At 49.8% G+C, this 71,175-nt stretch overlaps 2 protein-coding genes across 4 annotated transcripts; one reads left to right on the forward strand and one right to left on the reverse strand.

Moving 5' to 3' along the window:
• Positions 1–6,503: 6,503 nt before the first annotated feature.
• On the reverse strand, positions 6,504–33,552 carry LOC100502224 (uncharacterized). 3 transcript variants are annotated; one of them, XM_008679519.3, is made up of 15 exons: positions 33,267–33,552; positions 30,987–31,389; positions 30,723–30,900; positions 30,517–30,656; positions 29,497–30,346; positions 27,763–27,863; positions 27,531–27,675; positions 27,390–27,458; positions 27,219–27,264; positions 26,697–27,130; positions 26,510–26,589; positions 25,957–26,092; positions 7,541–7,733; positions 7,147–7,229; positions 6,504–7,073 (listed from the first exon to the last, which is right to left on the reverse strand). In XM_008679519.3, exons 2-15 carry the CDS (start codon positions 31,373–31,375, stop codon positions 6,933–6,935), a joined length of 2,985 nt encoding a protein of 994 aa, XP_008677741.1. In that variant the 5' UTR covers positions 31,376–31,389; positions 33,267–33,552; the 3' UTR covers positions 6,504–6,932. The 3 variants fall into 3 exon arrangements, 2 of the variants coding, with proteins under 2 accessions (XP_008677741.1, NP_001350165.1); XR_565006.4 differs by having other exon boundaries at positions 6,518–7,073; positions 25,957–26,085; positions 33,226–33,552; NM_001363236.1 differs by having other exon boundaries at positions 6,651–7,073; positions 33,226–33,494.
• On the forward strand, positions 13,544–19,358 carry LOC109946093 (uncharacterized mitochondrial protein AtMg00810-like). The gene is made up of 2 exons (XM_020552838.3): positions 13,544–14,197; positions 15,227–19,358. Exons 1-2 carry the CDS (start codon positions 13,618–13,620, stop codon positions 15,679–15,681), a joined length of 1,035 nt encoding a protein of 344 aa, XP_020408427.1. The 5' UTR covers positions 13,544–13,617; the 3' UTR covers positions 15,682–19,358.
• Positions 33,553–71,175: the final 37,623 nt, after the last annotated feature.

The raw sequence follows: 71,175 nt of genomic DNA on the forward strand, positions 1-71,175 counted from the left end.
TTATTATTTAATTCTTTACGATGCATGAAATTTTACATACGTACCGTTTTTGAGTCTTTGACGAAAAAACACCTTCCCTTCTTTTCATGCTTCGTGAAGAATAATTTCCATTTGTCACCATAATATTCGTGGTGCTCTGATGAATAATATCCAAGCTTCGTGAAAATGTTCTCCGAAGCTACTTAGCATGATTTTCCCCTTTCAAAACATTCTTCCGAAGATCGATGTCATGTCCCCTTCTTGTGCCATATGCAGCATGATGTATGATGCTTATGCTATGCGAAATGATGCGATGATGTTATGCTGTGTGAGATGTTGTTTATTCCGAAGATACACACATTCCTGCGACAAAACACATAATCTTTTGAATCAGCATTGTCTTTTTACTATAAGCCTCCCTTAGGAGCTTCTTCGCCTTTTACTTCAGCGGAATCAGCGTTTATTTTTCGCTGTAAGCCTCCCTTAGGAGCTTCTTCGCCTTTTACTTTCAGCTGTATTCGCGTTGACTTTTCGCGCTTCGCCTTTTACTTAGGCGGTATCAGCGTTGACTTTTCGCTGTATGCTCTGCATTCCCTTTGGAACGACTTTGGAGCAGAAAACTTACACTGCGCTCCCTTTGGAACGACTTTTTTGTGACTTCGGCAAACTTACTCTGCGTTCCTTAGAACGACTTTTTGTTGCTTCGAAGAATTTTCGATAGTTCGAAGGTCCTCTTTGTTATCACAAGTCTTTCAACAATTTAAGCCTGTGAAGAAAATATATTTTCCTTGTGGGAATCAACGAAACTATTTACATGAAACCTGAACAATGTCCTTTATTACAGAAAATAAAACTGAATGAAAAAGATTGCTATTAAGGTAGGATATTTGTCAATAGATGTGCTTTGACTCTGGCACAGTGCTGTTGACTGTGCGAGCTTCAGACTGTTCTCTGAAGTCCCTTTGGTGTGGAGCATATTGGCTCCCTTCTGGCTGCTGGCCTTGTTGCAGCGGTGGTGGAGGCGGAGGTTGTTGCTAGGAAGCTTGAGGTTGACTCGCCGAAGCAACAGAAACTGCAGGGTGATTGCCTACATACTCTGGGATGTAAGGCGAATGATACGAAGCAGTGTGCATGACCTGCTTCGGCTGAGCCTGTTGTGCTGCCGCTTCGGCTATTTCTTTTTGCTTCTGGATGGTAACATGGCACATCCTGGTGGTATGACCTTTGTTCTCACCACAGAATAAGCAAAAGATTCTTCTCGGTTGATCGCCAAATCTTCCTCCGAAGCCCCTGGCGCCTCTGCCTCTTGGAGCTGGTGGTCGGAAGGAGCCTTGCTGTTGCCCCGAAGCCTGTGAGGAACATTGTGGCCTTTGCTGTTGGCTCCCTCTATCATCATTTTGTGTAGAGTTATGAATTGATCTAACGTGCCTCGGGTAGAACCTCCCTCCGAAGCCCCTGGTCATTTCAGAAAACCTGAAAGCCTCCTCCCTTCTTTGGCGAAAATCATTATCGGCCCGAATGTACTCGTCCATCTTCTGGAGCAGCTTCTCCAAAGTTTGAGGAGGCTTCCTAGCGAAGTACTGAGCTGACGGTCCTGGCCGAAGCCCCTTGATCATGGCCTCAATGACAATTTCATTGGGCACCGTTGGTGCCTGTGCCCTCAAACGCAAGAACCTCCGGACATACGCCTGAAGGTATTCTTCGTGATCCTGGGTGCACTGGAACAGAGCTTGAGCAGTAACCGGCTTCGTCTGAAACCCTTGGAAGCTAGTTAACAACAAGTCCTTCAGCTTCTGCCATGAAGTGATCGTTCCTGGTCGAAGGGAGGAATACCAGGTTTGAGCAACACTCCTGACAGCCATAACAAAAGATTTGGCCATGACTGCAGCATTGCCACCATACGAAGATACTGTTGCTTCGTAGCTCATCAAAAACTGCTTCGGGTCTGAGTGGCCATCGAATACGGGAAGCTGGGGCGGCTTGTAGGACGGAGGCCAAGGTGTAGCCTGCAGCTCAGCGGACAGAGGAGAAGCATCATCAAAAACAAAATTCCCATGATGGAAATTGTCATACCAGTCATCTTCGTTGGGAAAACCCTCCTGATGAAGGTCTTGGTGCTGAGGCCTTCGGTGTTGTTCATCCTGGGCAAGATGACGAACTTCTTCAGAGGCTTCGTCTATCTGCCTCTGCAGTTCAGCTAGCCTGGTCATCTTTTCTTTCTTCCTCTGCACTTGTTGATGAAGCATCTCCATATCTCTGATTTCTTGATCTATCTCGTCCTCTGGTGGTGTCGGGCTGACAGCCTTCCTTTTCTGGCTTCGGGCCTCCCGAAGGGAGACTGTCTCCTGATTGTGGTCCAGCGGTTGCAGAGCTGCAGCCCCAGTCGCTGAAGCTTTCTTCGGCGCCATAACGAAGGTTTATGATCGCCGAAGGTGTTCAAAAAACTCAAAGAGTGGAAGTGAGTTCACGGAGGTGGGCGCCAATGTTGGGGACTTGTTCTCAAATGCTATGAGTTAAGAACAAGGCAACATAGAAAATGTTAATCGATTAAGTCCTTCGTCCTTCGAAGCATTATTCCCCTTAGGAGCTAATTCTTTTCGGACGAAGGTTATGAAATGCGTACCTTCATAAATACACTATACAGTGACGAAGGATGAATTGTAAGAAATATAAAGGACAACATAAACAATTATATATAATTATCATGTATAAACAGAAATAACGTTGAATTACAAATGTACCTTCAACTTGAAGGAGATGAAAGTACAAGCGTGACGCAAAAGTGAATGCCAAATCAGCGTGAACAGTACGGGGGTACTGTTCACCTATTTATAGGCACAGGACACAGCCTATGCAAAATTACATTTATACCCTTTACATTTGATAATAGTTCTACAGTAATCTATTGAGGTCTGAATAGCCTTTTCATCTTTAAGTCGGTTTCATTTCGTTGCTACCACGCCGAAGCTTTCCTGCTCACACCTTCGGCGCTGTATCAACCTTCGTATTGTTCTGGTTTGCTGTAATACCGACTTGAGTCCGAAGATACCTGTTCACACATTAAACTCCAGAAATACTGTTAAATCCTGTTTTTGAGGACCTTCGTAAGCCGAAGGCCCCCAACAGGCTAGGACTGGTGTAAAGATGAAAAATGATAATTAATATTATGTTTTGTATACTACGCATCGGACTATCTGGTCTGACGCACGAACCGTCCGGCTGTGTGCGCGGACTGTCCGGCCGTATAGCCGGACCGTCTGGTGATGTCTTCGGACTGACCGACCATATGCAAGGACAATTCAAAAGATTCTGTTAGGGTTTGCATAAAATGTGGTGGCCCTAGCGCGAATTTCAGTAACTCAGTTCGAAAAACGGGGCCAGCTTCCGCTGGTCCAAACGGTCCGCACGCAGGAGCAGACGGTCTAGCCATGCCAATTTGCAGTCGATAGATCGCGTGTATTTTCCATAGTCTTACCCTCGTGTGATGGAAAATTAACAACATTAGATTTATCAAATACACGTCCTAGCCTCTTATAATCCTCTTGCATACCCCCTAGTATTCGTTGCATTTGTTCTTATTGCTCATCTATGTAAGATCTAAGGGATTAGATTTCGTTTGTTTCACTTACTTTGGGGTAGTTGTAGTAGGTCGAAGCAAAGCCAGATTAGTCACCCGCTGCTGGACTACTTTTTTATTTCGATCCACCTTGAAGTTAGCCAGGAACTTCGCCTAGGCCTCCTTGATCAGCTGCTCCTTATGTTCCTCGAACTCCTGCTGATCTTCAATCGATAGTCTCCATACTCGGCTCGATGATGTTGTTAGGAGAGACGTAAGAACTATCCTTTGAATCGGCCATTAAAGGCCAGTCTAATAGATCTTCACGCGATATCCCCAGCAGAGTCACCAAAAAGTGTGTTTGTGTCGATCTGGGCGCCAATCACAATGATGTGTACCAGCGACAGTGCTCTCTGCGGCAGCACTGATGGTCCATGGTCGAGGGCCGAATGGTCTGTGACCTGGCGCAGAGGCGGGTTTGCCCTGCCGACAAGCCGGACGGTCCGCGTCTGGTGGCTGGACGGTCCGCGCGTGCGCAAGAGCAGCGACGTTCGCTAAAAAACCTGGGTCACACTCCCATGGAGGAGAGATCCTAGGGTTTGTCTTGGGTTCGGCAGGCCACCCAAGACGCCTCTATACGACATAGTCAGAGAGAGCTAAAGATTAGAGGGAGAAAGCTATGTTACTGTCTACTTGAAATCATCTAGGCCCCTGTCTGGTTTTAGTGATTAATGACAACGTAATATTATATGTGACTAACGTGTGTTTTGCAGAGACAAATGGTAAGTTAGGTCGCATTACAGGAAGATGTACTACAACGGTGAAAACAATCCCTGAGATAAGAACTTTAAGCGACGGCTAAAACGACGAAACAAAAGATGAAGGTCTTCGTATTCCGAGTGTCAAGGAGTTGCGGATACTCGGTATAGAGTTAGGTCTTTTATTTTGTTTTAGCCGTACTATAAAGAGGGGTTGTCGATGAGTAGTTTGACCAAGAGAGTTCTAGTGTAGTGTTGGTGCATATTCACACTCACATCTAGTGCTAGGTGTCACTCTATAACACACTCACAAGTTAGAACGAAAACGGATTCGAAAAACACAAGAAAACAAGACTTAGGGTTTCTAGCCTAGGGGCACCGGACTGTCCGGTGCGCCCTCTGTCAGTGGGGCCAAGCTAGCCAGGGGAAGTGCTTCTTCTCCCCAGAAACCTGAGAGCGAAGAGTTCAGAAAATTGAATTATAGCCGGCACACCGGACTGTCTTGTGTGCCAACTGCCCAACGGCTAGCTATCAGAACTAGCCATTAGAAGTGACCATTGCCGCACCATTGGCGCACCAGTGGCACACCGGACTGTCCGGTGCGCCCATGCGCAGCCAGGGTTGGTAACGGCTAGTTGGTGGGTGAGGGCTATTTATACCCCCTCCACCCACCATATTGAATGTCTTGATGTCCACATTTACTCCCATACATTGCTAGAGCATTGCAAGCACCACAAAGCATAGTGAGGTGATTAGAAAATCTTAATCCCGCATTAGGACCTCATTAGTGCTAGCGAGAGCCACCTAGAGCACACACGGCATGCATTAGGCTTCTCTTGGTCAAGTGAAAGTCTACGGCTTGTTACTCTTGGTGATCGACATCACCTAGACGGCTTGGTGGCGTTGGGAGCTCGGTGATCACCTTGGAGGACTTGTTGGTGACCTGGCTCGAGATTGTGAGCGGTCGTGAGAGATCCACCGCGTCGGAGTGGCAAAGGATAATCTCATAGTGAGCACTTGGTTTTTGCGAGGACCAATGGAGAGCGATACCCTTGCGCGGGTGCTCCAACGAGGACTAGGGAAGAGTGCCAACTCTTTGATATCTCGGGAAAAATTAGAGGAGTCTTCTAAACTTTGCTTTACATTCCGCACTTAATTCAAGCATTTTACCTTGTGCGTTTGTTTAGCAAGTAGTTCAAGCATTGTCTTAGTATTGTTGTATTTCTAGTAGTATTTTCTTATTGCTAGTTATTGGGGTGAAGTTGGGCTTTTGCTTAGGGTTTAATTATTGTTGATTTTTAGAAAAGCCCAATTCACCCCGCCCCCCTCTTGGGCATCGTGATCCTTTCACTACTCTTAGGACAAAAAGTAAAGAACGAAAGATATATTGATTATTGATCGATTGTTGGTGTTTTAATCAGTCGTTTCCCTTCAAATATATAAAAGGGTCTAGACCCGTTCCTAGGCGTATTCCAACAGCTCCCGCGAGATTAAAGGGATAAACACGTGAGATAGGGGTTTAACCGTCTGATCTAATCCTATCACGGACCGTCCAGGTCTCAATGCCGGACCATCCGGCCATGCCCAGTGCCACAAATGGTGCTCAACACACCCTTTAAGCGTTCCGATCGAACACAACTTTTAAGGCCGACTCTAGCAGTTCACATAAATTTTGCTCATGAGTATTGTTTTGCACTGTAGACTACACTATTCGCGTAGTAGAGCTTGAATATGAGTATAGGTAAGATTCTCGAGATAGTCTAAGCGTTTCATCGCAACTGGTAAGAGGTGCCACCAAGTCCAAAGTCTACATGGATCGGAGTCCGGTCACTGTCGTGAGGACCAAGGAACGAGCTCAACTGCCATTTCTATGACAACAGTAGCTTATGTTAGACGAGACGGCAACAAGTGGCATTTTCAGTAGGAAATGCGACGACAAATCATTTCGAAAATCAGGAGGATGATCCATCTAGTATTGTCTCTAGTCTCTACGTGCGTCTCGGAAATCAGACACGGACATATATGTTAGGTTCTGTTACTGTATTACATAGATGCAAATATAAGTAATATATCTAATAATATCCACGTGAATTTGCGCTGTTTGGGTATTATAGTAGTTATTATATTTCATCCAAAACAACAAGGAATCACTTAGTTTGGTTAAAAAATTTACATACCTTCTGCCTCCTGAGTGTGCGACCGGACAAATATTGGGAAACAGAGATGGCATCTCGCGCAACATTTTGATTTACTCAGCAACACAAACAGTACAGCTATACACTTGGAACTTTCAAAACTTTACAAGCCTCAGCATAAGTCAGGGGGGAGAATAACTTAATTCTTGGGGGGGGGGGGGGGGGGGGGGGGGGGGGGAATTAAAGAATGATACATTACATTCAACACCTACAAGATCTCACTGTAAGTTGTTCTGGTTGACTACATCAGGGGGATAATTTACATAACCTCTGATATACATCTGTACAGATCATTCTTAAGCACCAAGCACTTCCTCAATCCAACTTATGCATCATCAAAATATAATTGCAAAGGCTTTGTGTTTCAGTAACTCACCGTGGAGCAATGCAAGTGCGTTCAAAATTGTTGCGACTCCTCTCTGAATTAGCATGTTTTCTCTTGGGTCAGAGTTGGTATGTGAATGAGGCTTGCTCTTTGCGGCCTTTCTCATGTATGTCTTCTATTAGCTGGCGAAGCTCTGGGAAGACTGTCACGAGGACCTGCTCTAGCATTGCATATGCGAGCTGTTTGATGCAGACGTTGGACTACAGCAGATAGTTATATAAGAATGGTGTCTCATCTTAGAGCTTAGATACAGGGATTTTGAATTTTACTTACTTGGAGGAAGTAGTACATGTCCCTTGCGCTGCGCCGGTACTGCTTGTATCCAATTATGCTGACCAAGGCCGATGGAGTTCCATCTGAAAGGGCATTGCAATTTGCAAGTCATTATTTTTCACCATCGAGAGGAGCAAATTATGTTAGTTAAATGGCATGGTACAGAAGGCATGTGATAGACAGATATAAACTTGAAGTGTGTTTCCTAACTGGTGCCTTTCTTTAGGAGCAAAGAAAAAACATATTTGCTGGACACAAACTGAACTAGCATGCTCGAACACCACATGTAGTCATGTAGAGTCGCACACATACATCATCCTAACATTTTCAGGAGGAAAAACATAAATAGAATGACCAAATAATGCCAGGGCGCCAAAATAGTCAATAGACTAACCTAAAATAAGTTTTTTGACCTCACTGGCATTTCTGGATGCCTCAAGATGAAGTTCAAAAGAGCTTGTGCGGCCCTTTTTATTGCCAACAGCCAGTGTGGGACTCCCTAATGACTGCTTGTCAAATTCACTTGTGCCTGCATTCCCTTTATATTCATCCAACTTGGTGAAGAATATACCATTTGGCCAAAGGGTCTGTAAATAAGAAATACATTAGTTGCACAGAAAAATTAAACAAAATTTGGACTCCATTACTTCATTAATAATATAATACCTATAAACCGTAAAGGATAAAGAAAATATTGAGATGCACATATTACAAAAGATAGATCCATGTGAAATTTTGTGCATGGAACAGCTCTTCACATGGTTTGCCCAATCACACAATTAGAAGTACCCCGTATCTGAATCAAACATTGCTGATTGGTCGAGAAAAGCAAGTCGTCACATTGACAAAGCTCAAAGGAAGGGATTTAATAGCACTGATTTTGGGGCCCTGGATTTTATTGAATCATAGGAACAAATATGTTTTTTTCCTGGCGTCTCCCCGTCCTTGCAGGTTGCACATCAATTCTTCGAGGAGTTGAGACTCTAGGGGTCAAGCTGGAGCTAAAAAGCTCCAAGAACTGAGCCTAGGTTGTGATGAGGGCTAGTTGCAAATTCTTTATATGGTCATTATCCAAGTTTGATTTGGCGATCTTTTTTTAGTATTACAACCCCTCTGATTTTCTACTGGATTTAGAGTGGTTGCTTTTAAGGGATCATTTCCTCCTCTCTTTAACAAAACATACACTCACCTGCAAACAGTAGTGCCACGGAGGCATGGACTCTTCAGAACCATCAGAATTGTTGTTTTTTGTTAAGGCCCATATTAGCTGTGAATATATATATTCTACCAAGTCCTAAGGACTACATGCTCTCTCTAATCCAAGGTTAGTAACATGGTACCAAAGCAGGTTAGGGTTAGAGCCTAATCTCCACATTTTTTCCCACATGCCGCCGTCGCGGCCAACTTTCTCAGGCCGCCGTTGCGGCCTTCTCTCCGGCCTCGTCAGGCCCCCTCACCCGCCGTCGTGGCCGGCACTGCAGGACACGCCGCTGTCATCTTCCACGCCGGATCCACGCTACAGGCCACACCACTGTCGTCTTCCGCGTTGGATCCGCCTAGATGCGCCGGTGGCGTCTTCTGCCCCAGATCCACGCCAGCCCGCGCCATCGTGCGCCATTTGCATGTCGGGACGTCGTCTTCTGTGTCGGATCCGCCTCTGGACGCCTGCGTTCCACGCCGAATCCGCACCCGCCTCGATCCGACCGTCGTCGGTTAGCGCCGTCCGCCCTCTGTCATCCACGCAGTACCAGTGTACCACTATGGTCCACGCAGGACCTACCCGCCTGGCATCCACCCATCTCCAGCCAACATCGTCTCTGATGAGGACCTGTCCCGTGCAAACTACTGGCCAGATCCGCTCCAGGCTGACCAGATTCGTGTCCCTCCACAATGGTGCTCTTCTGGTTGCTCCTAGCACTTGTTCCCGCCAGAGGATCAGGTTTGAGACAGAGAAGGTTATCTCTTAACTTGTTTACATTATTCATTGGTCTGCACCCTTTCTACGTCACATCAATCGATCATCATGTCAGTCAATGCTATTGTGGTTAATATCATCCTTGATGGTTAGAATTATCCAGAGTGGGCTTTCTATGTTCAGACTGCTCTACGTGGTCATGGTCTGCTTTTTCACTTAAGACTATCTCCAGCAGACTCTCTATTTCACTCCCTATCTCCCTATTTCAAACTTCACTCTATAAACAATATAATCTATAGTGCAAAACAGTACTTTACACGGCCGTTTACATAGCCTACTGAAGATGTCCTAACTGAAGATCCTCCTACTTTACGTGAGGATCGTAGCAAAGTTGCAGACGTTAAAACTTGGCAAATCAATGATGGCAAAGTGATGGCTGCCATGGTTAATATAATAGAACTAAACCATCCATGATTATGACCTTGTCCAGGTTCACCACTTCTAAAGCTATTTGGTCTCATCTGAAGGGCCAGTTTGTTCAAGACAGTGATGCTCTCTTACACACTATTATGCAACAAACTGTTGTTATTAAGTCCTGTTTCCTAAGCATTCTCCTAGTTACTTGTGCTAGTTAATTATAGTCATTAAAGACCTTGAGCAGCTCAACAGGTGTGTGCGGCTGCCAAGGCTCCTATCAGATTAGCTAAGCTCTAATGAGCTGTTATGTAATCAATGTGACTCATCTTTCTATATAATCAAGCAATGATAGCTGAGGTTCATAGCCCCGGCAAAACACTCTGTCTACCTCTAACATTTGGTACCAGAGCTTAGGTTAGACACCTCAGAGCCTCAGGGCCGACTCCTCTCTTCTCTACTCATGTCGACCTCTACTGAGCGCGCTGCCAGGCTCAAGGCCAAGGGAACCAGCGAAGGAGAGCTGGGCGACTTCTCCAGCCGGGCTGCGCGCCTGAAGGCTGCAGAGGAAGCAGCGGCGCTGGCAGTCCAGGCAGCAAAGCAGGCAGCGGCTGCAGCAGAGGCGGCGGCAAGGACGGCGCAGGAGCTGCGAGCTGAAATCGCCGCCGAGAAGGGAGAAGATGAGGAGGTCTAGGAAGAGGAGATGGAGAGGAATCGGAGGCTACGGACTCCTCCGCAAGACCGGAGGCGTTCGCAGTCACCACTGCGGGACCGGAGGCGCTGCCGCGGCGGTGGTCGCTACGAGTCGCTGCAAGGAAGGGTGGTGTACCGCGACTCCGGCAGCGGCACGGCGTGGCCGATGCTGGACAAGACGAATTACTACGAGTGGAACCAGACTATGAAGCTAAGGATGCAGGCGTGCGATCTCTGGGACGCCATTGAAGGCGGTCCTGTCCAGTTCCGCGATGACAGACGCGCACTGGAGGTGATCGTCGGGCTTGTACCCAAGGAGATGGGTCTCCCACTACTCGACAAGGCTACGGCGAAGGAGGCGTGGGACGCCATCGCTGCGACCCGCATCGGCATGGACAGGGTCCGTCGAGCAACGCTGCAGCGCCTACGCCGTGATTGGGAGAACATCAGCGTCAATCCTGGTGAGCAAGTGGATGACTTTGCTGTGCGGTTGTCAACTCTGCACCAGCAGCTTGTCATCCATGGTGATAGGGACATCACTGAGGAGCGCGTGGTGGAGAAATTCCTGCGCACGGTGCCGGCCAAGTACTCGCAGATCGTCGTCGCCATTGAGCGGTTCCTTGATTTTGAGGCACTGACTCTTGAGGAGGTGACTGGAAGGCTTAAGGCGGTGGACAATCGCGAAGAACAAGTACTGACCGAGCCGGTGGCCATCAATGGCAAGCTGCTGTACACTGAGGAGCAGTGGAAAGCGCGATGCAGAAAGGAGAAGAAGGGAGACGATGCAGGTGGCTCTGGTTCCAAGAACCAACGCGGTGGCGGTGGACGCAGCCGCGGTGGTGGACGAGGACGAGGCAGAGGAGGTGGACGTGGTGGCGGACGAGGAGACGGCAATGTTGCTGGCCGTGTTGGCCCCAACACCTGCCTCAACTGCAACCAGGAAGGCCACTGGGCACGTGAGTGTCCGCAGCCGCGCCGTGAGGATGCAGAGCACGGCAGTGGCGGTGGAAACCATGCTGGCCGCGGCGGTGGCAACCGTGGTGGAGGTCGCGGCGGCGGAAATCAGGCTGGACAGCGTGGCGGGAACCAAGGAAGGCATGAGGCGCGTGTCCAGTACGCCGAATGTGAAGAAGATGGTGCTCTGTTTCTGGCACATGGCTTTATCAGCCTGGAACAGAGCACGACGGCGCACAGCTACACGGCGCAGCACGTCGAGCTCTCTGAGCCACGTGCATGTGCCTACCTTGGCGTGGATGAAGAAGATATGGACAGCGGTTGGTACCTAGACTCTGGGGCAACACATCACATGACCGGGCGTCAAGAACTCTTTGCTGATCTGAACACTGGCGTTCGAGGAACGGTCCGGTTCGGGGATGCATCGAAGGTGGAAATCAAGGGAGTTGGATCCATCATTTTTCAAGCCAAGACTGGTGAGTAGAGAGTTCTTCACGGCGTTTACTACATTCCAGCGCTGAAGAACTCCATACTAAGTCTGGGACAGCTTGATGAAGGAGGGTCCAAGGTTGTGATTAACCATGGTGTGCTCCGCATTTGGGACAATCATCACCGATTGCTGGCCAAGGTACATCGAGGGAAGAACAGGTTGTACATTTTGCACCTTGAGGCTGCACAACCTATCTGTCTCGCGGCGCGCAAGGATGTTGAGGCATGGCAGTGGCACGAACGTTTCGGCCATCTGAACTTCGATGCACTCCGGCGACCCAGCATGGAGGAGATGGTGCGTGGGATGCCGGTGGTCGATCATGTGGAGCAGGTATGTGACACTTGTGTCACCACGAAGCAGAGGTGGCGCTCTTTTCCGGCCGCAGCAGCATATCGTGCCCAGAATCAACTCGAATTGGTGCACGGTGATCTGTGCGGCCCAGTCACGCCAGCGACACCGGCGGGCAACCGCTACATCCTGCTGCTCGTCGATGATGCCACCAGTTTTATGTGGGCTGTGTTGCTGCCATCCAAGGACGCAGCGGCGGAAGCAATCAAGAAGATCAAGGCGGCAGCAGAGGTGGAAAGCGGGCGCAAGTTGAAGGTCCTGCGCACCGACAATGGTGGGGAATTCACCGTCGCGGAGTTCGCCGCATACTGCGCTGATGAAGGTATTAAAAGGCATTTCAGTGCTCCTTATTCACCGCAACAGAATGGTGTGGTTGAGCGCAGGAATCAAACTGTGGTGGCCATGGCACGAGCTCTGCTCAAGCAACGCCGAATGCCTTCTCGGTTTTGGGGGGAGGCTGTGATGACGGCTGTGCACATTCTGAATCGATCTCCAACAAAGGCACTGAAGAATGTCACTCCGTATGAGGCATGGCATGGCCGGGCACCAACAGTTGGCCATCTCAAGGTATTTGGCTGTGTGGCTTATACCCGGCGGCTTACTCAGCTCCAGAAACTTGATGATCGTGGTGAGGCTGGAGTGTTCATTGGCTATGCAGAAGGGGCCAAGGCATATCGTGTATTTGATCCAGTGTCCCAGCGCGTGCGAGTCAGCCGTGATGTGGTATTTGATGAAGGACGTGGCTGGGACTGGGCATCAGCGGCAGCAGGTACTTCAGAGGCAGCAGGCAGCGATTTTGTTGTTGAGTTTCCATGGACAGAAGAGTTTTCTGAAGCAGAGAGTTCAGTGTTACCCTCACCACCTCTTCAGCCACATCCTACATCACCTAGTCTCCCTTTGGTGAGTGCAGTAGAGTCTGCAGCAAAAGCAGAGGAATCCGCAGTGGAGACAGAGGTGTCTGTGTCGCCTAGAACACCTACACCAGCTCCAGCAAGCCCGCAGATAGAGCATGTGACTCCTCTGGAGAATGATATTGAAAGGGTGGATGCTTATCATGATGGTGAAGAGCTTCGTTATAGGAAGATCCATGATATTATTGGTAATCAGCCAACCCCTTTGCCGGCACAGAGGTTGTTTGCAGAACTGAACCTCACTCATGCCGGTGAGCCCACAAGCTATGAAGAGGCCAAAGATGACCCAGATTGGCAGGCAGCAATGAAGGAAGAGCTGAGCTCAGTTGAGCGGAATGGGACTTGGGAACTTGTTACTCCTAGTCCAGGTCATCGCCCAATTTCATTGAAGTGGGTGTTTAAATTGAAGAAGGATGAACATGGTGTTGTGATCAGGCACAAGGCAAGACTTGTGGCCCGTGGCTTTGTTCAGAAGGAAGGGATTGACTATGAAGATGCCTTTGCACCAGTTGCAAGAATGGAATCAGTACGTGTTTTACTTGCTCTAGCAGCACAAGAAGGTTGGGCAGTACATCACATGGATGTGAAGTCTGCATTTCTGAATGGAGAACTCAAGGAAGAGGTTTATGTTACTCAGCCACCAAGCTTTGAAGTATCAGGAAAAGAGAAGAAAGTGTACAGGTTAGTATGGCCTAAGACAGGCTCCTCGGGCTTGGAATGCCAAACTTGATTTGACTCTCAAGCAGATGGGTTTTGAGCAGAATGTATATGAGGCTGCCATGTACAGGAAAGGCTCAGGTGATTCTTTGCTGGTAATTGGAGTCTATGTTGATGATTTGATCATCACTGGAGTCAATCAACAGAAGCTTGAAGTTTTCAAGGCAAAAATGAAGCAGACATTCGAAATGAGTGATTTGGGTCTGTTGTCTTTCTATCTTGGGGTTGAGGTAAGACAATCAGAGGGAAGTATTACTCTGAAACAGACTCATTATGCTAAGAAGATACTTGAGCTCGGTGGTATGGCAGATTGTAATCCAGCCACCACCCCCATGGTAGAAAGGCTGAAATTGAGCAAGGAAAGTACAGCAAAGGAAGTAAATCCAACTCAGTACAGAAGACTGGTTGGCAGCTTGAGATATCTAGTGCACACAAGGCCAGATTTGGCTTTTGCTGTAGGGTATGTTAGCAGATTTCTGGAGAAGCCAACAGCTGAACATCTTCAGGCTGTAAAAAGAATCTTGAGATATGTGGTTGGTACTCTAGATCATGGGCTATGCTATACTAGAATGACAGGCAAGGCAAGATTTGTGGGTTATAGTGACTCAGGGCCTGTTTGTTTACCCCCCAGATTATATAATCTGGATTAAATAATCCTAAGAGGCAAACAAACAGTCCAGCTTATTTGCCGAGATTATATAATCTAACCCCTTGGATTATGATAATCCATAAGCAAGTGAGGAGGTGCTTATTTCAGATTATTTTTTTCCCACTTCCCCACTACCCTTTCAAGTTTCCTAGAAAGTACCCACCATTGCCATTATAATCCACCGAATCGTTTTTGCGCCTATTGGATCGGAGAAGCCCGCCGCCCAACAGAAACACGCCGCCCAGCCCCCACCCTCCGCGCGATCCCGCCCGCGGCACAGGATCTCGCCGCTTGGCACTGCCGACGGGACGGACGGGACTGCGTACCGTGCAGCAGATTCCCGCCCGCCGCTCCGACGCGTCCCACGCGGTCGACGTACGACGGGGGCAGCCGAATCCCGCCGCAGATCAGCTAGGGCGCCATGCAGGGTGAGGGCTCCCATGCGCCGCCCGGTGGTCAGATCAGGGGCGCCATGCATGGTGAGGGCTCCCATGCGCCGCGCGGGTCAGCATCACGAGATCAAGGACGCGCAAGTCAGGAACTGGACAACGCAGCGCAGGGACGCGCCAGTCGTGGCACTAGTTCTGTGAAACGTGGTGTGATATGCGGTAGTAGGAGTGCCGGAAGGAGCATTCGTGGTGGCCGAAGTGTTGGTATTGACATCGATTTAAATGCTCAAGGTCGGGAAGATGATGAACCAATTGAAGTTGAAGCTGAAATTACTGCAAATTATTTTTTTTCAAATTATTTATGTAATAAATTATGAATACTCAGAAACGTTTGTTACATTGTTCATCTCATATATGAGTTTCAACCTAGTACAAATATAGAGGGCATTCTTGTCTTCCTCATACAAAAGAATCCTATTAACAACTCAAATAATCTGGGTAAACAAACAGGACTACTCAGATTATATAATCCAGATTATATAATCCTCCAAAAATAATCCAGATTATATAATCCATGGGGGTAAACAAACAAGCCCTCAGACTTGGCTGGAGATATTGATACAAGTAAAAGCACTACTGGATGTTTGTTTTTCCTTGGAAACAGTCTGGTCAGCTGGCAATCTATCAAGCAGAGAGTTGTTGCCTTGTCAAGCTGTGAGGCTGAATATCTGGCAATGACAACAGCTGCAACCCAAGCCTTGTGGTTGTCAAGCCTGTTTGCAGAATTATTGGGAAGAGAAGTTGAGGTGGTGGAACTTAGAGTAGACAATAAATCTGCTCTAGCTTTGGCAAAGAATCCTGTTTTCCATGACAGGAGCAAACATATTAGAATCAAGCATCACTTCATCAGGGACTGTGTGGAAGAAGGTAGCATCAAAACAGAATTTATTCCCACTGCAGATCAGCTTGCTGATATACTGACCAAAGCCTTGGGCAAGACCAAGTTGGAAGATATGAGAAGCAGAATTGGGATCAAGGAGATCAAGATCAGTTGAAACAGGCCTTAGGGGGAGAAATGTTGTTATTAAGTCATGTTTCCTAAGCATGTCCTGTTTCCTAAGCATTCTCCTAGTTACTTGTGCTAGTTAATTATAGTCATTAAAGACCTTGAGCAGCTCAACAGGTGTGTGCGGCTGCCAAGGCTCCTATCAGATTAGCTAAGCTCTAATGAGCTGTTATGTAATCAATGTGACTCATCTTTCTATATAATCAAGCAATGATAGCTGAGGTTCATAGCCCCGGCAAAACACTCTGTCTACCTCTAACACAAACACATGTTAGAATGAAATGACTTTTGATGATTACTATTCTGCTTTTTTCTCGAACACGCAGGAGAATTGTGTATCATTATATTAAAAGGAGAAAGAAACAAGGTCCAAAATAGACCGGATTACTATTCTGCTTTTGATCTTTTGATGAGTTCTTTGCTATCTATGGTGCCAGCCTGTGCAACTAATCCATGTCTGGCTCATAAGTTTATTGAAAAGTTCTTTAGATACATATTTGTTATGGGGGTTCGGGTTGAATATGACTCTTCGTGCACGATTGCTCCACAGTTCTGATATTCTCACAATGGCAAAGGCATTGTCTGATCTACTTGCTGAAGAGACTCGCCTCAAAGCCGTGTCTTCTGCTACTGGTTCTAGCACTCAGTGTGTTGGCTGCTGCTCACAAGTCATATGTAGCAAGTTATTCCTCGGTACCTTGTGAGCATTGCAAGAATACTCATCGGTCTGAAAATTGTTTTGTTAAATTTCCAAAGAAGTTGGTTGATTTCCATGCACGACGGGCAGCTCGTGGTCGTGGCACAGGTTCTTCACCTAGAGGTTCAATTGCTATTGCTTCTACTTCACCAGCTACAGCCTCCTCATTGTCTTGAGCTCTTGACTCAAGGGCCTCCTTTCATGTGACATCTGATCAGTCACAGTTAGTCTCTTCTACACTTGTCACAGAAGATGCCTCTGTTCTGACCGCATATGGTACTTTATGCCATATAACCCACAAGGGTTCTCTTTGCACTCCTCAGTTTATTGTTCCTAATATATATTTTGCTCCTGAGTTGTCCATGAATCTTCTCTCTGTTGGACAAATTACAGACCAAAATTGCTTTGTTGGATTTGATGACTCATCTTGTTTCATACAGGATCGTCGCACAGGGGCTGTGATTGGGACTGGTCGTCGTCGTAGCACTGCTCCTCACCTCTACTTCCTCGACAGCTTGTGTCTTTCATCGACTTCATCATCTTCGACTCGTGTGCTTTCTGCAGCTTCAGTCCGTGCTGCCTCTTTTGCCCAATGGCATCACCATCTAGGTCATTTGTGTGGCCCGCGGTTGTCCACCTTAATAAAATCAAGTTGTTTAGGTCGTACGTCATCTGAATCTATCTTTCATTGTAAGGGTTGTCATCTTGGAAAAATACAACTTCCTTATTTTACTAGTGATTCTCATTCTGCTAGACCATTTGATCTTGTTCACTCTGATGTTTGGGGCCCAGCTCCATTGGTTTCAAAAGGTGGAAATAAATATTATTGTTGGAAGAATGACTGTTGGATTAACTGGGCAACCCTAGGGGGTGGCTATATAGGGTTTATACATGGGCCACATGGGCTTAGCCTCATGGGCCTAATCCACATATTCTAACACCCCCCGCAGTCTGAACTTCCGTCGCAGCGGAGTTTACAGACTGGACTCGAAGAGAAGTGCATCACACACAATAGGATCCCCCCACAGACTCAACTAGCCACTACTGATGTTGAGGCTAGAGCGAAACTCGGCGAAGGTCGAGGACGGAAGACCCTTGGTGAAGATGTCGGCAAACTGGGAGGTGGTCGGGACGTGGAGGACCCGAACAGCACCGGCGGCGACATAATCGCGGACGAAGTGTAGATCGATCTCTACATGCTTGGTCCGCTGGTGCTGCACTGGGTTGGTGGAGAGGTAGACCGCGCTGACGTTGTCGCAGTAGACTAGCGTGCTCCTGGAGAGGGGACTATGAAGCTCGGCGAGGAGCTGCCGTAGCCAGGCAGCCTCCGCCACGCCGTTGGCCACGGCACGGTACTCCGTCTCGGCACTCGAGCGGGAAACGACCAGCTGGCGCTTCGACGACCAGGACACCAGGTTGCCGCCTATGAAGACGGCGTAGCCGGAGGTGGAGCGCCGAGTGTTTGGGCACCTGGCCCAGTCAGCGTCGGTGTAGACGACCAGCTCGGAGGAGGTAGACCGATGAAGCAGCCCCTAGTCGACGGTGCCCTGAAGATAGCGGAGGAGGCGCTTGAGCCACGAGGTGGGGCTCCCGTGGATCGTGCATATGGAGACAGACCTGCTGCAAGGCGTAGGAGATGTCTGGCCTGGTGAAGGTGAGGTACTGAAGGGCACCGGCAAGACTCCTGTAGCCGGTGGGGTCCGCGACTGGGTCACCTGTGGCCTCAGAGAGCTTGGCCTGCGTGTCGACTGGGGTGGAGCAGGGCTTGCAGTCACTCATCTGGGCTCGCTCCAGAATGTCAAGAGTGTACTGTCACTGGTGAAGGAGTCCTGAGGGGCGAGGCTCAGCAGTGACCCCCAGGAAATGGTGAAGCACGCCCAGATCCTTGACCGCAAACTCCCGCTGAAGTGCGTCGACGAGGCGGCGAAGAAGTGACGGGCTGAGTGAGGACAATGTCATCCACGTAGAGAAGCAAGTAGGCAGTCTCGGCTCCATGATGGTGGACGAACAGAGACGTGTCTGACTTGGCCTCCACGAAGCCCAGGGTCACCAGGAACGTAGCCAGTGAGTGCCACGCCCGGGGGGCCTGCTTGAGACCGTAGAGGGACCTGTTGAGCCGTCAAACCTTGTCAGGGCGAGAGGAGTCCACAAACCCCGCCGGCTGACAGCAGTAGACGGTCTCGGTGAGGGCGTCGTGCAGGAAGGCGTTCTTGACGTCGAGCTGGTGAACTGGCCAGGAGCGAGCGAGGGCCAGCGAGAGCACCGTACGGACGGTGGCCGGCTTCACAACCGGGCTGAAGGTCTCATCGTAGTCGACTCCGGGGCGCTCCAGGGTACCATCGGCCCGCCGCTTGTGTGTCCAGATCCACTTGCCGGTGACGACGTTGGTGCCGGGCGGACGGGGCACCAGATCCCACGTCTGGTTGGCGACGAGCACCGCGTACTCCTCCTCCATCGCCCGACGCCAGTGGGGGTCCAGCAGGGCGGTGCGGACGGAGGAGGGTACCGGAGAAACCTGCGAGTCTCCGGTCGTGGCCGCCAGGACTCGGGGCGGCAGGGTACCAGCCGCGTGCCGCGTCACCATCGGGTGGACGTGTCGCGGTCGCGGTGAAGGAGCGGTGGGTGGTACATCGGCGTCTCAACACGTGCCGCGGATGGCCGCGGCGGAGGTGTAGGTGTCCCTGGCGAGGACTGGGCCACCGGCGGTGCCGCCGGAGGAGAGGTCACCGGTGGGGACGGCGATGGTGGTCGCGACGGTGGAGGTGCGAACCCCGGCGGCGGCAGCCGGCGCTGGTAGACGCGCACCAGCTGGGCGAAGCGGGCCGGAGGGGTCGGTACCAACGGCCCCGCAGGCGGTGCAGTCCCACCACCCCCGCTCGGCCCGGGGGCGATCGGAGACGGGGCCCCACGAAGAGGCGACACCACCGGACCCGGGCAAGGCACCAGGCCGGTAGTAGGACCGACAGGCGGTGAGCGAGTACCTGCAGAGAGAGGAAGGATAGGTGGCTCAACCAACGCGTCAGTCGGAAGGAGAGTGAAGAGGTCAAGGTCAGGGTCAGAGGAGGGTGGTGTGGTGGTGGTGGAGTAGGGAAATACGGACTCATCAAACACCACATGGCGAGAGATGAGGACCCGGCGAGAGGAGAGGTCAAAGCAGCGGTATTCCTTGTGGTCCGGGGAGTACCCGAGAAACACAAAGAGGGTGGAACGGGGTGCAAGCTTGTGAGGAGCAGTGGCAGCGGTGTTCGGGTAGCAAGCACACCCGAAGACACGGAGGTGGTCATAGCGCGGAGGGGTACCGAAGAGTGCCTGGTGAGGAGTGGGGGCCGGGCACGCAGTGGAAGGGAGACGGTTGAGGAGGTAGGTAGAGGTGTGGAGGCCCTCGACCCAGAAGCGTGCCGGTAGGTGCGCCTGGAGGAGAAGAGTGCGGATGGTGTCGTTGGTCGTGCGGATCATGCGCTCAGCCTTGCCGTTCTGAGAAGAGGTATACGGGCAAGACATCCGCAATTGCATCCCGTGGGAGAGAAAGAAGCCGCGGGAGGTGGAGTTATCGAACTCCCGACCATTGTCACACTGGACAGCCTTAATGGTGAGGCCGAACTGAGTGGACACCCAGACGAAGAAGTGGCGGAGGGCGGGAAAAGCTTCAGACTTGGCACGCAAAGGGAAAGTCCACACATAATGAGAAAAATCATCAAGCACCACAAGATAGTATTTGTAGCCTGACATACTGGTAATAGGTGAAGTCCACAAATCGCAGTGTACAAGATCAAATGCATGAGTAGCATGCGAGGAAGAAGAAAAAGGAAGACGAACATGACGGCCTAACTGGCACGCATGACAAAGATGTTCATCATGTGATCTAGTACATGGGATAGTGGCACTACGAGTAAGCTGCATCAAGGCATCGCGTCCGGGGTGACCAAGGCGACGATGCCAGGTGGTAGGAGACGTGGTGGCAGCAAAAACAGCAGCAGTGGCAGGTGACGAAGACGAAGAAGAGGTGGCGTGCGGAAGCCGAAGGGTGTAGAGGGGGCCGGTGCTGTCACATCTGAGGAGGGGGCGCCGAGTTGCCGAGTCCTTCACAGTAAGACCAGAAGAGTCAAACTCGACAGAACAAGAAGTATCAACAGTAAAACGGCGAATAGAAAGAAGATTGTGGACCAAAGGAGCGACAAGAACATCCGGAATACGAAGAGCCGGGAGGGCCGGCGGCACCCACAGATGTGACAGGATGACACAAGCCATTCGCTACCATGATGGACGAAGGGAGAGAGGAAGAAGGAGGGCGAACAGAGGTGAGTATACTAGGGTCGGGAGTGGTGTGGTAGGTAGCACCGGTGTCCGCAATCCACTTGGGACCCATCGGCGGAGTCAGAGTGGGACTCTGGAAGGCAGCCAGGGGGCCGTGTCCCAACCAACCAGCCCCGACGGTGGAGCAGTCGGCGGCGTGGGCCACGACGAAGCGGCAGGCGTCGAGGTCCAGGGCGACGGAGAGGCGAAGGCGAACCCCGGCGGCGAGGTGAACCCCGGCTGCGCACCAGCGAACATGGCCGCCGGGGGACGAGCCTCAGAACCTGGCCCTTGGAACGGCCACATGGAGATGCGCCCGGACCACGGGTGGTGGAAAGTGGGCCAAGGCGCACCCTGTTGGGGTCCCGGCGTCGGTGCGTTGCCACGGGCACCACCGCCGGAACCACCACCACCACCGTGGCCACCACGGCGGCGGCGGCCACCACCGCCCCCGCCGCCCCTGCTCGACCCGTGTGGATGAGGGCCAAGGGCAGAATGTGACGGAGGAGGTGGACGAGTCGGGGTGATAGCTGCCAGTGCTGTCGAGGAGGACGAGGACCCCGGGCCGGAGATCGATGCAGCCTGAGCACCAGAGTGATCTCCAGGGCAAGGTCGTCGCGGACCTGGAGGAAGGTAGGGAAGGGACGTTGGCGCATGATCAACGACCGGAGGTGGGTGTAGCGATCGCTGAGGCCACGGAGGACGTTGAGGACGAGCATGCGGTCCTCCACGGGGCAGCCCAGATCACCAAGTGAGTCTGCCATGGTCTTCATCTTGCGGCAGTACTCATCGACGCTGAGGTCCCACTGGACGAAGGTGCAGAAGGCCGCGTCGAGGCGGAGAGCCCGGGCCTCGGCGTTGCCCAGGAACTGGCCCTCGATGGCTAGCCAAACAGCACGAGCGTGAGGAAGGTTCCGGAGGAGGCTGTGGAGGTCGACGAAGATCGTCCCCATGATCCAGGTGAGCACGATGCTGTCGAGGCGGACCCACGCGGCAGTCGGCGCCACGCCGGTGGGGTCGCAGAGGACGTGGTCATCCAGGGCGTAGCGGCGAAGGGTAAGGAGGAGTAAGTCCCGCCAGCGTGCGTAGGACGGCGACTCTGGCTCGAGGACGACAGGAACCATGAGGTGAATGTTCTGGACACTCCCAGCCTGAAGGTGGAGCTGAGCCACGAGCGGGTCAGTCGGGTCATGTCAGAGCACCGTGGGGATGGTGCGGGGCCCGGTGCCGACGGTCGGTACGGTCGGGACGTCGTACACGCCGCCCACGGGTGCAGAGGAGGTGGCCCCGCCGTCATGCGCCGCAGCCGCCGCCGGTGGGAGGACTGCTCCCTACGTCGCGCGCGCTCCCCCGGTCTCTTCTGCGCTCGGGCCGGAGTCGGGGTCAGGACCTAGCGCCGCCGGTGGGGCCCTCACCGCCGCGAGCACCGCCTCTGCCCTTACTGTTGTGGCAACTGCGGTTCCTGCGGGGGTTGCAGATCCGGAGGACCCTCCCCCGCCAATTCCCCCGCCGTTGGTCGCCGATCCACATCCTGTCGTCGATCAGCCGCCTCCTCCACCGGTCGCCCATTAGGGATACACCGTCGCCACAACGTGGAAGTAGGAGGGGGGAGGAGGAGGCTGCTCAGCCATGGGGGATGGGTGGCGGCGCAGCAGCGTGGCGGGCAGAAGCAGGAAACGTCGGCGCCGGCGAGCAGAGGAGTATGGGGCGCGGCCGACGCGATCCAACAGAGAGGGGCGAGCTGAAGTGGCGGCCGGCGAGCAGATGAGTAGGAGGCGCGGCCGGCGCTGGTGGTGGGCGCGGAAGGGGCGGCCGGAGCAAGGGGCGCGGCCGGCCAGAGGTGGGCGCGGCCGGAGGCGGTGAGCGCGGCCGGAGCAGCGCGGCCTAGCCGAGCAGCGCAGCGCGCAGGGCGCGGGGCGGCGGCGGCCAGGGCAGGGCGCCTGGCGGCGCGGAACGGGGGCCTGGGGGCGCGGGCCCGGGGCGGCGGCGGCCAGGGTAGGGCACCTGGCGACGCAGGCCTGGGGCGGCGGCGGCCAGGGCAGGGAAAACCTAGCCGCCGGCGAATGAGGGGTGAGGGAGGAGCAAAAACCTAATCTGTGATACCATGTTGGAAGAATGACCGTTGGATTAACTGGGCCAACCCTAGGGGGTGGCTATATAGGGTTTATACATGGGCCACATGGGCTTAGCCTCATGGGCCTAATCCACATATTCTAACAATTATGTTATTTTTGTTGATGATCATTCTCGTTACACTTGAATTTATTTCATGAAATGATGTTCTGAGTTTCTTCCTATCTATAGGTCTTTTGCTCGCATGATTCACACCTAGTTTTTGTTCCTATTAAAAAATTTCGCTCTAATTTTGGTGGTGAATATTTATCTGAGTCTTTTCGATAATTTCTAACTTCAGAGGGTACTCTTGCACAGCTTTCGTGCCCTGGTGCGGTGCACATGCTCAAAATGGTGTTGCTAAACGCAAGCATCGTCATGTCATAGAAAGTGCTCGCATCCTTTTGATATTCTTTTGTTCCCTTCCATTTTTGGTGTGAAGTAGTGTCTACCGTTGTCTACCTCATCAATAGACAACCATCATCAAACTCTCAAGGAAAACTCCTGGTGAAGTTCTTTTTGGAACTCCTCGCTATGACCATCTTAGAGTTTTTGGATGTACATGCTACGTGTTGTTAGCCTCTCGTGAACGGACTAAATTAACTGTTCAATCTGTTGAGTGTGTTTCTCTTGGATATAGTCCGAAGCACAAAGGCTATAGATGTTATGATCCTTCAGCATGTCGCATTTGTATTTCACGTGATGTGTTTCAATGAAAACCGACCTTTCTTTTATAACTCACTCACACATTCATCTTCTTTTTCCACAGAGTCCACCTCTTTCTTGTGCCTTTCTCCCATCCATGCTCCATCATCTGGGTCTTCATCTTCCACTACACTATCGTCTACCACATCCTCATCTGATGTCTCATTCCCATTACAGATCCTTCTACCTCAACACTCACTTCACACTTCACTTCTAAACCACCAGTTACCAAAACCTACATTCGTCGTCCTTGCACTTGTCCCACGGTCGGTCCTGATGGCGAACCTGTTGTTGATGTTTGTACTAACAATGATGACTCTCCAGCTGTTTCTAATGATCTACAGATTGTTGATGGGTCACAGTTTCTGATGTGTTACCAAATCACCAAGGATATCATCTTCATGATCGTAGTACAATTGAACCTCCAGATCATTGTGGATTTCCTAGTGTTGCTGCTGTAATTGTTGAACCATCTAATTATCATGAAGCTTCTGGTATTCATGAATGGCGGCTTGCTATGCAAGAAGAGTTGGACACTCTTGATCGAACGGGTACTTGGGATCTTGTTCCTTTACCATCACATGCAGTCCCTATAACATGTAAATGGGTCTTTAAGATTAAGACCAAATTTGATGGTTCAGTTGAGCGATATAAAGCTCGTCTTGTGACCAGATGTTTTCAACAGACTCGGGGTCTAATTATGATGAAACCTTTGCACCGGTCGCACATATGACGATTGTTCATACTTTGATTGTTGTTGCAGCATCTTCTTCATGGACTATCTCTCAGATGGATGTCAAAAATGTTTTACTTTATGGTGATTTACACGAAGAAGTTTATATACACCCATCACCAGGAGTTGATATTCCTTTCGGCCATGTCTGTCGTCTGCGTAAAGCTTTATATGGATTGAAAAAGGGCCCTTGTGCTTGGTTTCAAAGGTTCGTCGCTGTCATAAGGGCTACTGGTTTTACCTCTAGTGATCATGATCCCGCGTTATTTCTTTATTCCTCTTCACGAGGGCTCACCTTGCTCCTATTATATGTTGATGACATGCTAATTACGGGTGATGATCCAGAACATGTCTCTCAAGTAAAACAGCATCTTAGTGAGCAGTTTAAGATGTCTGATTTAGGCCCTCTTAGATATTTTCTAGGGACTGAGGTATTACAATCTACAAAGTGCTATTATCTCTCAGTCTAAATACATCCAAGACATATTGCTCGCTCTGGTTTGATTGATAATCGTACAGCTGCAACACCCATGGATATTCACTTACAACTTTGTCCGAATGATGGTTCACCACTACAGGATCCATCCAGATATCGGCATATAGTCGGTAGTCTAGTCTATCTCAATATCACTCGACCGGATATTGTACATGTTGTTCATATTCTGAGTCAGTTTGTCTCTGCGCATATTTCAGTTCATTATGGTCACTTGCTTCGTGTATTGAGATACTTACAGGGAACCACATCTCGAGGCTTATTCTATGATTGTAATAGTCCTCTTCGGCTTCATGCTTACTCTGATGCCACTTGGGCGAGTGATCACACTGATCGCTGCTCTATTATAGGTTATTGAATTTTTCTTGGTTCCTCTCCTATTGAAGGAAATCAAAGAAGCAAGCTATTGTATCAAGATCCAGTGCAAAAGCAAAACTTCGAGATCTTGCTACCACTACTGCCGAGATTATATGGCTACGATGGTTATTGGCTGATCTTGGTGTCTCTTGTGATACTCCTACGCCTCTTCTGTGCGACAGCACTAGAGCCATTCAAATTGCAAATGACCCTGTGAAGCATGAACATACAAAACATATTGGTGTTGATGTTTTCTTCACACGGTCTCATTGTCAACAGAAAACTATTGCTCTTCAACATGTGCCCTCAGAAATACAAGTTGCAGACTTCTTCACAAAAGCACAAACAAGAGAACAATATCGTCTCAACTTGTTTAGACTCAATGCTTCAGATCCTTTGCTTCCACCTTGAATTTGAAGGGGGTGTTAAGGCCCATAATGGCCCATATTAGCTGTGACTATATGTATTCTACCAAGTCCTAAGGACTACATGCTCTCTCTAATCCAAGGTTAGTAACATTTTTATGGTATTTCCCCCAGCCTTAGTGGTGCTTTACCCTTGCTGGTTAGGAGCGTCGGTTGTGGATTCTAGCAGGAACTAAGGGTTTGTCTTTGTTTACAGCCCCTCTCTATGGTGGTAAGCTTAGTGCTAGTGGGGTCGTCCTAATTTCTGTTTCTGGTGCAAATGTAATTCAGAGTTAGGGGGTTAGGGCTCTAGCCCCTTCTTTCTTCTTAATATAACAATGTTCAGCTCTCTTGCGTTTTCTAGGAAAAAAACATCACAGAGGCATCAAGAGTAATAACAAATTTCAAACAAAAAGAGAACCAAGATAAATCTAGTGAAGGAAAAAAGAGAGGAAGATGTGTCTCCTTACATCTTGAATCCAATGTATTCCTTGTACGATGACATCTTCTCTTCGGAGCCAATTGATTTGTCTTATGATCCATTCATCAATTGCATCTTCCATGACCAACTGCAAAATTTGTTTTGATATCCAAAGAACCTGTCTCCTACAGATTACATAACATTAGTAAAACCCCATGTTTTGTAATTGAAAGAATGAAACAGCTAGATTGCAGAAGTGATTGAGTTGTAGAATTGAAGCATAGATGGTGAAAACACAAGTGTGTGTGTGCATGGCTATGAAAACAAAAAAAAAATTGTGACAACCCACCCAAATTTCATTAGCATCTAAACAAACATCGGAGAATATACTGCCAAGATACATGGAATGGGAACCATATGCTGATATCTAGTAACCAGTCCTTCCAATCAGGCCAATTAAATGCCTTTGGGTTACAAGTTTCTACAGTATTTCAGTGTATCGTTTACTTTATTTGTACTATGTAACAGTAATCTGAAACTACTAAAGTACTAAGCAAATTCTGAGGAACAAATTTGATAAAGTTAATTATAAAGAAACTAACCGTATCCAACCCCGTCGCTTTAGCTGGAATACTTTGTCAACCAGGTTCAATAAAGGCACACTAACATTTGTTGGCATCCACTGCCAAAATAGAAGAGAAGGTTTATCAGTAAAAGGAAAAACAGTAACAACACATGTTCCCTATGATCTGTATCAAATAAATTATGTAGTAGCAGGGTATGGTGTACCTCAGGAGGAATTCCTGTTGGATCCTCAAATGCATTTAGAGATGACATGTTTGAAGAATCAGAATATTCCTTTGCAGGTTTTCCTATTTGGTCGCTGGCTTGTTTATCCAAACTAGAGCATGTTTCGATGTGCTCAACATCATTTGAAGTATGTCCTCTATTATTGACCTCATTGTCTGAATGGCATCCACTATTCACAGAAGAGATGTGATCTTCATAGTTACTATCACCATCTGAAAGGCTATGAGCCCTTTCCAAGTTTCTTTGATGCAAGTTGTGGTTATCTTTCTCTTCCTGGTTCCAAGATAGAGACATCCTATTATCTGCAAATTGGGCAGTTGCACTAGAAGGTGATGTGCCGACCGCCCGTTTCAAACCATCTGAAACTCCTTTAAATTGTCGAACAATGTCATCCATTGCATCATCAACATTAACTGTTTTAAGAAAAATAAAATGTCTTCAAGAAAAGAACATAGCAAGTTACAGCTTTTAAGGGGGAATACAAGTATGGGGCATGCATACCAGCCAAGGTTTTCATAACAGAGGAGGACTTTCCAGCAGAGTAAGTCTACAAAGTGGAGAAGAATTGAAGTGCTAAGAACCTCAAGAAAGCAGAAGCACTGAATGAAGATGTGTGCATTCCTTGTCATTAAGGACAAGGCTATAAGGATTTGCTTGGTGTAAATCACACACCTTTGAGGATGCACTCAGAAAATCCAAAACTTCATGCTGCTCTGCAATATTAGCTATAGACAAGAGATCCTATTGAACACAAAATGAATATTATACATTTAAAGTAAAAGATGAGCAAAAATGCAAGAGAACCAAACATACTTGAAGATATTTGTCCAGGAGAATGCACCGTTGGTGCACAAGATAATCATCAACGCTAGATGAAAGAAAACTCTTTGGAGGCAGATGTAATGAATAATTAGGTATCTCCTTCAGTTGTCGATGAAGACGTTCAAAATTCCGGTATCTACAGATACAAGCTATAGGTCAGGACCATACATGTTCCTCTCTCGAAGCTGCAATTAATTTACAAATATGTCAAGTAAAACCATGCCTTCTTTTCACAAACCAGCTCTTGTTATCCGCATCAGTCACCACAATAGAATAAACTGCAAAAGATTTTGAACCTTGTTTCTCAAAATATGCACCAACAACCTGAAAAGAAATAATGAACCCAACAAAACACATCAGCTGTGGAGATTGCAGAATGACATTACTTCACATCAATGGATGTATATTGTATCAAAAACAAGACTGATGGTGACATTAAATCACTAGACCTGATATATAATGTAATCATGCAGGAATGGAAACGGTTCAAAGTTAATTACTCCCTCCGTCCCAAAATATAATTCGTTTTAGACTAATCATACATCCATTAAGTAACATGAATATAGTTTGTATGTATGTCTATATTCATTATCATTTGAATGAATGTGGACGGAAAAAAAGTGGGCTAGAAAGAACTATATTTTGGGACGGATGGAGTATTAATTATCAGACCAAATCACCACAAAAAATACCAATTTTCCCCATGTGACGTTGAATAACTTCATATGTTCAATGTATGCCACTGCTATCTCACCGACATGTGGGCTGGGCCTCACACACAAGCCTCATTCAGTGACATCTCATGTTTTTTTCTCTTAATGAGGACTAGATACAAATTAAGCACAGGGTTCTACAGATCTAATTCTAATCGGACACCAAGTACTACAACATAAAACCAATGGAAGCCGCATGCTAATCAGAAAATGCGGAATAGGATAAAATGAAGAGATATTCATATAGTTTAGATTACTTACGGAAGGCTGAAAAACCAGAACATGTTGGCAAGTAATACCAAGACTGAAGCAAGTGATTGATTTCTAAATTGGCACTGCAGGTGACGGCCGGTGGCGACAACCAGAGATGGAGGCGCTCACGAGCGGCCGCCGGGACAGTCGGCGCGTCTGTGGCTAGGACGGATGCCGAGGCCAAAGGGGACAACGACGGCGCTGGCGCAGGCGCGCAAGGGGGCTTAGGCAGGCGAGGGCAAGCGCACAGCCAGCGGCGGGCACGCGCGGGCGAGTGCAGGCACGGCCGGCGGTGGGCGTGTGCGCACGTGGGTGGCGGCGCGCAATGGCGTGGTGCGCGGTCAGCGGGCGACGGCCAACGTGCAGTGGCGGGCGACGGCGGGCGAATAGTGGCAGGCACGGCCAGCGGCGACGCTGTGAGCCCTAGCTCTGTACCATGTTAAGAGGAATGAAATGACAACTTGTATATTCCATAGGGCCCAAAGGGCAAAAGTACATGAGGTAACTTTACTGAGAGAACCCTAGATTCTAGAGAAAATACACTATCAGTGAGAAACTATCAGTCTTGGTGTCTGGCTGGGGCAAAAGCCCTCCAGGAGTTAGTCGCTAGGATCGGCACCTACAGGTCTTAGAGGTCATGGTCGTGGCCGTGGTCGTGTTCGTGTCCCTTTGCCTAGTCTGTAAGTCTGAGTCCGATGTACTGTTTTAACCCTGGGGGTCCTAATTTCCCAGGGGGTTTCTCTCTTAATGGCACGCAGGTCTCCTGCGCGGTTCGATAAAAAAACATAGTATACACACTGATAGTATAACCATTAATAATAAAATTGCACACGAAATTGTGGTGAATACTAGCAACACAACCATGGCAGGTTGGTCAAATTTATTCAATTAACCTAAATGATCAAATTTATTCAGTAAAAACAGCAAGTTTGAGGCTTCTTGTTAGATGATGATACTGGAATTGTTCTAGTGATAGGATTAGAAAAAATTACCCGACATCTTATCTTCGGAACATGCATTAGCACCTCAACATGTGAGGCAGGACCAACACCTCTCTCATCCTGATTTATCCTCACATTTAGCCTTTCACTGGAAACCATGGGCTGGTTACTTTTTGCCAAATATCTTTTCTCAATATCAGGAGTACTATTACACCGTTTTAGTTGGGCTTTTACTCTGTTGCTGGTTTCATGTGGTTTTTCCTTGCTGGTAAAATTAACTTGACTCCCCTCTTTTGGTTTCACTTCATTCATATTTTGTAGAGCAAGTGGATGACTACCTGTGACGAAGGTAGATTGAGCATTCCTATTTTTACTTTGCATCAAATTGACCATGTATTTATCATCAACAGATGCAATTCTGTCGTTGAAGTTAGAGGATAGCTCTTTACCAACTGCCCCTGCACTTGTACTATTATCTGAACCTTCAGAGCCTTTCTGTCTTGATGAGTGGTCTAATTTAACCATTTTCTTTTGATAATTTCTTCCAATTGCCCACATGTTCTCAAGATTCTCAGGGGCAAGAACCTCTGACCTTCTTTTAGTAGCTGCATCCAATACCGCCGCCCAGTCTGGCTGACGAGGTTGGATGGTACCATCATTGTCATCCTCTGACACTTTTGACTTTCCACATTCAGAAGTAACAAGTGATCTCATCCCAGAATTATTTGGTGGAACTAAACCGCTAGTTTCTACAGTCAAATTCCTTGATTCCATTTGACAACCTTGTGAGCCTCCTTTGTAAGGCACTAGTGTTACTGTTCCTGTATTAGCCATGTTTGTACCTCCAGCGCTACCTGTATCTTTGGCATTTAGAAGGTAGACAACCAACTCATTGATGTAGCTGAAACAAAAACAAATAAACAAAAAATAAAGATTTGGAACAAAGCTTAGGTGCAGGTAAGGGCAGAAAGTAAAATTGGAATATTAGATAACTTAAAATACAGTTAATCAGCCCATAGAATGCTTGAAGCCTATATTGCCATAAATCAGCCGCTTTGGCAGACAACTTACACAGGGCTTGCGAAGTTCATAACAGGCTGCAAGATTAGGCAGGTCATCAATTCCCTGGAGAAACAGCGAACTAGCGGACTCTGAGCATCCTGTGGTCTCAACACTAGAGCCATAATGCCCCCAACAATTTCTTGAAGAACCTAAAATCCATATTAATTAATGGATGATTATTGTATAACATGAATGCTAAAATGGTTTCCTATTACCTTGTACTCATGCTCTGAAGATAACAGTGCTGGATGAAGTTCCTGTGAAACTATTAGGTGCTGCTTCAGTCTCTCATCTATTTCCTCTGAAGACAAAGTCCTCATGACATCAACGCCAATTAGAATTTCATTTTTCCGAAAAATATCTAAATGATTACCAATCAAATCAACCATATCCCTGAAATAGGAAAAAAAAGCTTTAACATAGAAACATTACTCAATAATGATGGTACATATTAGATAGTATACCAAGCCTTTAGTCACCTTGTTAGCATGTCAACTAGATTCATCTCTTTCACCCTGCCTGATAATTCACCAAGAGCATGAAGTACTAAGCCACGTATCAGTTCTGGTGCCTCTCTGTCGGGAGTAATATCTGAGTACCACAAGTCTAAAACAAAGTCTCGTAAAATTTTCTCAATGAAACTTTCAAAAGCAGCCTCAACAGAAGGTGAACCAACTTTCCTTCTCCATCTGGAGACTGGTGGTACAGTCGAAAGGCGATGATCATTTGCAGACAACTGTCTCTTTGAGGCTTGAGACAAATGTGTCTGCTTACGTACAGGGTGTTCCCTCCAACGGAACTCCACTTTGAAGGAGAGATATCGCAGAAATGCAAGTATAAGGATTGACATGGGCACATTTGTCCACATTGATTTACTTGTATCTATTTGAAACAAAATGATATGGATCTTAGCATGGACACAAGCGACTGGACTATATATTTAAGAAGAAATATACTGCGTATACAATAATACAAACATAAAGAAACCTCTGCGCACAAAAATAAATCAATAATAAGGGTTGAAAGATCAATAATTACTAAGTGTTCAAAGGTTGCCAACACGTTCACAGAGCAGAAAGTGAAACAGAAAAAAAGGAAGGAAAGAAGGCTATTTTGACAAGTAAAAAGATCAGGCTAGAGAAAAATATATGCATGCTTAATTTAAAATATAATAATTAATAAAATTACACATGACCAAATAGTGAAGTTAAAATGTTAATTTATCTGAAGCTACTTTTCCACTGACAACTAGCCAATTACTTCAAAAATGGTTCACAAGTGGTGGGACTATAGGCAATTATTTTTCTGCAAGCTAACTCATTAATACGTAAACAATAGACAAGCAAAATCCACTTCACGTCTCTCACTGGATCATCTTTGCCTTCATTTGTTGATATCATGAAGGCTCAAGACATCATTGCAGTGTCATGACTGAACTCTGAGCCAAGTTGAGTAAAAGACAGAGAAGACTCACTATATGATTCAGAAGGACACAAACTAGCTGCTATTTGCATTTGTGTTCAACCATTAGTTGCAAAAGGGACTCTAGCTGAATTGGTTAGGTGCTCTGAGTAGTGCTCCTCATGTGTGAGAAAGTCTTCTTATTTTCTTAATACAATACCCAGGGGCTGTCTTACCCCTTGTAGGTGGAGTTTTTTTTTTTTGGTTCAACCATTAATTCGAAACCACAACTTGCCAACAACAACTAGATAGATGCCCCACATATCCACCACATCGTTTGAGTGGTTACTAAAGCTAAGCTAAAATTCTCTGAAGCATCGTAACATAAAACTTTTGCATGCATTCATAACACATTCTGTAGCTTGAAGAGCAATTCCCTAGACCTCACACTATAGGTAAATAACATAGAAATGTGTGACACAAACTCATCTTCAACCCCCGAGTCCGGGAAAATTTCAAAATGTGGCACCTGGGTGATTATGGCTTGGAAATTTACATACAAACTGTACCTCACCTCAGAGTAGAATGAACATCACTATCTTTTCAAGTTTATCCAATCGCTAATGCCAATACCTCTGCTTCATACTCGGCACGTTTTAATAACCACCAAAACATCTATCGTTTGCATCGGACCATCCAGAAGCACTCTAGCCACAATGAAATCTCACAAAGAGAGTCTAAGGAAACCCTAGATTAACACTTCCCATCTCCAGCAGTTTCATAAACAATGCATGCAGAAGTTTCTAAAATGAAATTAAGGATCCTAAACTTCGGATTTTCAGGATCTCAAGCAAATCCAGCAAGCCTTCTTAGTAACTGTAACCGAAAAGCAGCAGCAGTAGTAGTATTAACTAAATAGAATGCAGGCAGAAAAGCAGTAGCCAACTTTCAAAAAAATGCCACGTAACAGGCATTACAGGTCACTACAGAATAGATTCAGGAGCTATCAGATGGTGTGACTACAAGCGCTAGCTTCCCGGTCAACAAAAGGTCTCTAGTTTGTAACGCATGAGCCATCAAATCACATCGCAATCCCAGCATTTACAGAAGCAAGCTACACAAATTTTCTCGCACCTATGCTGTGTCCATCAGATAGACACGAAATGGCAAGGTTGTAGTCGCTAACGAACCAATCGTATCCCTCGTCTGGGCGATGCTGCGGAACATTTGTGTTGTATGTGTGGGTGGGGGTGGCAAAACCAATTCGGTCGCAAATGAGGCACGGAAGCAGAGAGGGACAGAGGGGGACGTGCTCACGCGTGAGGAAGTAGGAGACGGCGAAGATGCAGAGCGCCCACCAGACGGTGCGCAGCTTTGCCTCCTCGATCAGATCGTCGACGCTCTCCATCCTCTTCCGCATCTCGGCCTGCGCGCGCGCCACGGCGCGGCCCGGCCCGTGGGAGGCGGCGAGGGATCCGGTGGGACCGATTAACGGATGCGGAATCCCCGTAACGAGCTCCGCCTTCGCCGGAGAAGAAGGCCGTGCCGGGCGGTGCCGGCGGCGACTCGCCTCCACGGCGATTTTTATTTCTGGGTTATTTTGTCTTTTTTTGGAGTTTTCTTAGGATTTGTAGAAACGTGCCCGGGGTCTCGAACCAGCCTGTGTGCTCTGTTGTGAGGCCCACCTAGCGAATGCGTGTAGCCGAATGCCATGTGGGTCCATATAGCCACGCTCCACGCTGACGAGTGGGGCATTTATGCGATGGTTCCACACTTCCACCGTTCCACTGGGAGAAATTTGGATTCCTGTCGTAATTTAGAATTCGCTCAAATATCATTATAAAAACATGTTTCGTATAGAGACCAGTAATTTAGAATTCGCTCAAATATCATTATAAAAACATGTTTCGTATAGAGACCATTATCAATCGTATGGTTACAGATAAAATATTGTTTAGAGAGTTATTTGAAACTTCACCTTATTTTACTAAACTGATCAGATGCTTGTGCCCCTGGCCATAATGGTCATAATGGTCGTCGCTCAACTCATTTTAGTGCAGGCTGCCACTCCCAACTTGCCCCTCTCTCTTCTCATTCTCACCTCGCTTCTCTGCTGGACTAGGGATGGCAATGGAGAATTCGCCGCTGGGGAATAGCTTCCCATCCCCATCCCCGTGATAAAAAAAAAATCATAGGGATCCCCACGAACGCTTGCGAGGAATATTTCTTCTTCATCCTCGTTCCTTGCGAGGATAAATCCCCCACGGGGATCTCCATCCCCATATAAATTATAATTAGGAAATACGTTCTTTGTTATTAATGTAAAATATTGTCACTTATACAAATTGTCAGATATAAGAAATCATTATTCATACATCAAAATGAACACATTTATACAATTAGTGGTCTTTTGACAAAGAAATTATTTATTTTTATCGTTAACTAGTACACGAAAAAACCATCACATGCAAGTTTAACGGGTCCCAGCGGAAAATGGGGATGGGGAATGCTTCCCCGTCCCATCCCCGTTTAGCTGTCGGGTATGAATATTCCCCATTTATATCCCCACGGGGAAGTTTCTTCCCCGTTCCCATCCCCTAATGGAGTAATTCCCCATGTGGGATCGGAGATCGGGTCCCCATTACCATCTCTAGCTTGGACTGAGAGGCGGCGCCTGATATCCCTGTGGTGGCGGTGCCCGGCTCCCAGCGGCCTCCACTGGCGGCGCCTGGATCTCGACTTGCACCGGCGACGGGCCAGCTCACCTCGGCATTCCACCGGCGGCGCCCAGTTTGAGACTCCCAGTTCCATTGATACGCACAGCCACGCCCAGTTCTCTACAGCGTGTCTAAGTTGTCTTGTACAGTAGGATTAATTCAGCAAATCGCACAGCTAGACTGCCAATTTGTTCTTGCCCTTTGATTAATTCAGCAAATTGCACGACACCCTATAACCCTAAGTTCTCTTGTACAGTAGGAGGAAGTGGGTAGATGGAATACAACTGGAATGATATTATGTACGTGTATCGTTCTACATTTACTAACTTTTCTACAAATCATGTTGAGTAATATTGACAATAGCAGTAGTGTAATTCATTTTTATGTTTTATTTCCAGCCTTGACGATGAGCCCTCGCATGGTAGTACATCGTAGTGTCACACCCGGTTTTAGAAGGTAAACCGAATGCGAACCATGTACGTGCCAGGATCAGCAATTCATGTACACAGCAGTTACATAACTGGACATCATCACACAGTGCTAAAATCATAACATAAAAGGGTAATTATAGTTGATTACATCATATGTCTAAGATATCCACATAGTCTTTACAATAATCAAAGTGCGGAAAAGAAACGTAGATACACGCGGCCTTCACAGGCAGCCAACTGGGGGTTGCCGCTAACCCACGCCTAGAACTCGTCGTAATCTTGGAACTCCTGGAAGTCTCCTTCCACGGCTTCATCTTCTCCTGAGCAGTGGTTGCAATGTGGACAACCTGGGGAAGGGGGTTTGGTGTATAGAGCAAGGGTGAGTACACATCAACATACTCAGCAAATATCATGTTTGGCTGTAGTGGACTAGCTTTATGTGGGGATAAGTCAAGCAGTTGCTTTTAGTTGGTCAGATTATTATTACTAGTAGAGAAAGCCAAGTTTTAGAATTAACCCACGTTATTAACCCAAACGTACCCTTTCCAAACGGAAAGAGTACCACTTACCATTACCATAGTTAATGCCACACCATCATTCTCATTGCCACCTGTAATCCGAACATCTCTGACCAAGTATCACTAATCAATGGAGCTCCCTTGGTCGTTCATAACCGTGAGAACGGCTGATATATCAGTTTTCAAACACTCTGCAGAGGTTGCGCACTTTACCCACAAGCTGTGATTCCCTTTCTGCCTGGAGATCATGACTCTCCATTGATCACTACCAAGGTGACCCAGCAGGGTATCACTACGTAGCATTTACAAAGATTCTCCGGGGTTGTAGCCGCCCGTTAGGTTTCCTAAATGCACCGCACTCCTCCCCAAGGGGCGAACCAAACTTGACGGAGCAAGCCGCATACACCGAGCCCCATTAACGGCATGACGGCTAAGCGAACTACACCCCGGGTCCTCTAATTATTCAGCTAAGGGCGTCCCACTCCACCCTCATGGTTGCACTGTTTTCCCGGGCGGTCATCCAACGAACAGGTCCTTACGGAGAGGCACTCGAGAAACCGCTCGAGCCCCCTTAAATGCCACAAGTATAACATCATAATAAAGGAGGGAAACAACGTATCATTGATAGATCTCATCATGTTCATTGATTAATGTTAAGCACTAGCATAAAGCTAAACCATAATAATCCAACCCAAATAGGTAAACAAGGACATGGATAACAAAAGCTAGTCAATCCTTAGGTATAACTGTGTAAATGCGGGAAGTGAATTATAGAATTGTATAGGACAAAGATAGGTCAAGGGACACTTGCCTCCACCAACCAGCTGCTGCTCAGGGGCTTCTCCTGCGAGTTCTTTGGACTCCTCAACCGGACCGTTCTCTATGCGAGCGCAAACATACATCCATCCATTTGAATTAGGAAGTAAACAGTACACCATACAAGAGAGCAGATAAACTGAATATGCATAAGATATGACATACGATATTGCATTCGCCATGGCTAGAAAGAGAAGAAGGAAGGTCTCGTAGTGGTTAAAGCTATAATCGAAGCGTATTACGGGTAGATGCATAATTAATCATTACGTGATCTAGTTACACCTCGTTACACTAACAAGTGTTAATCACATGCACTGATAGAATTATAACTATTTCCAATTGGTTGACATTAAACTAAGTCGATAATTAACTGCATGAAATAACTAACGTAATCAATTTCTGAGTTGAGTTTCCATTTCATTAATATAAATAACGTGATCACTACGCATAGAATACATGGGGAGGGGTAGACGGGTGGCTAGGGGTAGACGGGCACGTCTAGGGGTAGATGAGCACGTCGCGAACGTGGCGAAGTGCTACGCGTCGCGCCGAGGGCACGGCGAGCCGCGTCAAAGCGTCGTGCGCACCACGCGAGCACGCGCGCGCGCAAGGCCGCGCTGACACGCCGTGAACGAATCGCGCGCATGCTGGGGCCGAGCCACGCACGCGTCGCGCTGCGCGCCGCGAGCAGGCAGCGGGGCCACGCCGGGACCGAACGCGAGGGGCCGCGCGCTGGCCGAGCTCAAGGCCGTGCGCCATAGGCACACTGGGCCGAGCTCAAGGACGCGTAGGGGCGGGCATGTCGTGGCCGCGCCGGGCAGGGGCAGGGCACGCTGGGGCGGGGAACCGCGCCGCGGCCGAGGAAGCAAGGTCGGGTCACGCCGAGCCACGCCGCCATGCCACGGCCACGAGCAGGGTGGGGCAGGGGGCCACGGCCGCGCAGGGGGGCCGCCACGCCAGGGAGGGGCCGGGACCGGGGCGGCTGCGCCGGGCCGAGCACGCCGCAATGGAGAAGGGCGGGTGCGCGCGCGCGCAGGGAGGGGCCGAGCCGGGCACGCCATGGTCGCGCAGCGAGCGCGTGGGGGAGCCGCGCCAAAGTGGGCTACACCGCAAGCGAGCGAGCTCGGGGAGGGCGCGAAGGGAGGGGGCGGGGCCGTGCCATGCCGGGGCAGAGGACCGCCGCGTAGGGAGGGCCGGCACGCCAGGACTGCGCCGAGGTGGACGCGCCGAGCCACGCACAGGGCGAGGGGGCACGCACGCACCATGTCCGGCCGCGCCAAACGCCGGGCGCCGGAGCCGCGTTGGGCCGAGCCGGGGCAGGCACGCCGCGTGGGGAGGGGAAGGCCGAGCGCGCCGGGCAGAGAGGGGCTAAGCCGGAGGACGCCGCGCCGCGGGGGAGGGCGCCGGGGGACGCCGGGCAGAAAGGGGCCAAGCCGGGGGATGCCGCGCCATGGGGGAGGGCGCCGCGCCGGGATGGGGCCGAGGCTGGGCCGCGCGCCGGGGACGGGTTGCGCGCCAAGGCCGGGGAGAGGGAGGGGCGGGGGAAGGGGCGAGGGCGGCTCCGGGACGGGTGGCAGTTTTCCGAGCGGCAGGCAAGTTGGGCGGGGGAGACGAGTCGCGGGGGAGGGAGGTAGAGGAGAGAGAAAGGGGTTTTAGGGGGGAGGGGGAGATGACAGGTGGGGCCCATGGGGGGTGGCGGCGGCTAACTGGCGCGCGCACCACGCGCGTGGGGAGCGGGGGGGGGCTGGGCCGCGCGGGGAAGCCGGCCAGAGGGGAGAGAGGGGGTTTTTCTATTTCCCTTTTTCTTTTTAGCTCCAAATTCTCTAAATTAATAAATAAACACCCAACGAAGACTAAGCGAATACACACGAAGGAAAAAATGCGTGGCTTGGCATGATGTGACAACCAAAGAAATCCACTTCTAGGATTTATCATTATTACACGACATAGAGTTTTGGAAATGGGTAAGGTTTAGCGAAAAGAAATGGGAAAAGAGAGGTAACGCCCGAATTTAGCGAGTGCTGGAGAAAGAAAGAAAAAATTCAACTCTCAAATTCAGGGCGTTACACGTTGTGAGCACTCAGAGGTTTTTATTGACTGGGATGCACTACAAATTGTTGAGAGCCAAGATGAGGAAGGTAGGATAGAAATTGTTGACGATGACAGGATGTATGAGTTGATCCGGTTGAGAGCTAAGGATGAAGCTGCTGAGAAGGCGGGTGAAGCTTTCAAGAGGCAGGAAAATGAACCTAGTAGTGGTGGCAAAGAAACTGTTGACGTAGCCATCCATGTGATGATGAAATTCTAGATGAGAGGGTGGTGTTGCATGACCCAGACAAGCCTTGTATGGATATTGGAACAGTGTACCCCATCGTGCGTGACTTTAGGCTACCTGTGAGACAGTTTGCAATCAACGAAGAGTTTGAGTTAGAAATATATAAAACTGATCTGATTCGATTTATTGGTAATTGCAAAGGAGAAGGTTGCCCTTGGCATATTGTGGGACGCAGGCAACAATCTGGGAATAGTGTTATGGTATAGACTTGTGAGCCTAAGATGTTTGTACATAGGATATTGTTTATGTTGTTACTAACTGAGATTTATTATTGCAAGTGGTTGTCTTAATTGAGGAACACAATTGTACTTCCAGTGCTAGAAGCAAAACCACAACCCCTACTAGTGCTTGGGTAGCATCAAAGGTTATCCATCTCTTTAAGGAGTCGAACATGGGTCCGAAGGAGCTGTGGAAAAGGTTGGAAGAAAAATATAAGTGTGAAATTCATTATGACATGGTTTGGAAGGGGAGGCAATTGGCTATAAAGAGTTACATGCCAGTTGGGAAGAGAGTTTTCAAATGCTTTTCAATTAGAGGGGAGAGGTGTTGAGTCGTTCTCCGGGGAGTGTCATTGAGATTGACATTAAGGAGGTAGATGGCAAGATTTGTTTCCATGGTTTTTTGTGCATTAGTGTAACACCCCATTGCTCCCACACAATTAATGTTACGAAATACCCTTCCCACAAAACTTAAACAACATAAGAAAAAAATAGAGACAGAAAGTAAAGAAAAATCCAGCAGCACCTCCCTTGAAAGTAGCATAACGAGAGGAACATAAAGTTTATACATAATGTAAAAGAAAGATAATCCACATAGTATAATCAGAATGCAAAGGTAGTAATGAATATTCATGACCAAAATAAAAAAGAAAGGAAATCCAGCCAACCCAAAAGCAAATTCGACTACCATGAAGGCTAGAACATATTAATCCCCTAGACTTGAACTCCTGTTAACATCATTACTAAGCAGTGGTACAATTATTTAAGTGTGTAGTGGCTGTGCTGCTACTTCCCTTCTTTCCCAAAAGCAAAGATCAAGTACCTGCATCAAACAATGCAAGAGTGAGATGACACATCTCAGCAAGTAAAAAGATCGAACAACAATTGGACAATGTAAACAAACCATGTTTAAACAACCACGTAGTTCATAATTTCCTTCTTGAATATTAAATTGCAGCAAGTAAACAAGTAACCAATTACTCAGTTCCAAAATGAATCACAAAGTGAAGATCCACAATATCCACACCACCATAACAGGTTCCACACTTCACCCATGAATGCACATGGCTACAGATGCAGTAATGACTTCTGCCTTCATACCTCTAAGGATATGAAGCTGCATCATACCCCTTCTCGGGCAACATATGATGCTTATTGTATTGGTACGGTCGGACCATAAGATCGCGACGAAACTTCCATGCAAAGGATGATGAATGCACTATGCATGTCAACAACATGAGTCCACCCCAAATAACATGTGTTAAACATATACTTCCACCCCTTCCAAATAATAATCAACATGTGTAACTTGATCAAACCACACCCTCAACATATGTAATTAATAGAACATGAATATCTTCAAGCAACGGTACCCAATAAGGAATATGAGGATGAACACAATTGACATAAATATAATCAAGTATAGGACACATTAATCAACCGACGGAATAAACCATCACTATTTTACTTGCCTTCACCGGGGAATTTGGACAAAGCCCTAAGTGCGATCCGGAAGTCCACCACCTGTTTTTGACACACAACTTAGTGCACAAATCCACATAACAAATGCTCATAAATGAGAGCACCTAGAGGGGGGGGGGGTGAATAGGTGATCCTATAAAACTTGAATCTTAACTCACAAAACTTGATTAGGAGTTAGCACAAGTAATGCCAAGTGGCTAGAGAGGAGTCTTTGCAAGACACGATAACCACAAGAAGATCAATCACAGATAGACACAGTGGTTTATCCTGTGGTTCGGCCAAGTCCAATACTTGCCTAGTCCACGTTGTGGCGTCCCAACAGACGAGGGTTGCAATCAACCCCTCTCAAGCGGTCCAAAGACCTACTTGAATACCACAGTGTTTTGCTTTGCTTTTCTATATCCCGTTTGCGAGGAATCTCCACAACTTGGAGCCTCTCGCCCTTACACTTTGATGATCACAAAGAAGCATGGAGTAAGGGAGGGATGAGCAACACACTCAAGACAAGAAATCACAGCAACACCACGCACACAAGTCGCAACAAGAGCTCACAACACAACTCAATGAGTTCACAACTCAACTAGAGCTCTAATTGCTATCACAAGGAATCAAAAGCGCGGAATCGAAGTCTTAGTGCTTAGGAATGCTTAGAGAATGTTTGGTGTTCTCCTCCATGCGCCTAGGGGTCCCTTTTATACCCCCAAGACAGCTAGGAGTCGTTGAGTGCATTCCAGGAAGGCATTTCTTGCCTTCTTTCGCCTGGCGCACCAGACAGTCCGGTGCGGATCTCCTTCCTTATTTGGCGAAGCCGACCGTTGGCGCTTTGGAGCCGTTGGCGCACGGGACACTATCCGGTGCACACCGGACAGTCCGGTGCACCCTTCCGACCGTTGGCTCGGCCACGTGTCTCGCGCGGATCGCGCGGCCGACCGTTGGCCCTGCCGACCGTTGGCTCACCGGACACTGTCCGGTGCACACCGGACAGTCCGGTGAATTATAGCCGTACGCCGTTAATTTCTTCTCGAGAGCAGCAAGTTTGCCTGAGCCAGCCTGGCGCACCGGACACTGTCCGGTGCACCACCGGACACTGCCCGGTGCACCCAGACTGAGCTGACTTTGGCTAAACAAAGCCATCTTTAATTTCAACTGATTTTTCCTGTTTCCAGCACTTAGACACAATATATTAGTCTCTAAAACAATGTACTAAGTCTGAGAAACATACCTTTATACTTGAATTGCACTTTGTCCACCATTTACACTTAGGCACTTATGTTGGACACTAAATCACCAAAATACTTAGAAATGGCCCAAGGGCACATTTCCCTTTCAATCTCCCCCTTTTTGGTGATTTATGCCAACACAACATAAGGCAAGTAGAACAAGTGCAAAATCAATTCAAATAAGAACTCAAAATTGTTTTGATTCAGATTTGACATATATGGATCACTCTTTGCCACCACTTGGTTTGTTTTTGCAAATCAAACTCAATTTCCTATCTCTATGTCACACACACATGTTGAACCATAATGAGAGCTGTTTCACGAGAAATTGATCAAGGATTCAAAAAACTCCCCCTTTTTCCCATGATTAAGCCTTCTCCCCACAAGAGACCAACTTTTGACAAAAGAGACAACAAGAGAGTTTTGACAAATCAATAGGGATGAAAACGGGACGGGTACCCGGAACGGGTACCGGATACGGGTACGAAAACGGGACGAAATTTCGGATACGGATACGGGTATTTTTGTTTGTCGGGACGGATACGGGTACTACCCGAATATTGAACCTCGGATACGGGTAGGATACGGAATCACTAATACCCGGTCAGTACCCGAAAATCTCGGGTAGGATACGGGTACCATTCGGGCGGGTACCCGGATTGGACCTACTCTCTGCTGCTTCTGCTTGATAGGTGGCCCATCCAATAAAATAAGGCCCACCACCCACATTTCACACGCAGCACGCCCAGCGGCCCAGGTGCCCAGCGCCGCCAGCCAGGCAACCACGGGCACGGGCAGCGCTGTCGCGGACGGTAGCACCAGCCGCCAGCGCCCTCAGCCTGTGTTGGAATATCTCACGGCAGTAGCTGTCAGCTGTCACCCCCTCCACGACCACGAGCTAGCTAGCTACTTCCTGGTACTTGCAAAGGTTAGTACCTCACCAGATACTATAGGCAAAACTTAACCATGGCCGGCCGTACGTGGAGAAAAAATCATGTGTATTTAGTCATGCTAAATTCCAAAGCATGAAGTAATATGAAAGTGCTGATTTGTGTTTTGTGTTGCTAAAAATCAGGTGTATTTAGTCATGCTAAATTCCAAATCTATTGTGATTTGTGTTGTTTTATTTTGTGATGAGAAAGTGTTGAACACTTGAACATGTTAATTAATGTCAACTATCTACTATCTGTTATATACTTGTGGATTACGCCTAAAATAGGGGACACGCTGCACAATGTCCTTGTGATTAGTAACTTTAAACTGCATGATGTTAATTTTATAGGTTTCTTTTCCTACATTTGATTATCATATACATGATTATGTATTGCTTAATTTATGTGTTTGTTGGATGGTTGGGCAATTAATGTCATCGGTACGAACTATCCGACAACTATCCGGTACCTACCCGCGTAGTATCCGTTATCCGTTTCTTACCCGCCCGGATTATTACCCGGTCCCGTCCTGTATCCGTCCCGAATCTTAACTACCCGTATCCGGTCCCGTATCCGAAAGAAATACATTAGGGTAGGATACGGGATAGCCCTATATCCGACTGTATCCGTCCCGTTTTCATCCCTACAAATCAAAAAGCTCTATACTACTATTTTCAAAATTTCTCAAGTGGTAGCTGATCCATTTATTGCTTTGGCCTTATTTTCTCCCCCTTTGGCATCAAGCACCAAAACGGGATCAATCTTAGCCCTTTAACCCCATTGCCTCACCAAAATCTTCAACTAAGAGTAAGAAGGCAATAAGAGTATAAGAGATGAACTTGGAATAAGTTACCCTCTCATCGAAGTGCAGTGGAAGTCTTGCATGGTCCAAGTCCACCTTTTTCCTTTCAATCCTCCTTCGAGACTAAATCAAGCAAACTCAAGCACATGGTTAGTTTCAAAGGGTCAAGTTGTAACACATCTCCCCCTAAATGTGTGCGTCACTTGCACAAGGACTTGTGAGGTCCGGGGAGTGCTTGTACAACTTGAGCACCATAAATAAGCAACAAAATGCAGAAGGAACATGATCAAAGGCATAAACACAAGTATGCTATAATTCAATCTAGGTTCCGCGAATCTAAGACATTTAGCTCACTACGCAACTTGCAAAAGGTCTGCTCATCTAAAGGCTTGGTAAAGATATCGGCTAGCTGGTTCTCGGAGCTAACATGAAACACTTCGATATCTCCCTTTTGCTGGTGGTCTCTCAAAAAGTGATGTCGGATGTCATTGTGCTTTGTGCGGCTGTGTTCAACAGGATTATCCGCCATGCAGATAGCACTCTCATTATCACATAGGAGTGGGACTTTGCTCAGATTGTAGCCAAAGTCCCGGAGGGTTTGCCTCATCCAAAGTAGTTGCGCGCAACACTGTCCTGCGGCAACGTACTCGGCCTCAGCGGTGGATAGGGCAACGGAAGTTTGTTTCTTGGAACTCCATGACACCAGGGACCTTCCTAAGAATTGGCACGTCCCCGATGTACTCTTCCTATCAACCTTACATCCAGCATAGTCGGAGTCTGAATATCCAATCAAGTCAAAGGTAGACCCCTTTGGATACCAGATCCCGAAGCAAGGCGTAGCGACTAAATATCTAAGAATTCGCTTCACCGCCACTAAGTGACATTCCCTTGGATCGGATTGAAATCTAGCACACATGCATACGCTAAGCATAATATCCAATCTACTAGCACATAAATAAAGTAAAGACCCTATCATGGATCGGTATGCCTTTTGATCAACGGACTTACCTCCTTTGTTGAGGTCGGTGTGTCCGTCGGTTCCCATTGGAGTCTTTGCGGGCTTGGCGTCCTTCATCCCAAACCTCTTGATCAAGTCTTGCGTGTATTTCGTTTGGGAGATGAAGGTCCCATCCTTGAGTTGCCTCACTTGGAACCCAAGGAAATAGCTTAACTCACCCATCATCGACATCTCAAACTTTTGAGTCATCACCCTGCTAAACTCTTCACAAGACTTTTGGTTAGTAGAGCCAAATATTATGTCATCGACATAAATTTGGCACACAAAAAGATCACCATCACAAGTCTTAGTAAAAAGAGTGGGATCGGCTTTCCCAACCTTGAAAGCATTAGCAATTAAAAAGTCTCTAAGGCATTCATACCATGCTCTTGGGGCTTGCTTAAGTCCATAGAGCGCCTTAGAGAGCTTACAGACGTGGTCGGGGTACCGTTCATCCTCGAAGCCAGGGGGTTGCTCCACGTACACCTCCTCCTTGATTGGCCCGTTGAGAAAAGCGCTCTTCACATCCATTTGGAACAACCTGAAAGAATGGTGAGCGGCATATGCTAGCAATATACGAATGGATTCTAGCCTAGCCATAGGAGCAAAAGTCTCCTCAAAGTCCAAACCTGCGACTTGGGCATAACCTTTTGCCACAAGTCGTGCCTTGTTCCTTGTCACCACTCCGTGCTCGTCTTGTTTGTTGCAGAACACCCACTTGGTTCCCACAACATTTTGCTTGGGACGAGGCACCAGTGTCCAAACTTCATTTCTTTTGAAGTTGTTGAGCTCTTCTTGCATGGCCAACACCCAGTCCGGATCTAGCAAGGCCTCCTCTACCCTGAAAGGCTCAATAGAAGAGACAAAGGAGTAATGCTCACAAAAATTAACTAATCGAGACCGAGTGGTTACTCCCTTGCTAATATCACCCAAAATCTGGTCGACGGGATGATCCCTTTGAATCATTGCTCGAACTTGGGTTGGAGGTGCCGGTTGCGCTTCTTCCTCCAATTCATGATCATCTTGTGCTCCCCCTTGATCACACGCCTTCTCTTGATGAACCTGTTCATTTTCTTGAGTTGGAGGATGCACCATTGTTGAGGAAGAAGGTTGATCTTGCTCATCTTGTTCCTGTGGCCGCACATTCCCAATCGCCATGTTGCGTATTGCGGCCGTTGGAACTTCTTCTTTATCTACATCATCAAAATCAACAACTTGCTCTCTTGGAGCGCCATTAGTTTCATCAAATACAACGTCGCTAGAGACTTCAACCAAACCCGATGATTTGTTGAAGACTCTATACACCTTTGTATTTGAGTCATAACCTAACAAAAACCCTTCTACGACTTTGGGAGCAAATTTGGAATTCCTACCCTTCTTCACTAGAATGTAGCATTTACTCCCAAAAACTCAAAAATACGAAACATTGGGTTTGTTACCGGTTAGTAGCTCATACGACGTCTTCTTGAGGAGGCGATGAAGGTAGACCCTGTTGATGGCGTGGCAAGCCGTGTTCACGGCTTCCGACCAAAAGCACTCGAGGGTCTTGAACTCTCCAAGCATCATCCTCACCATGTCTATAAGCGTCCTGTTCTTCCTTTCTACCACACCATTTTGCTGTGGTGTGTAGGGAGCGGAGAACTCGTGCTTGATCCCTTCCTCCTCAAGGTACTCCTCCACTTGAAGGTTCTTGAACTCGGACCCATTGTCGCTCCTTATCTTCTTCACCTTAAGCTCAAACTCGTTTTGAGCTCTCCTTAGGAAGCGCTTGAGGGTCCCTTGGGTTTCAGATTTATCCTGCAAAAAGAATACCCAAGTGAAGCGGGAAAAGTCATCAACAATAACTAGTCCATACTTACTTCCTCCTATGCTTAGATAGGTGACGGGTCCGAAGAGGTCCATATGTAGCAGCTCCAGAGGTCTTGATGTGGTCATCACATTCTTGCTGTGATGCGCTCCTCCTACTTGTTTACCTGCTTGACAAGCTGCACAAGGTCTATCTTTTTCAAAAGTAACATTAGTTAGACCTATCACGTGTTCTCCCTTTAGAAGCTTGTGAAGGTTCTTTATTCCCACATGTGCTAAGCGGCGATGCCACAACCAGCCCATGCTAGTCTTAGCAATTAAGCATGCATCTAGACCGGCCTCCTCTTTTACAAAATCAACTAAATAAAGTTTGTCGTCTAATACACCCTTGAAAGCTAATGAACCATCACTTCTTCTAAAGACAGACACATCTACATTAGTGAATAGACAATTATATCCCATATTGCATAATTGACTTACAAACAACAAGTTATATCCGAGCGACTCAACTAAAAACACATTAGAAATAGAGTGCTCAGAAGAAATTGCAATTTTGCATAACCCTTTCACCTTGCCTTGGTTCCCATCACCGAATATTATTGAATCTTGGGGATCCTTGTTCTTGACGTAGGAAGAGAACATCCTCTTTTCCCCCGTCATGTGGTTTGTGCATCCGTTGTCGATAATCCAGCTAGCGCCCCCGGATGCATAAACCTGCAAGGCAAATTTAGGCTTGGGTCTTAGGTACCCAACTCATGTTGGGTCCTACAAGGTTAGTACAAATATCCTTAGGGACCCAAATGCAAGTTTTGTCTCCCTTGCATTTTGCCCCTAATTTTCTAGCAACTATCTTCCTATCCTTTCTACAAATAGCAAAGAAAGCATTTAAAGCATGATATATTGTAGAAGGTTCATTCATAACTTTCCTAGGAACATGAACAATATTCTTTCTAGGCACATGATGAATATTTTTCTTAGGCATATCTCTACCATGCACAACATGGGAACTAGAAGCAGTCATATCATAAGCATGTGAAACAACATTATTGAAATGAACGTTCCTAGAATATTTCCTATCATTGTATAAGAAAGCATGGTTCTTTTGCACACTATTTGCCATAGGGGCCTTCCCTTTCTCCTTGATGGAGATGGGTGCCTTATGGCTTGTCAAGTTCTTGGCTTCCCTTTTGAAGCCAAGTCCATCCTTAATTGAGGGGTGTCTACCAATTGTGTAGGCATCCCTTGCAAATTTTAGCTTATCGAATTCACTTTTGCTAGTCTTAAGTTGGGCATTGAGACTAGCCACTTCAACATTTAATTTAGAAATTGAAGCTAGGTGTTTGCTACAAGCATCGATATCAAATCTTTACACCTAGTGCAAGTTACAACATTTTCTACACAAGATGTTGATTTACTAGCTATTTCTAACTTAGCATTCAAATTATCATTTATGCTCCTTAAACTAGAAATTGTCTCATGGCAAGTAGATAGTTCATAAGAAAGTATTTCATTCCTTTTAACTTCTAAAGCATGAGATTTTTGAGCCTCTACAAATTTATCATGTTCTTCATACAACAAATCCTCTTGCTTTTCTAATAACTTATTCTTATCATTCAAGGCATCAATTAATTCATTAATTTTATCAACCTTGGTTCTATCTAGGCCCTTGAATAAACATGAATAATCTATTTCATCATCATCACTAGACTCGTCCTCACTTGAAGAAGCATAAGTAGTATTTCGAGTACATACCTTCTTCTCCCTCGCCATGAGGCATGTATGACGCTCGTTGGGGAAGAGGGCCGATTTGTTGAAGGCGGTGGCGGCGAGTCCTTCGTTGTCGGAGTCGGACGACGAACAATCCGAGTCCCACTCCTTTCCAAGGTGTGCCTCACCCTTAGCCTTCTTGTAAGCTTTCTTCTTTTCCCTCTTGTTCTCTTGTTCCTGGTCACTATCATTCTCGGGACAGTTAGCGATAAAATGACCAATCTTACCACATTTGAATCATGAGCGCTTCCCCTTCGTCTTGTTCTTGTAAGGCTATCTTTTGCGTTCCTTAAGCGCCATCTTGAAGCGTTTGATGATGAGGGCCATCTCTTCATCATTAAGCCCGGCCGCCTCAACTTGTGCTACCTTGTTGGGTAGCGCCTCCTTGCTCCTTGTTGCCTTGAGAGCAATGGGTTGAGGCTCATGGATTGGACCATTCAACGTGTCGTCCACGTATCTCGCCTCCTTGATCATCATCTGCCCGCTTACGGACTTTCTAAGGATCTCCTCGGGCGTCATCTTCGTGTACCTAGGATTCTCACGAATATTGTTCACAAGATGTGGATCAAGGACGATGAAGGACCTTAGCATTAGGCGGACGACGTCGTGGTCCGTCCATCGCGTGCTTCCATAGCTCCTTATCTTGTTGATGAGGGTCTTGAGCCTGTTATATGTTTGGGTTGGCTCCTCCCCTCTTATCATCGCGAATCTCCCGAGTTTGCCTTCCACCAATTCCATCTTGGTGAGCATGGTGACGTCGTTTCCCTCATGTGAGATCTTGAGGGTGTCCCAGATCTGCTTGGCATTGTCTAAGCCGCTCACCTTATGGTATTCGTCCCTGCACAATGAAGTTAGAAGAACAGTAGTAGCTTGTGCATTTTTGTGAATTTGCTCGTTAATGAACATGGGACTATCAGTACTATCAAATTTCATTCCACTCTCTACTATCTCCCATATGCTCGGATGGAGAGAGAACAAGTGAGTACGCATTTTGTGACTCCAAAATCCGTAGTCCTCTCCATCAAAGTGAGGAGGTTTGCCAAGTGGAATGGAGAGCAAATGAGTATTTGTACTTTGCGGAATACGAGAGTAATCGAAAGAAAAGTTTGAATTAACCGTCTTTCTTTTGTCGTAGTCGTTGTCGTCGTTGTCCTTTTGGGAAGAGGTGGACTCGTCGCTGTCGTCGTAGTAGACGATCTCCTTGATGCGCCTTGTCTTCTTCTTCTTCCCATCTTTTCGTTTGTGGCCCGAGCCCGAGTCGGTAGGCTTGTCATCTTTGGGCTCGTTGACGAACGACTCCTTCTCCTTATCATTGATCACAACCCCCTTGCCCCTAGGATCCATCTCTTCGGGTGATTAGTCCCTTTCTTGAAGAGAACGACTCCGATACCAATTGAGAGCACCTAGAGGGGGGGTGAATAGGTGATCCTGTAAAACTTGAATCTTAACTCACAAAACTTGATTAGGAGTTAGCACAAGTAATGCCAAGTGGCTAGAGAGGAGTCTTTGCAAGACACGATAACCACAAGAAGATCAATCACAAATAGACACAGTGGTTTATCCCGTGGTTCGGCCAAGTCCAATACTTGCCTAGTCCACGTTGTGGCGTCCCAACGGACGAGGGTTGCAATCAACCCCTCTCAAGCAATCCAAAGACCTACTTGAATACCACGGTGTTTTGCTTTGCTTTTCTATATCCCGTTTGCGAGGAATCTCCACAACTTGGAGCCTCTCGCCCTTACACTTTGATGATCACAAAGAAGCACGGAGTAAGGGAGGGATGAGCAACACACTCAAGACAAGAAATCACAGCAACACCACGCACACAAGTCGCAACAAGAGCTCACAACACAACTCAATGAGTTCACAACTCAACTACAACTCTAATTGCTATCACAAGGAATCAAAAGCGCGGAATCGAAGTCTTAGTGCTTAGGAATGCTTAGAGAATGCTTGGTGTTCTCCTCCATGCGCCTAGGGGTCCCTTTTATACCCCAAGGCAGCTAGGAGTCGTTGAGTGCATTCCAGGAAGGCATTTCTTGCCTTCTTTCGCCTAGCGCACCGGACAGTCCGGTGCACCACCGGACACTGTCCGGTGCGGATCTCCTTCCTTATTTGGCAAAGCCGACCGTTGGCGCTTTGGAGCCGTTGGCGCACCGGACACTGTCCGGTGCACACCGGACAGTCCGGTGCACACCGGACAGTCCGGTGCCCCCTTCCGACCGTTGGCTCGGCCACGTGTCTCGCGCGGATCGCGCGGCCGACCGTTGGCCCTACCGACCGTTGGCTCACCGGACACTGTCCGGTGCACATCGGACAGTCCGATGAATTATAGCCGTACGCCGTTAATTTCTTCCCGAGAGCAGCAAGTTCGCCTGAGCCAGCCTGGCGCACCGGACACTGTCCGGTGCACCCAAACTGAGCTGACTTTGGCTGAACAAAGCCATCTTTAATTTCAACTGATTTTTCCTATTTCCAGCACTTAGACACAATATATTAGTCTCTAAAACACTGTACTAAGTCTGAGAAACATACCTTTATACTTGAATTGCACTTTGTCCACCATTTACACTTAGGCACTTGTGTTGGACACTAAATCACTAAAATACTTAGAAATGGCCCAAGGGCACATTTCCCTTTCAATAAACGACGCCGCACCTACGCACAATTCCGAACCCGTCGCGAGCGACTTATCACCCCCATCACCCACCAACTGCAATGGTGCTGCTTGACAATTTCATATCTTTAAAATTATGAAAGCAGTGGTGACAAACAAAAACTGTAGAAGCATCTACATAAAATTCCCCACAAGTTTTGTATTCAAATGATAATTAAATTCCAACCTCTAATTAGCCCAAAACAGTCCACAAGATAAACCCTGCAATCTGTTTTTGGACAGCAACCTAGCCGGGTTCAAACAACGATATCTCCTAAAATATAACTCCGAATCGAGCGCATAAGTACTCATTGGAAAGGTATGACAAAGCTCTACATGATTCTCCCACTGATTACCACTAATTACCCACGAAAAATCCCCAAAAACTACTAGAACTGTTGCTGTTCGACCACCCACAAAAAATTTGGACAGCACCTCTACCGATTCGCATAGGTAAACATATAACCAATTGAATTTCAGCGCAAAAGCATAGATAACCTCAAGATCACCTTGAGTTCCACCTTTTCCTCCTTCCTTTTTCCCACCAATTCTCCACTTGAAACTTGCACCAACACGAAGAAGATCCGAACGAGGAAGGACGACACTTGGAGAAGAGGAGATGGGGGGGGGGTGGCGGCTAGGGTTGTAGGGGATGGCTGCTGCAAGAACTTGAGAATGAGGGAGAGATGGGGGGGGGGCAACAAAGGAAGAGGGGAGGGGGCGGATGCAACCAAAGGGGAATAGGGGCGGCTAGGGTTAATGGGGGGGACTAGTGGGCTCCCCACCACCGGATCGAGATCCACGGCCCAACTCGCTCTCACGTCTGCTCCCGACCCCAGCGCACAAGTCCTTAATGAATTCTACTGTTTTACTGGTGAATGCTTCCTAAAAACTCCAAACCCCAGTAGCATAGGACCCGGAAGAGAAAACAAAGAAAAAAAGAACAAACTTCAATTTCTCTTCTTTTTGAAAATTGGGTATCACACTCTAGCCCCCTTAAAAGAATACGACCTCGAATTCCGACGCTTCTATCGGAACGACAAAAGAAAGATTAATAAATCAATAAAACTCACCCAAAACGAAAAGTTCGGGATATTTCTGCCACATCAGCTCCTCAAGTTCGCAAGTAGCCTCGCGCTCAGACTGATTAGTCCACAAGACCTTAACATACTTAATTGATCTCTTCCTCATAACACGCTCTGAGGACTCCAAGATACGCACCAGACGACACTCCAGAGTCAGATCCTACTGCACAGCAATTGGTTTCATCTCGATCTGATGGTCCGGATCCCGCAAGAACTTCCTCAATATAGAGACATGAAATACCGGGTGTACCCCTGCCATGGAATCCGGCAATTGCAAGCAATAAGCCAGGCTGCCCACCCAGGCCAAGATAGTGAACGGTCCAATGTATCTCGGGCTAAGCATTTCGGAGACACCGAACCGAACAACTCCTTTAGTAGGTGATACCCTGAGAAGGACTTGGTCACCCACTGCAAATTCCAAGTCCCGCCTCCTCACATCAGCATAACTCTTCTGACGGCTCTGAGCGGCCAAAATATTCTGATGAATTTCCTGAACCTTCTCAGATGTCTGCTGAACCCAATCAGGACCAACCAGCTTCGAAGCATTATTTCCCTTAGGATATAATGATCTTCAGACGAAGGTCATGAAGGACATACCTTCATCATCGCAGTATATATGTTAATAAAAGAAGAAGCATATGAAATATTAGAGACAACATAAACAATCATATAGCATTATTAATTCATTCTTATCATATTATCCTGGAAAGACAGAAACAATATTGAATTACAAATGTACCTTCGTCTTGATAGAAGGTAAAAGTACAAGCGTGACGCACCAGTGAATATAAGTCAGCGTGAACAATATGGGGGTACTGTTCATTTATTTATAGGCATAGGACGCAGCCTGTCAGAAATTACATTCATGCCCTTCATATTTACTATTGACTTATAGACAACTATATGAGGACTAAATAGCCTTTTCCCCTTTAAGTCGGTTCCTTTTTCCGCCATTTAGCCGAAGCTCCTTTGCTCGTAGCTTCGGAGCAACACCAGCCTTCGTCACGACCATGCTCTTCACATCGTGCATACTTTTAACCCGAGTCCGAAGGTGCCTGTTCACATGTCACACTTAAAAGACATTGTTAAGTCGTGTTTTTGAGGACCTTCGGAAGACGAAGGCCCCCAACAGTAGCCCCTCACAGTATTAATTTGTTTGAGATAACTAATTCAGACTGCAACATGGACGAAGGCCTTAAGCCGAAGGTCCAAAAAATACCTTCCCTTCGCTAGAATAGCAACAGTCAATGACGGACGAGCCCCCCCAATTTGGAGCGTGCTGAGCGTATAAATAAGAACTCACACCAGCTGCATTTGATACGCTGCTTGTGCCATTTGCTTTATTTTCTCAATTTCATAGCTCTTTGCTTACTAACACTTGCTGGTTTTTCGAGCTCTCTGAGCTTCGGTAAAAAAGACGCATTTTCGTCATTTCTGAAGAAGAAATGTCTCAAGACAAGAAGGTTGCTGCTGAGACGAAGCTAACTTAAGAGGAGAAGCTTTTTGAGGAGAAGAAGGCTGTGAATCCTTATATTGCTGGATTTATTGAGTCAATGGCAAAAACAAATATAGAGAAGATTACTAAGGAGATACTAGAGGGCCTGTCTGAAGATACTGGTGACAGCGACAACTATGATTTAGAAAGTGGGGACAAAGATTCTGAGGATCGGCCCTGGAGGCCAAGTCATTCAATCTTCGGAAAATCAACCATCAAACAAAGTTATCTAGAGAACATGAGAGGGAGGTATTTCCGAGATATGTCTATCGTGAGGGCTGGCGGAGACAACAACGTCCCTGCCCTTGAAGAAAATGAAGTTGTGATCTACCGAGGCTTCTTCAAGGCTGGACTTCGGTTCCCTTTGAGTAAGTTTGTAGTTGAAGTGCTGAAGACGTTCCAAATATTTCTCCATCAGATCACCCCCGAAGCCATAATAAGGATGGGGATTTTTGTGTGGGCAGTAAGGAGCCAGGGGTTAGAACTAAGCACAAAGTGCTTCTGCAATATGCATGAATTGCTATACGAGACGAAGGCCATGGGTAAAGAACAGTACCACAACAACTTTGGTTGTTATGGGTTTATCGCTCGTTCCAACGCAAGCCACCCAGTACCAACATTTCGGAAGAGATGGCCCGGAGCTTCGATGGAAGAATGGTTTTATGTAAAAAATGATTTGAAAGCAAGGGAAGATATTAAGGAAGTTATTATGCGCCCCATCTAGTCCCGCTTCAACCTCCGAAAGCCGAAGGTCGAAATTGATGATGCCGCCGAAGCGTGTCAGAAGGCCTTCAGTACAGTCTGCTCCTTTATTGGTACACGAGATTTAATTCAAGAGCATATAGCATTCAGAGTATGGCCACTTGCAGAAAGCTGGGAGATGCCGAAGGAGATCATCACCAAGTCTAACGAAGGTGATCTGGTCCGGCTAAAATATACATTCATATTTGGGGATAAGTTCGATGAACCAAACAATGATTGGCTAAAATGTATCGAAGCTACAAGTGATAAACTGCTTGGATCATATTCCAAGCCAGAAGATAATGCATTATCCACAGCCTTCAGAAGTCGGGGAAATAAGAGATTGAACAGAGTTTTTGATGCCATTGGCTTTGTTTACCCCGACTACCGCTATCCGCTGCGAGGACAGGGAAAAAAGAGGAAAGCTGCTGCTTCGGCCACCCCAGACGAGCCTCTGCCGAAAGGGAAAAAATTGAAGGTCCTAACTCACCGGCCACGCTACATCGAACCGGCTGTGATACCTGAACTTAGCGAAGGGACCTCCTCATCTGCCAAGACAAAGGAAACCGTTCCTCCCGCGCGGAGGACTGAAGAGTCGGCTACAATGCCGAAGGTACCTTTGGTTAAGCTAGTTGAACCGAAGGCTGACAAAGATAAAACTGAAGGGCCAAAAATTGTAGAGATGCCAAGAATGCCAGAAGTTTTAAGCCCTTCAACAGAGGCAACAGTGTCGAAGATGCAAAAAGGCTCCACCGCAACTCCTAAAAGGAGAAGGATGGCGAACGTGCTAGATGTTGTACTAGAAACAGCAAGAACTTTGAATCCTACTCCTACCAGAAAAATTGCCGAAACTTCCAAGGCGCAACCCGAAGCTAAAACGAAATAGTCAGAAGTCGAAGCTATAATAATTCAAACTGAAATCGAAGCCGGGTCTTCAGAGCCCACTGAGATAAAGCCTGCTGGAATTGAAGAAAAAGCAACAGAAGAAAAGGCCATAGAGCAAATTTCGTCTGAAAATGTTGCAACTCCTGCTCCCGAAGCTTTAAAAGAGAGCATTGATTACATCATCCGCCATGCTTCGGGAAAGGGACTTTCTCAGGAAGAAAAACGAGAAGCTCAACATTATGCCCAAAAATTGAAATACCCGAAGGGGGCATTAGTGTTCAATGGCAGTGGGGAAGAAGATTTTTTGTACTGTCTCCCGGATAATAAAGAGATATCCGTCTGCCGGGAGATAGGTAGAAGCTTCGGATTTTCGAAGCTGGAAGATGGCCTTTCAATATTATCAAAGGATGAACTGGCTGACAGTTTAGCGTATAATAGCATAAAGGTATAAAAGCCAATTTTGTATTTTGAAGACAAAATATTTCATTTGTTTATACTTAATCTTGTCCTCCTCTTGCAGGGCTTAATCCTTAGCAATGCCCTTAGAGCACAGAAAAACTTTGAAGATGAAGGGTATACAATGGCTCTGAACAACCTTCGTTCAGAGGTGATCGAGTTAAGGAACGAAGGCCTTGAAAAAGACAAAATATTGATATCATTGGTAAACAAAGTGAAAGAAGATGAAGCTAGTTCCAAGGCTCAAGCTGAGATTCAAAAGAATGGGATCGAAGACCTTCGGAAACAATTGGCAGAGGCCAAAGAAAAATGCGCTCTCGCAGAAGCTAACCGAGAGGCCAGCGAATATTGGAAAAACTATTTAGAGAAAACAGTTGAAGAACTTCGCGCATCCAAGGAAAGATGTTTTGAAAAATCTTTGGGCTGCATGGAGAAGATAAAGGCTAGCTTTGCCAACGTGGGCGCCTATTCAAACGAAGATAACTTCATACGAGGCGACCCTGAAGGTGTTATCGAGTGGATAAGTGGAGAGGCCGAAGCTTTTGAAGAAATTCTAAGTGATCGTGGGGATGTGTGCGCGTTCTCCGGTGCAAGAGGAATTTCAGCCATCCTGGAGAAGGCGGGTTGCGACCATGTCAAAACCCTGGCCCCAGCCGAAGCTGCGTTCTCCGTGGATGATACAAAAGATCCCTCAGCTGAAGCAAGTTTAATGGGCGGAAAATTTTATAGTGACATCTGCATAAATGGTGGCCGAGAAATGGCTCACGAAAATTATGAAGAAAAGTGAAAAAGACATCCATGACGCCCGAGTACAAGCTAAGCAAGCTGAAGAAGCTGCAGAGCGCGAGAGGCGCATAGGTATTGTTTCGCGGCATCTAGCTTCGACATTTGTTTTCGTGACTTCGAACTGATTAATTTTTTTTCTACTGTAGCTGAACTATCTCCTCCATCGGAACCGTTCGACCCCTTGGCCGACCCAGAAACAAAGAAAGCAATAGAGATCATCAATATTGCTGAATCTATTGTTGACGAAGTTGTTAAATGAAGTTACGGAGAAGGTCCTGAAAGAGGATTAGTACTGTCAGCGTTTCGGACCCGCGAGGACCGTCAACCGACCAGTGATTTTGTCGCTGTGTGTCCCTGCCCAGATGGGTTGATGCAAGATGGAACACAAGCGGGAGGATGAGGCTTATATTATCTTGCACCGGGGTGCTCGTAGTAGGGGTTACAAGCGTTGCGAGAGAGCGAGAGCGAGCGAGAGAGAGATAGAGAGAGAGGGTTTGGCCTTGAGGTGAGCTGTCTGAGTTTGCCTCCACCGCGTCTCTCCTACTCTGCCTGCCTCTGCTCGCCTGCCTTCGCTGCGTGCCTTAGGAAGGCCCTGGACATCCCCTTTTATAGATACAAGGAGATGGCCTAGCTGTACAATGGGGGTGTAGCTATGTGCTAACATGGCCGGCGGAGAAGTGCCTTGAGCCCTGTAGAAGCATAGCTGGCGGTTGCGGCATGGATCCTGCTGACGTTTCCTTGCTTCCGTAGGGGGTTGAGAGCAACCAACGTCATGGGCGCACGCGGGGAACCATCATTACCTGTTACCGGAGTAATTTAGATGGGACACCGGTCTTGTTCCTTCATAGCCTGAGGCAGCTAGCTAGGGGTAGGGTAATGATGTATCCCCTGTAGTGTAGTCGGTCCGAGGCCGAGGTCGGGCGAGGCGGAGACTTCTCCTGAGACCGAGGCTGAGGTCGGGCGAGGTTGCGACTCCTCCCGAGGCCGAGGCTGAGGCCGAGGCCCAGGGTCGGGTGAGGCGGAGACCTTCTTCCAAGGCTGAAGCTAAGGCTGAGGCCTGAGGTTGGGCGAGGCGGAGCTCCCTGTTGCGCCCGAGGCTGAACTCGGGGGAGGTCGTGACTCAGCTTTTCCCTGGTGGTTGGCACAGTAGTCGGAACGGGGTGAGTAGTGCTGTTTTCCTGTCAGAACGATCAGTAAAGGGGCGAAGTGACTGCGGTCACTTTGACCTTGCCGACTGAGGCGCGCGTGTTAGGATAAGGTGTCAGGCGATCCCCGCATTAAATGCGCATGCGATACGGTCGGTTGGTAAGGCGATTTGGCCGAGGTCGCTGCACGACAAAGTCTGCCCGAGCCGGGCTTCGGGCGAGCCAAGGGTGCGCCCACTGCCTGAGGAGGCCCTCGGGTGAGGCGTGAATCTGTCCGGGACTACTGTTCCCGTTCGAGGCCGAGCTCGGGCGAGGCGAGATCGCGTCCCTTGGTAGACGAGGCCTTGACCTGAACCGTGCTTACCAGTCTTTGCAGTTTGTTCTGAAGATGTTTTCCGGCCAGGTTAAGGAGCATTGGGGGTACCCCTAATTACGGTCCCCGACAGTAGCCCCTGAGCCTCGAAGGGAGTGTAGGTACTCGCTTGGATGTTTTGCCGAAGTTTTTGCAAGGGGACCAGCCCTTCCTGGTCATGTTCCGTTCCGATGGGTGCGCACGAGCGCACCCGTCGGGTGTAGCCCCCGAGGCCTCGGAGGAGTGGTTTGACTCCTCCGAGGTCTTAATTCTTTCTGTGATGCCTCGGTCAGCCTTGTTGTTCCCTCATGCGGCCTGGCCGTAGCCCAGGTGCATGGTCAGGCTCCGAGTTTTTTTAAGCTGGTTTATTGACGTGGTCAACAGTTTAACCGTAGCCTAATGCGAGAGCAGCCCCCGAGCCTCTGCACGGAGCGAGAGGACGATCAAGGACCGTCTCGACTTTTATTGTACGCCCCTTCGTCTCCTCTCCGCAACGAGGAGGGGGGAAAAGCGCCATGTTACCCTCGGAGGGCACCGAACATGGTGTTTCCAGAGAGTTGCTAACGGGTGATCCGAGTGGACGCCCGAGCCCCGTTCGATAAGGGTCGGCTAGTGGCCCAGAGGCGCGCTCCAAAAGTACCTGCAGGTGATTTGCTGGACCCGGACCCGTTTGATAGGGTCCGAGGGCTCGATGCCTCCCTCCGGTGGGATTCCATTACAAATTGTTCCCGCTGGTCTCGGAAATGTCCTAGGGTACCTCGGGAGCGTAGCTTGAGCCTCGGCCATGTAACAGACGTACCCAGGGTCACCCTTGACTCTGCGTGCTCTGGGGCGGCTGTCGAACCCTTCCGAGGGGCCAGCCTTCGAACCCCTGATCAGTAAAGGGCTCAGAGCCCGAGTGCTCTGGGGCGGTTGCCGAACCCCGCAGGGCGCAACCTTCGAACCCCTGATCAGTAGGAGGGCTCGGGGCCCGTTTCCTTCGCTGAAAAGGATCCTTTTTTGAAATATCTCCTTTCCCGATCCCTGTGGCAAGAGAGAGAGAGGAAAATAAAAAGGATATAAATTTAAATAATGTGGCTCACCTTTTTTGGCGCGGTCAATCATGACGGAGGTGAAACGGCACCCGCTTTGCCTGCCGGAGGTGTCGCTTGCCCTGCCAAGGAGTTAATGCGATGGGACGGGCGATTCGCGGGGAGTCTGTTGTGCGTGCGCGAGTCGTTCGAGGAACAGAAAAACCGTTTCACCTCCGAGTTTGAATTTCGCGACGGGTTCGGGCGAAGTTTTGGGTGGATTTCGCCCGGGCCTTTATATACCCGGAAGAGGGGCCGGCGGTGGTTCTTTACCCTGCCATTTGCGCTTGCCTTCTGCTTTGGTTTCCGCAACCTAAGAGAATAGCCAGAGAAGAGAAAACCGCACACCTCATCCCCTTCGCCTCCACCGCTTCTGTTCGGCGATGGCTGACAAGGTGACCGTCGTTCCGCCGCGCGACCCATGGCCTTTCTCCACCGTTGCTGTGGAGGATCTGGAGGCCCTTGTTGCTGACGGTTTGCTCCGTCCTCTCTCTGGCGAGCCGCAGCCTAAGTGGATGGCCCCCGGGAGCGAGGTCGACCCGACTCCGCCGCCGGGGTATGTGGTCAGTTTCATCTCCTTCCATGAGTGGGGGTTTGGAGTGCCAGCGAGCCGCTTCATGTGGGCGCTCCTGCACCACTACGGGGTGGAGCTGCATAACTTCAACCCCAACTCTATTGCGCAAGCGGCCATCTTCGCGGCGGTTTGCGAGGGTTTTTTGGGGAATGACCCTCACTGGGACTTGTGGACCCATCTCTTCTCCGCGGAGTTCTTCGCCGCGACGACGAACGCGAAGAAGGTCCGTATGGCGGTGCAGGCCGGTGGCTGCACCCTCCAGCTGAGGCCGGGGCGCGCGCAATAGTACATCCCTGCCTCCCTTGTGTCTTCGAACAAGGGGTGGCAGAACCAGTGGTTTTATCTCCGGAACGACGGCGGGATGCTTCCGCCATTTTCTCAACGAGTGGTGACCGCCGCCGGCAATAACTGGCGCTGGGGGGCCACGCGCGAGAACCAGGAGAAGCTCCAGCCTATTCTGCAGGCCTTGCAGAAATTACGAGATGAGGGCCTTACCGCTGCGGGGGTCGTCGCCGCTATCCATCGCCGAAGGGTGCTCCCTTTGGCAGAGCGGCGGTTGCGGCTATCGGAGATGAAGCCGGGGGTTGATTCGGAGGGCTCGCGGATGTCCTTGACCTCCCTCTCCGCCGACGACCTCCTCAAGCGGGTAGCGAGTACGGTACGGAGGCTGGATGCTGGCGCCCTTAGCCAGCCCGCGATGCACCCCGACCGTGGGTATGTGTCCCTGGTAAGCGCTCGGTCCTTCTCCTGTTTTGCGCGAGTTTTCTATGCCTTTGATTCTTACTGTTGGGATTTTTGTTCGTCCCCAGGGGTTGAGGATTTATAAACCCGCCCGACCACCGGTCTCGGAGGACGCGGCGGACCGAGCTGCGCGGAGGCTTGCCGTGGAGAAGGAGAAAGAGAAGGAGGACGCGGAAAAGGCCCGAGCTTGCGAGAGGATGTGAGCTCGGGAAGCCTTGGAGAAGCGTCGTCGGAGGCAGGCAAGGGATGGGCTCCCGTTGGAGCCGTCGCCGGAGACGCCTGCCGACGATGATGATGATGATGATGATGACGACGAAGATGATGACATGGCGGCCCGACTCGGCCTCAACCCGGACCCGAGGCTGGGCCAGGGGTCGCCGAGCTAGCCTCCAAGTGGGCTGGCACCATCAGTGCCTGGGGCTGGGACACCAAGGTCCCAATCCAAGGAGCGGAGGCAGGTCGAGGGGGTACTTGACCCCTTGGCCGAGATAATTGGGGTGACTCCGGGGAGTCAGGCCGATCTGCCTGTCCCCCAAGAACAAGCACCCCTGCCGGCTGTACAGGAGGTTGGTCCCCCGACCGTTGTGTCGACGCCTGGGAGGGCCACCCCTTTGGTGCCTCGGGCGCCCGAGGCGGAAGCGGCGCCGAAGCCGGCAGCGGGGCAACCCTCAGCAGCGCCTGCGGAGACCGGGGCCCGAGGGGCCTCCCCGCAGACACGATTGGCCTTGCCCCGGAGCGGGTAAGCATCTGGGGATACCTCTGTTCTGGTTTTTTCACTATGTGTCTTGAACTTGCCGTCTCTCTCTTTCAGCAAGCGAAGGCAGGGCTTGGCTGGTCTGGCCCCCACGAAGGCCCTTAAGACGAAGCCGGCTTCGGCGGCCGGTGCTGTGGCACGCCATGCCGGTTGGTTGGCCTCCGCGCAAGGCGCCCTCCAGCGGGGGGCCCAGGCGGCACGAGTTGCCATGGGGCAAGCTTCTCTGGCTGACCCCCCTGTTGGAGCGGCCACCATGCCGGGGGAGGCTGCTAACGCGGCCGTGGCCCCGAGCCCGCCTGACTTGTTGTCGGTGCCGGCATCGACTCCTGTTGGGGCCGTCGCTGATTCGCCCATGGAGCCGCCCGTCGCCGCCGACGTCGGGATGGTTGAGGCGCCGCCGCCTGTGGTCATCCCCGACCTCCTCGTTCTCGGCCATGAGGAGAGGGCGGCCATCGTTGCCGAGGTCGGTGATCGGAGGCCTGCCACCTTAGCCAAGGGGAGGCCCAGTATGTCGACTGCGGCGGCACCTGATGCATCGGCTGCAGGGGGACCTGGCACCTTGGTCGAGGGGCGCGCAGAGCCGTGGCCCGTCTTGGGAAGCAGCGGCCTTATCCCCGCGCAGCTCAACCCCAATGAGTGGGGTGGGCTGCCGCTCCTGTTCTAGAGCCGCGCCACCTCAGACTCGGAACCCCTCCTCTCCCTCAACGATGAGCTGGAGGAGAGGTCTCAGGATAATTTCCGTGAGTATACCGAGGCGGTGATGAGGTCGCTTCGGTCGACCATGGAGATCCTTTCCAGGGACGTTCCCAGGGTCTTCCAGGTAAGGATTTAGATGTACACCTTGCGTGACCAGGGCATTCTTTGTAATATCCTATTTTCCTTCCTTAGGAACTTGCGGACGTGAGCACCGCCAAGTCGCTGTTCATCCGCCACGAGAGCGACGTCTGGGATTCACTGTGGTCCCAGCGGGTCGCGCTTACCGAGGCCAATGAGCGCCTCGCCCAACGGAGCGCCGAGGTGGCGGACCTTTGGCTGCTCTATGATGATGGCGTCGCGGACAGAGGCGGCGTTGGCACGAGCGGAGGCTTCATCGGCCCGGGAGCAGGTGGCTTCCCAGGCCAAGGAGATGCAGCAGCGGTAGTTGGAGCTTGGCCAGGTCACCAACGAGCGGGAACAGTCCCGGAGCCAAGGTGCTGAGGCCGTGAGCCGGGCTGAGGCCCTTAAGGGTCAGTTGGCTGAGGCTACGGAGCGGCTAGCCGAGGCGTCCGCTCGGGCCAGGACCCTTGCGGAGAGCCTGGCCGTGGCCGTCGGGACTGCTCAGTCCGCCCAAGCTGTGGTCGCACAGCAGCGTGCCCGGGCCGAAGGTCTGTTTTGTCCACGTCGTGGTTTTGCTCTTGTCTTCATTCTTCTCTTTGTGTCTGAAGAACATTGTCCGACTGTCTGCAGGGTTCGAGACAGCTCTTCACGAGTCCGTCAAGAACTGTAAGGCGCTTGCCCAGGCGGCTGAGCAGAAGGAGGTCGACCGCGTGGCCATGTCTGAGGCCATCTCAGCCTTTTGCCGGGCCTTCGGCCTCGACGATGTCCCCTCGGGTATCTCCCCCCAGAGTCACCTGCGGGCCTTGGGCGGCCATGTGCGCAGCAGACTCCGCGGGGCACTGCACCACGATGTTAGGCGAGCCTTCGCTGTGCTCGCTTCCCACTACGACGTGGATCTGGAGCAGGTCAGCGAGGGGTACTGCTTACCCGACGAAGAGGAGGCCGCCTTAGCCGAGGTCCAGAGGCTTGACGCGGCCGTCGAGGGCCCAAGCACGGCGCTGGCTTCCTCCTTTGAGGTGGAGATCCTTCCGCCCTTGTCGCCGTCTGAGGCCGGGCCAGATCCTGCCGAGGGTGGAAGCGACGCCGAGGGTGCTGCTCCTCCCCCTGCCGATGTCTGAGCCTGCAGGAACAATTTGTTTTAAGTATGCATATGTCTTTTGCGGCCACTGAGGCCTAAACATTTTTATTGTTGGATTATAAAGCTGCGTTTTCTTTCCTCTTGTTTCGTGCATTAGGACTTGTTCGGTAGCAGAATCGCTTATTCGAGCGTGAGTTACTTTTCACGGAAGGTGATGAGTGAGGTATCCGTATCCCGGAGGCGTAGGAGTCCCTCGGCTCGATCGGCCTTGCCGTTTACGTGTTCCTCTCGTCGTTTTTAGGATTCCGTTATCGATATAGTCGAAAAGCACGAAAGTCGTTTTGATAGAAAACTTTTCTGAGGAAAATTTTGATGCAGAGGGGGTTCCCCCCTTCTAGCCCCCGAGGGAGGGTCGGGCTTTGCCGAGGCAAGGCTGATCCTTCCTTGATGGTTAGACTTTATTTATGCATGTAAAGAAAGCGAGATACATGAACGACTTGAAACATTTTAAGGATAAAAGCGACGTAGCTGTTCGATGTTCCAAGCGTTGCTGTAGACCTTGCCTTGATTGTTGGCCAGCTTGTATGTCCCGGGCTTCAAAATCTTGGCGATGATGAACGGCCCTTCCCAGGGAGGAGTAAGCTTGTGGCGCCCTCGAGTGTCTTGTCACAGCCGAAGTACCAAGTCTCCCACTTGGAAGTCTCGGGGCCGAACCCTTCGGGCGTGGTAGCATCGCAGAGACTGCTGATACTGCGCCGAGTGTAGTAAGGCCACGTCCCGAGCCTTTTCCAGCTGGTCCAATGAATCCTCTCGGCTGGTCTGGTTGCTTTGGTCGTCGTAAGCCTTTGTCCTCGGGGAACTGTATTCCAAGTCCGTGGGTAAGATGGCCTCGGCCCCATAGACGAGGAAAAACGACGAGAAGCCCGTGGCCCAGCTCGGCGTCATCCTCAGACTCCAAACCACCGAGGGTAGTTCTTTTATCCACCGCTTGCCAAACTTGTTGAGGTCGTTGTAGATCCTCGGTTTTAGTACCTGCAAAATCATACTGTTGGCGCGTTCCACCTGCCCATTTGTCATTGGGTGGGCTACGGTGGCCCAGTCCACACGGATGTGGTGGTCTTCGCAGAAGTCCAGGAACTTCTTCCTAGTGAATTGCGTGCCATTATCGGTGATGATGGAGTTTGGGACCCCAAAGTGATGGATGATATTTGTGAAGAACGCCACCGCCTGCTTAGTCCTGATGCTGATTAAGGGTTGGACTTTGATCCACTTGGAGAATTTGTCGATGGCGACCAGCAGGTGCGAGAAGCCCCCGGGTGCCTTCTGCAAGGGACCGACGAGGTCCAGACCCCATACGGCAAATGGCCAAGTGATAGGTATTGTTTGCAGGGCTTGAGCGGGCAGGTGCGTCTGTCTCGCGTAGAATTGACACCCTCGGCAGGAGCGTACAATCCTAGTGGCGTCGGCCACCACGGTCGGCCAGTAGAACCCATGCCGAAAAGCGTTTCCCACGAGGGCCCGAGGTGCTGCATGGTGACCGCAAGCCCCCGAGTGTATTTCCTGTAACAGCTCTTGTCCTTGGGCGACAGATATGCATCGTTGGAGAATGCTTGAGGGGCTGCGATGGTACAACTCTTTTTCATCACCCAGTAAAACGAATGACTTAGCGCGCCGAGCCAGTCGCCGAGCTTCGGCCTTGTCAAGGGCAGCTCTCCTCGGAGGAGATATTCTAGGTACAGGGTCTACCAGTTCAGGTTTGGTGTATCCCCATTCTGCTCTCCCTCGACGCGCAAGGCCTCACCCTCGGCGGCCGAGGGCACCTCGGGCTGGGCCGAGGTCTCCTCGGGTTCGGGCGTGTCGTCGATTTTGACGGATGGTTGATATATGTCCCTGGAGAAGACGTTCGGGGGAACCGTCATCTGCCCCGAGGATATTTTCGCCAGCTCATCAGCGGTCTCGTTGTACCGTCGAGCAACATGGTTGAGTTCCAGCCCATGGAACTTATCTTCCAAGTGCCGAACTTCGTCGCAATAGGCCTCCATTTTTTGATCGCGGCAGTGGGAGTTCTTCATGACCTGGTCAATGACGAGCTGTGAGTCGCCATGAGCGTCGAGGCGCCGAACCCCTAGCTCGACGACGATGCACAGTCCATTAACCAAGGCCTCGTACTCGGCCATGTTGTTTGACGCCGGAAAATGGAGGCACAGTACGTAGCGCACATGTTTCCTGAGGGGTGAAATAAAGAGCAAGCCAGCACCCGCTCCTATTTTCATAAGCGACCCATCGAAGTACATGGTCCAAAGTTCGGGCTATATTGGAGCTGTCGGCAATTGGGTGTCGACCCATTCAGCCAGGAAGTCTGCCAAGACTTGAGATTTTATGGCATTCCGAGGAGCAAATGAAAGTGTTTCGCCCATGAGTTCCACTGCCCATTTTGCTATCCTACCCGAGGCCTCTCGACACTGGATGATCTCTCCCAGGGGGAAGGATGACACCACAGTCACCGGATGAGACTCAAAGTAGTGTCGCAACTTTCGCCGTGTCAGAATTACTGCGTACAGTAGCTTATGGATTTGTGGGTAGTGGATCTTGGTCTCGGATAGCACCTCGCTGATGAAGTAGACTAGCCTCTGGATGAGCAGTGCATGCCCCTCTTCTCGTCTCTCGACTACAATCGTGGCGCTGACCACCTGAGTGGCTGCGGCTACGTAGATCAAGAGGGCTTCTCCCTCAGCGGGTGGCACCAAGATGGGCGCATTAGTAAGGAGTTCCTTAAGGTTTCCGAGGGCTTCTTCGGCCTCAGGAGTCCAAGTGAAGCGCTCGGCCTTCCTTAAGAGGCGGTACAAGGGCAATCCTTTCTCGCCGAGGCGCGAGATGAAGCGGCTCAGAGCCGCAAGGCATCCCATGACCCTTTGTACTCCTTTTAAATCTTTGATTGGTCCCATGTTGGTGTTGGCCGCGATTTTCTCCGGGTTGGCCTCGATGCCTCGTTTGGAGACGATGAACCCTAGGAGCATGCCTCGGGGGACTCCGAAGACACTTCTCGGGATTGAGTTTTACGCCCTTTGCACGCATGCACCCAAAAGTTACTTCGAGGTCGGAGAGGAGGTCGGAGGCTTTTCTTGTCTTGACAACGATGTCGTCGATGTAAGCCTCGACCGTTCTACCGATGTGCTCTCCGAACACGTGGTTCATGCACCTTTGGTAGGTTGCACCTGCATTCCTCAAGCCAAATGGCATAGTAGTGTAACAATACATGCCAAAAGGTGTGATGAAAGAAGTCGCGAGTTGGTCAGATTCTTTCATCTTGATTTGGTGATAGCCTGAATAGGCATCAAGGAAAGACAGGGTTTCACACCCAGCAGTGGAGTCCACAATTTGATCGATGCGAGATAGAGGGTAGGGAACCTTTGGACATGCTTTGTTTAAACCAGTGTAGTCTACACACATCCTCCATTTCCCACCTTTTTCTTTACAAGCACAGGGTTAGCTAACCATTCTGGATGGAATACCTCTTTGATGAACCCTGCAGCCATCAGCTTGTGGACCTCCTCGCCTATGGCCCTACGCTTTTCTTCATCAAAACGGCGCAGGTGCTGCTTCACGGGTCGGGTACCGGCTCGGATGTCCAGCGAGTGCTCGCGCGACATCCCTCGGTATGCCTGGCATGTCCAAGGGACTCCACGCAAAAATTTCGGCATTTGCGCGGAGAAAGTCGACGAGCACTGCTTCCTATTTGGGGTCGAGCTTGGAGCCGATCCTGACTTTCTTGCCGGTGTCGTTGCTGGGGTCGAGAGGGACAGACTTAACCGCCTCGACCGGTTCAGAGTTGCCGGCGTGGCGCTTCGCATCGGGCGCCTCCTTGGAGAGGCGATCCAGGTCGGTGATGAGGGCCTCGGACTCAGCGATGGCCTCAGCGTACTCCACGCATTCCACGTCGCACTCGTAAGCGTGGCGGTACGTGGATCCGACGGTGATGGTTCCATTGGGGTCTGGCATCTTGAGCTTGAGGTACGTGTAGTTGGGGACGGCCATGAACTTGGCGTAGCACGGTCTTCCCAACACCGCGTGATAGGTCCCTCGGAACCCGACCACCTCGAAAGTGAGGGTTTTTTTTCGGAAGTTGGAGGGAGTTCCAAAGCAGACAGGCAAATCAAGTTGCCCAAGGGGCTGGACGCGTTTACCGAGGATGATCCCGTGAAAAGGTGCTGCACCGGCCCGGATCGTGGACAGATCGACCCCCAAGAGCCCTAGGGTCTCGGCGTAGATGATGTTGAGGCTGCTGCCTCCGTCCATGAGGACTTTGGTGAGCCTAGCGTTGCCGATTATAGGGTCGACGACGAGCGGGTACCTTCCTGGGCTCGGTACGCAGTCGGGGTGGTCGCCTTGGTCGAAGGTGATGGCCTTGTCGGACCAGTCTAGGTAGACCGGCGCCGCTACCTTCACCGAGCAGACCTCCCGGCGCTCCTTCTTACGGTGCCGAGCCGAGGCGTTCGCCACTTGCCCACCGTAGATCATGAAGCAGTTGTGGACCTCCGGGAACTCCTACCTTGTCACCCCCTTCTTGTGGTTGCCTTGGTCTTTGCCACCTTCTGCCGAGGGTCCAGCCTTGTTGAAGTAACGCTGGAGCATGTCGCACTCCTCAAGGGTGTGCTTGACGGGACCCCTGTGATAGGGGCACGACTCCTTGAGCATCTTGTCGAACATGTTGGCCCCTCCGGGAGGTTTCTGAGGGTTCCTGTGCTCGGCAGCAGCGACAAGATCCGCGTCAACGGCGTCGTGTTTTGCTTGCGTCTTCTTCTTGGCCTTCTTCTTTGTGCCACGCTGGACGGACGCCTCAAGGGCGTCTTCCTTCTGTCTTCCTTGAGGCTGCTTGTCCTTCCGGAAGATGGCTTCGACCGCCTCCTGACCAGAGGCGAACTTGGTGGCGATGTCCATCAATTCGCTCGCCTTGGTGGGAGTCTTGCGTCCCAGTTTGCTCACCAGGTCTCGACAAGTGGTGCCGGCGAGGAATGCCCCGATGACGTCCGAGTCGGTGATGTTGGGCAACTCGGTGCGCTGCTTGGAAAACCGCCGGATGTACTCTCGTAGGGATTCCCCCGGCTGCTGGCGGCAGCTCCGGAGATCCCACGAGTTCCCAGGGCACACGTACGTACCTTAGAAATTTCCAGCGAAGGCCTTGACCAGGTCGTCCCAGTCGGAGATCTGCGCAGGAGACAGATGCTCCAGCCATGCCCGGGCAGCGTCGGAGAGGAAAAGGGGGAGGTTGCGGATGATGAGGTTGTCGTCGTCCGTCCCTCCCAACTGGCACGCCAACCGGTAATCCGCAAGCCACAACTCTGGCCTTGTCTCCCATGAGTACTTGGTGATGGTAGTCGGGGCTCGGAACCGGGCCGGGAACGGCGCCCGTCGTATGGCCCGGCTGAAGACTCGCGGACCTGGTGGTTCGGGCGAGGGGCTCCGATCCTCCTCACTGTCGTAGCGTCCTTCGCGCCTAGGGTGGTAGCCTCTGCGCACCCTCTCCTCGAGGCGGGCTCGACGGTCGCGGCGGTGTTGCTCGTCGCCGAGGCGATTCGGGGCTGCGGGCGTCCCGTCCCGCGTGCGCTCGGTGTGGACCGAGGCCTCTCACATGCGTCGGGAGGGCGTTGTGCGATGCTCCGAGGGGCACCCTTGCCTTCGGGAGGTAGAGCTCTCGGCTCGTCGGACTGCATCATCTTCCAGGAGATCCTTGAGTTCGCCCTGGATATGCCGCCCCTCGGTGGTGGATGGCTCTGGCATTGTTCGAAGTAGCATCACCGTTGCAGCTAGGTTCTGGCCGACCCCGCTGAAGGCCAGGGGTAGCCCTGCCCTGGCATCGTCGACGATACGGCACTGGACGTCCCAGGCCCGATGACGCGCTCCTCCAGCGAGTGCTCGGCCTGCCCACTCCTGCTCGATGTTTTGTCGGAGCTACACAAGTCACCCCTTTTCTTCGTCGAGCTTGGCCTGCATCTCGCGGAGTTGCTCGAGCTGTGTGTCCTGACCCCCCTAGGGACTGGGACCACAGCTAGCTCCCACGGGATCTCAACGCGAGACGCAGGCATAGGGGCGTTGTCATGTTCCGGCATGCCGAGGTGGTTGTCTTCGTCGTGATCCCCCTGATCGATGTGGAAACACTCACGACTTGGGTCGTAACCTTCATCGCCGAGGCTGTGGCCATCGTCAGAGCAGCCGGAGAGGCAGTAGTCACATGCGGACATGAAGTCTCGCATGGCACTAGGATCACGAAGTTCGGAGAAATCCCAACCGAAGTCGGGGTCGTCCTCTTCCTCGGAACCTGCGGGTCCGGAGGTTGAGACGACCGTCAGTCGGTCCCAAGTTGACCACATATGGTACCCTGGAAGGTCAGGATATGCCCTCGCGAAAGCGCTCACCGAAGCGGGGTCGCTTGGTGGATCAAAGCTGAATCTAAAGGGAACAGGGTGGAAAACGGATGGTACCTCTTGGTTGATGGGCGATGGTGAAGTCGCGTCGGGGACAGAATGCACCGTTATCTCAGGTACGAGGTTGACGACCAACAAGTCCTTCGCGAGGGTGCTGGCGTCATCAGTCCGGTTGGGGTTGGCACGTTGCTGGGAAGCGACACCCGTTGTTGTCTCAGGTGCGAGGTCAACACCTGACATGTCCCCCGTAGGGGTGCCGGCGTCGTCGACTTGCTCTAGTTCGATAGCCGACGAGGTGCCGCCTCCTACCTGGCCACGGTTGCCCCATCTTCTCCTCCTCCGGCGAGGAGGGTGGCGGGACAAACCCGGGTGTCCCTCTTCCGCCACGGGGGGAAGTCGTCATCGAGTTCGCCGTCGCCTGGCGAGCTGATGACCGTCGTTGTTGTCATGCTACGAGGGGAGGAGTACCATGTCGTAGCTACCGTCGCGGGACATGAACTCGAGACTCCCGAAGCGGAGCACCGTCCCGGGCTGAAGAGGCTGCTGAAGGCTACCCATCTGGAACTCAATGGGAAAGTATTTGTTAACACGCAGCAGGCCCCTACCTGGCGCGCCAACTGTCGGCGTTTTGGACCCACGAGGACCGTCAACCGACGAGTGAATTTGTCGCTGCGTGTCCCTGCCCAGATGGGTTGATGCAAGATGGAACACAAGCGGGAGGATGAGGCTTATATTATCTTGCACCGGGGTGCTTGTAGTAGGGGTTACAAGCGTTGCGAGAGAGCGAAAGCGAGAGAGAGAGAAAGAGAGGGTTTGGCCTTGAGGTGAGCTGTCTGAGTTTGCCTCCACCGCGTCTCTCCTACTCTGCCTGCCTCTGCTTGCCTGCCTTCGTTGCGTGCCTTAGGAAGGCCCTGGACATCCCCTTTTATAGATACAAGGAGATGGCCCAGCTGTACAATGGGGGTGTAGCTATGTGCTAACATGGCTGGCGGAGAAGTGCCTTGAGCCCTGTAGAAGCATAGTTGGCGGTGCGACATGGATCCTGCTGACGTTTCCTTGCTTCCGTAGGGGGTTGAGAGCAACCGACGTCATGGGCGCACGCGGGGAACCATCATTACCTGTTACCGAAGTAATTTAGATGGGACACCGGTCTTGTTCCTTCATAGCCTGAGGCAGCTAGCTAGGGGTAGGGTAATGATGTATCCCCTGTAGCATAGTCGGTCCGAGGCCGAGGTCGGGCGAGGCAGAGACTTCTCCTGAGGCAGAGGCTGAGGTCGGGAGAGGTTGCGACTCCTCCCGAGGCTGAGGCCCAGGGTCGGGCGAGGCAGAGACCTTCTTCCGAGGCCGAAGCTGAGGCCGAGGCCTGGGGTCGGGCGAGGCGGAGCTCCCTGTTGCACCCGAGGCTGAACTCGAGGGAGGTCGTGACTCAGCTTTTCCCTGGTGGTTGGCACAGTAGTCGGAACGGGGTGAGTAGTGCTGTTTTCCTGTCAGAACGGTCAGTAAAGGGGCGAAGTGACTGCGGTCACTTCGACCTTGCCGACTGAGGCGCACGTGTCAGGATAAGGTGTCAGGCGATCCCCGCATTAAATGCGCATGCGATACGGTCGGTTGGTAAGGCGATTTGGCCGAGGTCTCTGCACGACAAAGTCTGCCCGAGCCGGGCTTCGGACGAGCCAAGGGTGTGCCCACTGCCTGAGGAGGCCCTCGGGCGAGGCGTGAATCCGTCCGGGACTACTGTTCCCGTCCGAGGCCGGGCTCGGGCGAGGCGAGATCGCGTCCCTTGGTAGACGAGGCCTTGACCTGAACCGTGCTTATCAGTCTTTGCAGTTTGTTCTGAAGATGTTTTCCGGCCAGGTTAAGGAGCATTGGGGGTACCCCTAATTACGGTTCCCAACAAGTACTTATTGTAAAAACATTTTTAGATGATCAATGTAGCTTTGCTGTAACAAGACTGTAATATTCGATGTGCATATTTTTGAATATAATATGTAAATTATTTGTAATTCAGTTCTTTGCAATGCATGAAACTTTATATACATACCGTTTTTGAGCCTTCGGCGAAGAAACACCTTCCCTTCTTTTCATGCTTCGTAAAGAAAAAAATTTGTGCTTCATGAAAATATCCATGCTTCGTAAAAACATCCCAGCTTCATAAATAAAGGATCCCTTC

This window comes from Zea mays, chromosome 4 (genome assembly GCF_902167145.1).
Source record: "Zea mays cultivar B73 chromosome 4, Zm-B73-REFERENCE-NAM-5.0, whole genome shotgun sequence".
Classification (NCBI taxonomy): domain Eukaryota; kingdom Viridiplantae; phylum Streptophyta; class Magnoliopsida; order Poales; family Poaceae; genus Zea; species Zea mays.

What these genes read in the sequence shown, in the direction of transcription:
- LOC109946093 (XM_020552838.3), top strand. Translation starts at nt 13,618, where the DNA reads ATGGGTTTTGAGCAGAATGTATATGAGGCTGCCATGTACAGGAAAGGC. An exon ending in TGTGGGTTATAGTGACTCAG is followed by an intron (nt 14,198 to 15,226) that starts GGCCTGTTTGTT and finishes ACAAGCCCTCAG; the next exon opens with ACTTGGCTGGAGATATTGAT.
- LOC100502224 (NM_001363236.1), bottom strand. Translation starts at nt 33,328, where the DNA reads ATGCGGAAGAGGATGGAGAGCGTCGACGATCTGATCGAGGAGGCAAAG. An exon ending in AGCTGGTTTGTGAAAAGAAG is followed by an intron (nt 27,676 to 27,762) that starts GCATGGTTTTAC and finishes TTGTATCTGTAG; the next exon opens with ATACCGGAATTTTGAACGTC. An exon ending in ACATGTACTACTTCCTCCAA is followed by an intron (nt 7,074 to 7,146) that starts GTAAGTAAAATT and finishes TATCTGCTGTAG; the next exon opens with TCCAACGTCTGCATCAAACA.